Below are 71,015 nucleotides of genomic sequence, written 5' to 3'. Positions count from 1 at the left end.
CCCTCTGCGAGATGACACTTCAACCCATCTCAGTTTTAAATGGCCGACACTTTATCTTGCAACTATGTCTCCTTGCTCAAGATTCTCCCATTAGTGAAAAAGTTTAATCATCTACCTTGTTAAGCCCCCTCTGGATCTTACATGTTTGAATAAGGTCACTCCTCACTCGTCTAAATTCCAACGAATACAGATGCAGGCTATTTAGTCTTGCTTGATAGGACAACCTATCCTGTATTTAAATTAATCTGTAATACACCTCAATTTCACACAGGTTAACATTTTTCAAGCATTTGGAACCAGGAATTAACCTGGTGAATCTCCTTTGGACTACTTTCAATTTACTATATCTTTTTTAAGGTAAGGGGACCAAAACTGCGCAGTATTCCTGATGAGGCCACCCCAACATCCTCAACAACACCAACAAAACCACCCTGATTTTAAACTCCAACTCCTTTGCAATAAAAGCCAAAATGCTATTTGCTTTCTTAACTACTTGTTGGACCTGCTGGCTAGCTTTTTGTGATTCATATACTAGAACACCCAAGACCTTCAGTCCTTCATTCACCTGCACTCTCCATTTAGATTCTTTCCTTTTGATTCTTCCTACCATAGTGCATAATCTCACACTTCCTCACATTAAACTTCATTTGCCAAGCTTTCACCCAAACACCCAACCTATCTATATCCCATTGTAGAATCACAATATCCTCATCACAATCTGCCCTTCCATCTAATTTTGTACCATCAGTAGATGTGGAAACCTTACATTCCTCCAGGTCATTAATGTAAATAATGAACAATTGCAGGCCAAGAACTGATCCCTGCAGTACGCCACTAGTTACATTTTTCCACTCTGAAAAGGACTGTTTATTTCAATTTTCTGTTTTCTATGTGATAGTTTTTAATCCATGCCAACACACTTCTTCCAATTCCAAGATGAAGGGCACTGACCTCTGTTTTGCTTTGTATAGATGCATCCTGACGTGCTAAACATTTCCAACAATTCCCATTCTGGCTGGAGTGGAGATAATCTCTTTTGCCAGCTCTCCAAAATGCAGTCAGCCTTCTTATGAGCCTATTATTTCTTTTCAGTAAAAAAAAACAGCAGCAGCTGCTTGAGATTTGGTTTGGCACAAGATTAAAAATTATTTTTAAAAAAAGGTAAGGTATAAAAAGAACTAGCTGAGCATTATAAAGAAAATCAGTGATAAACCAATAAATTGCTAATCTTAAAAAGTAATGAATAAAAATAACCATTGAAAAGAACCAAACAGCAGAGCTAACTAGTAAAATATTTTTGCCCTTTTGCTTAAGAAGCAAAGCTAGAGAACAACAGAGAAACCAGAAGAGGCTCAGAAAAGTTTCAATATTTATCCTTTTAAGGATTTTTTTACAAAACAGGGGCAGGAGGCCATGGTGGTTAGCACTGCTGCCTCACAGCGCCATGGGCCCGGGGTTTGATTCCTGGCTTGGATCACTGTCTCTGCAGAGTCTGCACGTTCTCTCTGTGTGCTCTGGTTTCTTCTCACAGTCCGAAAGGCATGCTATTAGGTGCATTGGCCATGCTAAATTCTCCCTCAGTGTACCTGGGCAGGTGCCGGAGTGTGGTGACTTGCGGATTTTCACAGTAACTTCATTGCAGTGTGAATGTAAGCCCACTTATTAAATAAACTTTAAATAAGCAAATCATACACCTCCCTCCCCACTGACAGTGATTGAGTCTGGAAACCCAACTCTCATCAACTATCTTAGTATCAGACATTAGAATCATAGAATCCCTACAGTACAGAAGGCCATTTGGCCCATCGAGGCTGCATCTACAACAATCCTACCCAGGCCCCATCCCTGTAGCCTCATTTATTTACCCTGTTAATCCCCGACGCTAATGGACAACTTAGCATGACCAAACCAACTAACCTGCATATCTTTGGACTGTGGGAGAAAACTGGAGTACCCAGAGGAAACCCACACGGACAGAGAGAGAATGTGCAAACTCCACCCAGTCACCTGATGTCAGAATTTAAGTAAGACAGCAGTGCTAACCACTTTCCCACCGTACCACCGGCTTTACATTGCTCCTGTCCTCCAGCCTAATTGTCATTCTGCCAGATTCATAGAGTGGTCTATCCTGGAAGATAATGTTGGAGAACTATACTTTCGTACTGAAACCATCATAGGTTGTTCCCATCTGTCTCAACCCCTTCATATCATTATGTTCAGAATTACTAACCTTCAGCTTTGATGTTACAACACAGCAGGGTTAGCCAAGGCTTATATTGGGCTGTGCACTGGTACTGGTGGGTCTGACAGATAGGGCTCCCTGGAAGTTACTAACTTGATGTAGTGTAGTATCCAGGTTTTGCACTGAATTAGGGACATTGGCTGAGTTTTAGATTTGTGAAAAATTACTTTAAAATATTATTTCAATGATGTCATTGTTTGTAGAACTGTTAGATTGTATTGGAAAAGAAAAAAAGAAAGACAAAGTATTAAAAGTAGTCACCATCAAATTATTCTTCACTATGGGTATGTGCTCTGCTTCTACTTAGCATTTTTCACGTAGCAATGCTTAGATCTGGTGCTTGACTGAAAGATTTCCAGCTCTAATCTTGAGTCTTGTTCTGTTAATACGCAATCAACGTTCACTTACCTTAACATAAATTGAACTCCTGATTGGGATGTGCATTCATAAGAACATAAGAAATAGGAGCAGGAGTAGGCCATCTAGCCCCTCGAGCCTGCCCCCGCCATTCAATAAGATCATGGCTGATCAGTTCCACTTTCCCACTTTCTCCCCATAACCCTTAATTCCCCTGTCCATCAAAAACCTATCTACCTGTGACTTAAATGTATTTAGCGAGGTAGCCTCCACCCCTTCAACGGGCAGAGAATTCCAGAGATTCACCACCCTTTAAGTGAAGAAGTTCCTCCTCAACTCTGATCTAAACTGCTCCCCCCCCCCTTATCCTGAGACTGTGCCCTCTAGTCCTGCTATCCTTTCTAAGTGGGAAGAATCTCTACCTCTACCCTAACCATCCCCTTCATTATCTTATACGTTATCTATAAGATCCCCCCTCATCCTTCTAAACTCCAACGAGTACAGACCTAGTCTATAGTCTCTCTTCATAGTTGAACCCCCTCATCTCCGGTATCAGCCTAGTGAACCTCCTCTGCACTCCTTCCAAGGTTAATATATCCTTCCGCAAGTGCGGCAACCAAAACAGCACACAGTACTCCAGCTGCGGCCTCACCAGGACCCTGTACAGTTGCAGCAAGACCTCCCTACTTTTATATTCTATCCCCTTGCTATAAAGGCCAACATTCCATTCGCCTTCTTGATTACCTGCTGCACCCGCAGACTGGGTTTTTGCGACTTGTGCTCAAGGACCCCCAGGTCCCTCTGCACCGTAGCATGCTGCAGCTTTTCGCCTTTTAAATAATAATCCCTCCTACTATTATTTCTGCCAAAGTGGATAACCTCACACTTGCTAACATTATACTCCATCTGCTAGGTCCTCGCCAGCATTCAGTGCGGCTTGTGGGTATGGCTGCCAACACAGGAATTTGTTGCTGCAGGTAGAATAAAAAATGCAGGTTGAGACTGCCCTGAGGGTCTAGGACGTTGCTGTTTTGAATTTAGTACATTCTTCCACACATACACACACACATCTCCCGGTCCTTCATTCTCATCTCCAGATCATTTTAATTCGCCATCTTCTTCCCACTCTGACGGATCTGTCCTTGCCCTGCTCCAGTGTCCCAATAAAACACAAGTTTGAAGAGGAGCACACCATCTTTCCATTGGGCATTTAGCCGTCTGGACTGAACATCGCTTACAACATTGACTTAGTTATTCCAGACCCATGTGGGACAATAGGCAGCATTCTGCCGCTGACCCCAGTCCAGCACAATTTCTGTTGTTCCAGTCCAGATAGTTTTCCTCTTTTGAAGGTCTTCAAGTCAACATTGAGTTCAGCAATATTAGATCATGATCTCTACTCCCATTTATTTTGTGGCCTTTTTCTCTGGTTTAGTGGTTTATTACCTAATCCTGTTTTTTCACCTTTGGATAGCTGCTATCCTGCCCTTCATACCTCACCTTCTCAGATATGTTTATTTTCTTGACCTATTCCCAATTCCTGTTACCTTGTACCATCAACCATTTGTTATTTGTTTTGTCCTGCCCACAGCATATTGGTGTTCAGAACTATAAGGATTAATCTGAGACAAGGAAATAGAACTGTCCATGATTTCTTATTGATGATCTTTCATCAAAAAGGTCTGTGAGAGAGTGAAGGGTAGTGTATGTAATACTAGGATGTTCAGGATTGTAGAAGTGTACGGTTTGTAAGGTTGCATGTTGTTTCATGAAGATGTCTACAGGCCTGTATAACTGAACAATAATTGTTTATTAATAACACATAACTACATATATATATTTGCTGTAGAGAATAACATGGGAATAATAATGAATCTAGAGAATTTGACATGAAGACGCACCTAGTCAGGACTGCATCCTGTATATATGTTTTTAGGTGTTGGCCTCGTGTTATAATCACTAGAATTGACTGATGACCATGAAAACTATTGTCAATTGTTGGAAAAAAACTAATCTGTTCACTAATCTCCTTTAGAAAAGGAAATCTGCTGTCCTTACCTGGTCTGGCCTACATCTGACTCCAGAGCCATAGCAATATGGTTGCCTCAACTGCTCGCTGAAATGACTGAGCAAGCCACTCGGTTCAAGGGCAACTAGGGATAGGCAATAAATGGTAGCCCAGCCAGCGACGCCCATGTCCCATAAATGAATGTAAAAAAGTACAATCTTAAAAACCATTAACCTTTACAAACATCTTAATATTACATAATAACAGAAAACGCTGGAAAATCCCAGCACTTCTGACAACATCTGTGGGGACAGAATAGAGTAAATGTTTCGAATCTGGATGACCCTTTGTCAGAGCTGAAGACAAAGAAAATAGGATGAGATTTATACTGTAAGGGTCAGGGTATTGTAATTGACAAAGGTGTCATAAACAAAAGGACAAAATAATGTAAACGGTGCTGATCATGGCTGAGAAGGGTGCTGATAGCAGTTCATTGAGAAATCAGAATGTGTAAATGGCAGAACAAAGGTGCAGACTGTCAAACAACAACCTGAGGCATGTGGCTGATGGCCCTATGGGGTGGGAAGAGAAACAAGATGGAAAGTGAGATTTTTAAGTGGGTGAATAAAATGATGGATGAAATTAATATTTAAAATAATAATATAAAATTATAAAAATGAATAAGATTAAAAAAAATTCCAACTGTCTGTGTGGTGTTTGCACGTTCTCCCTATGTATACATAGATTTCCTCCGGGTACTCCAGTTTCCTCCCACAGTCCAAAGGTGTGTAGGTTAGGTGAATTAGCCATGCTAAATTACCCCTTAGTATCCCAAGATATGTAAATTTGGGGGATTGGTGGGGTAAAAACATGGGGTTACAGGGATAGGATCTAGGTAAGATACTCTGACAGAAAGTCGATGCAGACTCAATGGCTGAATGGCCTCCTTTTGCAGGGTAGGATTCTATGAGAAAGAAATGAAATGAAATAAATGGAAATGGAGCAGAGGAGGAATTTCATGCTCTGAAGTTGTTGAACTCAATTTCAGTTTGGAAGGCTGTAAAAGTGCCAAACTAGAAGATCAAGTGCTGTTTCTCCAGTTTGTGTTGAACTTCACTGGATCATTGCAACAGGCCAAGGACAGAAATATGACATGAGATTAGGATGGTGTGTTGAAATGGCAAGCACCAGGAAGGTCTGGGTCCTGCTTGCAGATGGACCAAAGGTGCTCTGCAAAACAGTCACCCAGTATACGTTTCTTTGGTGTAGAGCACACTGGGAGCAGTGAATGCAATATATCAGATTAAAGGAAATGCACATGAAGTGCTGCTTCAGCTGAAGAGCGTTTGGGCCCTTGGATGGTGAGCAGGGAGGAGGTAAAGGGGCAAGCATTGCATTTTCTACAATTCCATGAGAAGATGCCATAGATAAGGTGTTGGACGTGATGGAGGAATGGATCAGGGTGTCCCACAGATCTCTGCCGAACGTTGACAGGGGGAGTGAGGGGAAGATGTGTTTGGCGGTGGCATCATGCTGGAGTTGACAGAAATGGGGGAGGATGGTCCTTTGAATGCGAAGGATGGTGGGATGAAAAGTGGGGACAAGGAGGACCTTATCCTGGCTCTAGGAAGGAGTGGATGTGGTAAGAGTAGTGCCATGGGAGATGTGTCAGACACGGTGTCAACCACAATGGGTGAGAAACCACAATTAAAGAAGAAAGACATATCAGCAGTCATTTTGGAAAGTGGTACCACTGGAATATATGCAAAGGAGGTGAAGGAACTGAGAGAATGGGACAAAGTCCTTACAGGATGTGGCTTCTTAAGAGCTGTAGCCAACGTATCTGTGGGAGTCGGTGAGCTTGTGATGGATACAGGTGGACAGTCTATCACCAGAAATGGGGACAAAGAGGACTAGTAAGGGAAGAGAAGTGTCAGGGATGGATCAAGTGAAGGTGATAGAGAGGTGGAAATTGGAAGTGACACTGATAATTTTTTCCAGATCCAGATGAGAGCATAAAGCAGCACCAAAACAGTTGTTGATATTCCAATGAAAGTGCTGTGGGAGAAGTCGGAGTAGGACTGGAACAACGAATGTTTCATATCCCCATACTTTTACATATGCTGCCCTCCACCCTATCACAAACCTCCTTGATGAAAGGTCATCGAAAGTGTTAACTCTGATAGACGCTACCAAAGTGTTTTCAGCAGACTCCTTTCATAGTTGCCAACTGTGATTAAATATATACCTGGCGGTTTCATCACATGATGTGGGTATGCTGGCGTTGGACTGGCGTAAACACAGTAAAAAGTCTGACAACACCAGGTTTTAGTCCAACCTATTTATTTGATAATATTCTCACAAGCTTTCGAGGGGACAGCCTCTTCGTCAGGTGAATGGAGAGTTCTCACTTTGGCTACAGCTCTTAAGAAGCCACATCCTGTAAGGACTTTGTCCCATTCTCTCAGTTCCTTCACCTCCTTTGCATATATTCCAGTGGTACCACTTTCCAAAATGACTGCTGATATGTCTTTCTTCTTTAATTGTGGTTTCTCACCCATTGTGGTTGACACCGTGTCTGACACATCTCCCATGGCACTCTCCATTCACCTGACGAAGAGGCTGTCCCCTCGAAAGCTTGTGAGAATATTATCAAATAAATAGGTTGGACTAAAACCTGGTTTCATCACATAACAGGCCCAATTTTAACATCAAGTTGCGGCCATTTTCAGGTGCGAAAACGTGGTAAAGTCGAGCCTGAGGCGAATAGCGTGATCTGTGCCCGATTCCACACTGGTTTCCCCTCTACCAAGGTGTGAAAATTGCCGTCTAGGGCCCGCACCCGAAGTGGACCGATGGCCATTTAAATGGGACTGCACCCACACCTTGTTGGTACTTCCCCATTTACCACTGTATTTGCCCATCCAGAATCAGCATGGAACAGACGTGCTCTACAAAAGTCCAATTCGGATGCTCCAGTTAGTGAAGAGGTAAATGCTGAGTGTCCGCTGGCTCTCTGCTTGAGATTGGGATGGGGGGAAGCAGAAGGTGGGTCCAAAGGGTCTCTGCTTGAGATCAGTGGGAGAAGGGAGAGGTCTGCTGCCACTCTGTCATCAGTGAGGGGGAAGGTAGGGGAGGGGCCTGCGATCGGTCTGGGTGGCAGGGGAGTGGGGGGATAAAGGGGTCAGTAATATTGGGGGGTGGAGCAGTGCCTGTCGGGGCCAGGGGAGGCATTATCCAGCCTGGGAGTGATGTGGCATGCTAAAATTTTTTTCCACGCATGTGCAGTTGGAGGTGCCTATCGGGGCTGCAGGATTTCCGGTACATTAAGCCCTGCCCACAGGCTTCTGCAGTGCGATTCGGAATTGTTGATATTTTTTCAGGGAGAGTGCATACGGGGCTCCTGAAAACAGGTCTAAAAGACAGATCTGAAACACTCTCAATTTCAAGTTGGCCCAGCGCACAATGTGTCTCCATGCTCTAGTCATTACATGGCCAATACATCCATACTTGTGATGCAATACCTTAATCTCTATGTCAACTGGAAAGCAAAAAGATTCATTATACCCAGTTGGAAAATGCTTGATTTCAGCCAAATAGCCTTTTCCTCTAATTTTCAATACTTTTATATCTGGTAAGAGAAAAGCTCAAAGAAAATGACAAAAAAACTTTTTAAATGTTTATGATTTTTTTCCCCAGGATTGTACACAGTTGCGCCCTTGGGAGCTATAGCTTTCAAATCTTGGAGACTCTAGGCCAATCCTGGCAGTTGGCAATCCTTAAGTCTATGCCTTTTGTTTTCCTTCTAACAACAGAGGCACAGTGGTTAACACTGCTGCCTCACAGCACCATGGAACCTGGGTTCAATTCTGGCTTTGGGTGGTCACTTGAGTGGCATTTGCACATTCTTTCTGTTTCTATGTGGGTTCCCTCTGGGTGCTCTGGTTTCCTCCCACAGTCCAAAGATGCACAGGGTAGGTGGATTGACCATGCTAAATTGCCCCAAGGGAATTAGCAGGGTAAATATGTGGGGTTACAGAGAGGGGGCCTGGGTGGGATTGTTGTTGGTATAGGCTAAATGGTCTCCTTTTGCACTCTAGGGTATAAATAACTCTTCGCTGGTTCAAACCTTTTACGTTTTCTAATTTTACTCAGTCCTGATGGATGGTCGCAGAACATAGAACATAACAGCGCAGAACAGGCCCTTCGGCCCACGATGTTGCGCCGACCAGTTAAAAAGCAATGACCCTCTAACCTAAACCAAACCCTTTCCATACATAAACCTATCCACGGATCTCTTAAACGCCCCCCAAACTAGGCGCATTTACAACTGCAGCAGGCAGAGCATTCCAATCCCTCACCACCCTCTGGGTAAAGAACCTACCCCTGACATCCGTCCTATAACTACCACCCCTTAATTTAAAGCTATGCCCCCTCGTGCCAGCTTTCTCCATCCGAGGAAAAAGGCTATCACTGTCCACCCTAACTAAACCTCTAATCATCTTATATGTTTCAATAAGGTCCCCTCTTAGCCGCCTTCTAACGAAAACAACCTCAAATCCCTCAGTCTCTCCTCATAGGACCTCCCCTCCATACCAGGCAACATCCTGGTAAACCTCCTCTGCACCCTCTCCAAAGCCTCCACATCCTTCCTATAATGTGGGGACCAGAACTGCACACAATACTCCAAGTGCGGCCGCACCAGAGTCTTGTACAGTTGCAAACATGACGCTGCGGCTCCTAAATTCAATCCCCCTACCAGTAAACGCCAAGACACCATATGCCTTCCTAACAACCCTATCTACTTGATTCCCAACTTTCAGGGATCTACGTACACATACACCTAGATCCCTCTGTTCATCCACACTATTCAGAGTCCTACCGTTAGCCCTATACTCTACACATCTGTTATTCCTGCCAAAGTGAATTACCTCACACTTTTCCACATTAAACTCCAAATGCCACCTCTCGGCCCAGCTCTGCAACTTGTCCAAGTCCCCCTGTAAACTAAGACACCCTTCCTCACTATCTACCACACCTCCGACTTTGGTGTCATCAGCAAATTTACTAATCCACCCAACTATACCCTCATCCAGATCATTTATAAAAATTACAAACAGCAGTGGCCCCAAAACAGATCCCTGAGGCACACCACTCGTAACTGAACTCCATGACAAATACTTACCATCAACCACCACCCTCTGTCTCCTATCCGCCAGTCAATTCCTGATCCAATTACCTAAATCACCCTCAATCCCATACATCTGCATTTTCTGCAGAAGCCTTCCATGGTGAACCTTATCAAACGCCTTACTAAAGTCCATATATACCACGTCAACTGCCTTACCCCCATACACCTCTTTGGTCACTTTCTCAAGAAACTCAGTAAGGTTAGTAAGGCACGGCCTACCCTCCACAAAACCATGCTATCTCCAATCAATTCATTACTCTCCAAATAACTATAAATCCTATCCCTAATAATTTTTTCTAAAACCTTACCCACAACAGAAGTAAGACTCACCGGTCTATAATTCCCAGGGAAGTCTCTGTTCCCCTTCTTAAACAATGGGACAACATTCGCTATCCTCCAATCTTCTGGCACTATACCTGTGACCAACGACGACCTGAAGATCAGAGCCAGAGGCTCTGCAATCGCCTCTCTTGCCTCCCACAGAATCCTAGGGTAAATCCTGTCCGGCCCAGGGGACTTATCTATTTTCAAACCCTCAAGAATATCTAGCACATCCTCCTTATCAACTGCAATACTGTCCAGTTTACAACCCTGTAACCCAGTATTCTCCACAGCTACATTTATGTCCCCCTGCGTGAACACCGAAGAGAAATATTGGTTCAATGCCTCTCCAATCTCTTCCGGCTCCACACACAAATTCCCACTGCTGTCTCTAACTGGCCCCAATCTTGCCCTAACCAACCTTCTGTTCTTAACATATCTATAGAACGCCTTAGGATTCTCCTTAATCCTATCAGCCAAAGTCTTCTCATGTCCTCTTTTAGCCCTTCTTAACTCACTCTTTAACTCCCTCCTAGCCAATCTAAAGCTTTCTAGTGCACTACCAGAGCCCTCAAGTCTCATCCGGACATAAGCCTCCTTTTTCTTTTTAACCAGCGAACCAACTTTCTTAGTGTACCACGGTTCCCTAGCTCGACCAATTCCTCCTTGCCTGACAGGGACATACAAATCAAGGACTCGCAGTAGCTGCTCCTTGAAAAAACTCCACATTTCGGATGTTCCGAGACCCTGTAGTCTCCTAGTCCAACCTATGCTTCCTAATTCTCTCCTAATAGCCTCATAATTACCCTTCCCCCAGCTAAAACTACTGACCTGAGGTTCATGCCTATCCCTTTCCATCACTAAGGTGAACGTAACCGAATTGTGGTCACTATCACCAAAATGCACACCAACTTCCAAGTCTAGCACCTGGTCTGGCTCATTTCCCAGCACCAAATCCAATATAGCCTCACCTCTAGTTGGCCTATCAACATACTGAGTCAAAAAACCTTCCTGCACGCTTTGCAGAAAAACTGACCCCTCTAATGAGCTAGAGCTATAGCTATTCCAATCAATATTAAAGTTAAAGTCCCCCATAACAATTACCCTATTACTTTCACTCCTATCCAGGATCGTCTCCGCAATCCTTTCCTCAACCTCTCTAGAACTTTTAGGAGGTCTATAAAAGACTCCCAACAGGGTGACCTCCCCTCTCCTATTTCTAATCTCCGCCCATACTACCTCAACAGACAAGTCCTCATCAAACTTCCTCTCTGACACCATGATACAATCCTTGACTAATAATGCTACCCCTCCCCCCCTTCTACCTCCTTCTCTGCTCCGACTGAAGCATTTGAACCCCGGAACCTGCAACAGCCATTCCTGACCCTGCTCTATCCATGTCTCTGAAATGGCCACAACATCAAAGTCCCAGATACTGATCCACGCTGCAAGTTCATCCACTTTATTGCGAATACTCCTCGCATTAAAGTATACGCATTTCAAACCCTGCTCCGCTTCACCCCCATGATGCCGTGCATTGCAGTCCCCATCTATGCCCCCCTCACTTTCACCCCCGCTACTCAGGATCCCACCCCCCCTCTGAATCAGTTTAAACCCCCCTGCATAGCCTTTGCAAATTTCCCCCCCCCAAGATATTGGTTCCCCTCTGATTCAGGTGTAGACCATCACTCCTGCAGATGTCCCACCTTCCCCAGAATGAGCCCCAATTGCTCAAGAACCTGAACCCCTCCATCCTGCACCATCCCCTCATCCACGAATTCAAACTTTCCCTCTCTCTGTTCCGCTCTAAACTATCCCGTGGCACAGACAAGAGTCCCGAGATAACCACTCTGTCCGACTTGGCCTTAAGTTTCCACCCCAACTCCATAAAGTTCTGCTTAATATCCCCTTCCCTTAACCTCCCTATGTCATGCGTCCCCACATGAACTATGACTTGGGATTGATCTCCCTCTCCCTTAAGAATCCTGAACACCCTCTCTGAAACATCCTGGACCCCAGCCCCTTGGAGGCAACACACCAGCCCTGAGTCCCTACCATTACCTCTGACTCTCCTATCTGTCCCCCTAACTGTGGAGTCCCCAATCACTAGGCCCAATCTTTTACATCCCCTAACCATCTGAGCCTTCACAACAGGGTCTCCTCCAGAGACCTGCTCCCTTTGGCTATCTCCAGTTGATTCCTCCTCAACTGTAGCCTCCAGGACAGAAAACGTATTTTGAACTGAAAGGTTAACTCCATTTCCCTCTTTCTCTCTCTGACAGATGCTGCCCAGTACTTCCAGAATTGTCTGGATTTGTTCCACAGCGCAGCGGCACAGTGGTTAGCACTGCTGTCTCAAAGCACTAAAGACCTGGGTTTGATTCCCAGCTTGGGGTCACTATCTGTGTGGAGTCTGCACGTTCTCCCCATATCTGCCTGGGTTTCCTCCAGGTGCTCTGTTTTCCTCCCACCGTCCAAAAGACCAGCTGCTTAGGTGCAATGGCTATGCTAAATTCTCCCTGAGTGTGTCCAAGCAGATGCCAGTATATGGCAATGAGAGGCTTTTCATAGTAATTTCATTGCAGCATTTATGTAAGCCTACTCGTGACACTAATAGACTAAAAACTTTTTTTAAGACATGTTATTGTAAACCTACTTGTGACAATTGTTTATAAATTTAAATCTAGAGATTCTATAACTCTTCATTGGTTCAAAAAAAATTACAGCAGAGGAACAGGCCCTCCAGCCCTCCAAGCCTACACCGACCATGCTGCCCCTCTGAACTAAAACCCCCAACCCTTCTGGGGACCATATTCCTCTATTCCCACCCTATTCATGTATTTGTCCAGACAGCCCCTTAAAACTCACTATCGTATCCGGCTCCACTACTACTACTCACTATTAGTTCAAAGCTTATTATATTTTTTAACTGTACTCAGTCCTTGATTGCCGGTCAGAGATCCCTGAACAGTTAACTCCAATACCCTCCTTCCTTCCCTCAGATGCTCCTTCCAGAACTTTCTGGACTTGTTCCAACCGTCACCAGATGACCACGCGCCCAGCGTTGTGGGGCTTGTAGTCCAGGTGCGTCACCGTCATGCTCTGGCTGGCGGGCGGGCGCGGAAAGAGACTACATCTCCCAGTGGCCACTGCGAACGTAGGCGCATGCGTATCCCCCCCACCTTCCTCGGGATCTTTGCGGTGGGGATTTATCTTTCGGGAAGGATTAGAGACAGAGGGGCTGAGAAGTCTCTATTGCTCAGCTCCCGTCAAAAAAGAAAATGTCTCGTCAGGCCAGTCGAGGTACCGAGAGCAAGAAAATGGTAATTAGAAATTCTGCGGTTAACGAGGCCGAAAGCAAGTGGAATGGAATGTTTAATCTGTTAGTGCTGGGCCTGGTTTGGAGCTGTTGATCTAATTCAAAATATTTTCCTATGGCTGGGGCAGGCTCCTTCATACTTTGTAGCTGACAATCACATGTAATATGCCTCGAGATACTCCTATCGTGTTCTAAACGTTCATGCTTCTTTGATATAATCCTAAGTATGTACAGAATAGGGAGTTTGCAATCATCCCTATTACTATCGATATTTCTGCCCTCATGTAATTTAGCCTTAGCCTCGTACAGTTTGATTTGATTAAGTACAAGATGTTCTTTTTGTAATCTGATAAGGGTGCACAACAGTTAGCACTGTTGCCTCAAGGCGTCAGCCACCTGCATTCAATTGGAGCCTTGGGCCATTGTCTCTGTGGAGTTTGCATGTTCTCCCTGTGTCTGTGTGGGTTTCCTCTTGGCGCTCCAGCTTCTTGCCACAGTCCAAAGATGTCAGGTGGATTGGTGTACTAAATTGCTGCTTAGTGATATGGAGATTAGCAGGGTAAATATGTAGGGGTTACAGGTGTCTGGGTCTGGGTGGGATTGTTGCCGGTGCAGCCTTGATGGGCCTAATGGACTCTTTCTACACTATAGAAATTCTATGATAGAAGCAACTTGCATTTATTTACAAGCTTGAAACCATGCCATAAAAGTAGAGGTTCAAGTGAGTATAATCATTTTCAAGTATTTTGTATTGTTCAATATGGGCCCCAAAATACTTGAACAAGTATTTTGGGGCCCATACGGTTCCACTAAAAATTGAAACATAATATTGCATGTAAACCTGATTTAAGATTTCATTGGCTGTTTGTTAACAATCTGATCTGGCCCATGAACATATTTTTGGTTGTTAGGGCAATTGCCTGGATATGTTGTGAAATAACAAGCAATGATGATTTAGTCTATTGGACAGAAAAGACTTGTTTGGGCATCAAAATGTTAAAGCCATTGATTGAAATAGAAATCAAGTTTGTTTACAAATCTTCCATTGAAATTAAAGCAATTTGACTATAATATTTGAACATGATTCCCAATGCATTATAACTGGAGAAAATATTGTAATCTTCTGTTATGTCAACTTATTAATATAAACTATAATGTGACCCAGTTAGTTTTTCTGACTTGCCTACTGCTGTATTTGCCCAGTCCAGCCTTTTGCTTCATGCATACCTACCCAGCATCTGTATTTTCCCTGAAACACTAATGTTTGTCATTCAGTTAATTTTGAATGTTTATTAGTAAAGAAAGAGGTGCATTTTAAACTTATCAAATCTAATGTGTCTCAAATTTGAATAATGTTTGTACGTATGAAAGCTGATCATCAGCATCTCCATTGCAATACTCTCAGTTGAGTGAGATAAGAAAATGGCTCAAAAATATTGGCAACCAAAGACCATTGCTTGTCACCTTTTTAAGGGTTTAATTTAGCTCTTTTTAACAAAATGTAATTAAGAAACAAACAAATTGGATCCTGGAGAGAATTACTTCAGTGCAAATATTGTATTTTTTCAAAGGGTAACTTTGAGACTTTTTTCTACCCTTTTTTTGGAATATAATGTACAGAGGAGGTATTATTCTTAGGCAGTCTCTCAGTGTCGAGAATGAGTGACTTGCTTCCATACTAAAATGAGTTCTCAGGTGATTGAGGAGTACTATACTCGACATACAGTCTCTGTCACAGATGAGAACATAAAGAACATAAGAAATAGGAGCAGGAGTAGGCCATCTAGCCCTTCGAGCCCGCCCTGCCATTCAACAAGATCATGGCTGATCTGAAGTGGCTCAGTTTCACTTTCCCGCTTTCTCCCCATAACCCTTAATCCCCTTGCCTACCAAAAACCTATCTACCTGCGTCTTAAATATATTTAGCGAGGTAGCCTCAACCACTTCAACGGACAGAAGAACCTCTCCACCTCTACCCTGTCCATCCCTTTCATCATCTTATACGTCTCAATGAGATCTCCCCTCATTCTTCTAAACTCTAACGAGTACAAACCCAGTCTATTCAGCCTCTCCTCATAGCTCAACCCCCTGAACTCTGGTATCAGCCTAGTGAATCTTCTCTGCACTTCATCCAAGGCCAAAATATCCTTGCGCAGGTGCGGCGACCAAAACTGCACACTGTACTCCAGCTGCGGCCTCACCAGTGCCCTGTATAGTTGCAGCAAGACCTCCCTACTTTTATATTCAGTCCCCCTTGCTATGAAGACCAGCATCCCATTAGCCTTCCTGACCACCTGCACCTGTAGGCTGGGTTTTTGCGACTCATGCACAAGGACCCACAGGTCCCTCTGCACTGTAGCATGCTGCAGCTTTTCGCCCTGTAAGTAGTAGTCCTTCCAACCATTATTCTTACCAAAGTGGATAACCTCACACTTGCCAACATTGTATTCCATCTGCCAGGTCCTCACCCACTCGCTCAGCCTATCTAGATCCCTCTGTAGACTTTCCACACCCTCCACACAATTTGCCGTTCCACCAATCTTGGTGTCATCAGCAAATTTTGACACCTTACACTCGGCTCCCTCCTCCAGATCATCTATATAAATAGTAAATAGTTGAGGCCCCAGCGCCGATCCCTGGGGCACTCCACTAGTCAGCAACCGCCAATCCGAACAGCACCCATTGACACCCACTCTCTGTCTCCTATTTGACAGCCAAGCCCCTATCCACGCTAACACCCTAACCCCAACTCCATGCCCCCTAACCTTCTGTAACAACCTTTTGTGCGGCACCTTATCAAACGCCTTCTGAAAATCGAGAAACACCACATCCACCGGTTCCCCTCTATCCACCGCACTAGACACATCCTCATAGAATTCCAATAAATTTGTCAGACACGACTTCCCCTTAACGAAACCGTGCTGTGTCTGCTCTATCAAACAATTCTTCTCAAGATGCCTCGCTATTTTCTCCTTGATGACAGATTCAAGCATTTTTCCTATAACGGACGTTAAACTAACCGGCCTAAAATTCCCTGCCTTTTGCCTGCTACCCTTTTTAAACAGCGGCGTAACATTAGCCGTTTTCCAAACTTCCGGCACTTCCCCGGAATCTAGCAAGGTTTGGAAAATAATCACCAAGGCATCCACTATCACCTCCGCCATTTCCTTCAGAACTCTTGGATGCATTCCATCTGGTCCTGGGGACTTGTCCACCATCAGTCCCTCTAGTCAAGCACTGCCTCTCTAGTAACAATGATCTCATTCAGGCCCTCTACTCCTACCATCTTTCTATCGTTAACACCTGGCAAACTATTTGTGTCCTCCTCCATGAAGACCGAAGCAAAAAAGTTATTCAAGGCCTCAGCCATTTCCTCATCCCCCACCGCTAAATCCCCCCCTCATCCTCTAAGGGTCCGACATTCACCCTAGCCAGCCTTTTTATAAAAACTCTTACTATCCTTTTTTATATTTAGCGCTAGCCCAGCTTCATAGTTTATCCTTCCTTTCTTTATCAACTTCTTCGTCATTCTTTATTGATATTTAAACCTCTCCCAATCCTCTTGCCCACTACTCTTAGCCACTCTAAATGCATCAGCTTTTAATTTAATACTCTCCTTTACCTCCTTCGTTATCCACGGCTGATTATCTCTCCTCCTACGATCCTTTTTTACCATCGGAATAAATTTCTGCTGAGCACCAAAAAAGATCTCCTTAAAGATCCTCCACTGTTCCTCAGCAGACCTACCTCCCAATCTGCTCCCCCAATCAACATTCGCCAATTCCTCTCTCATCTTATTGTACTCCCCTCTGCTCAAACAGAGGACACAGGTCTGGGATCCTACTTTGTCCTCCTCCATCTGCATCAGAAACTCCACCATACAATGATCACTCTTCCCAAGAGGCAGATGATGATTAGAGGATCAGGCAGGTGAGGCGTCTGACTTGCCACATGCCCCTTTCATTGTCAACGCTTGGCTTTAGTTTATTCTTGGCGACAAAACTCAGTGTTCAGCTTCTTGCTAAATGCTTTTCCTCCAGTTCGGACAATCTTAGACTAGGCATTCCTAGATGTCAGTGGGAATGTTACACCTTTTAAAGGATGTTTTGGGAGTGTCCTTGAAGTGTTTTCTTTGCTCTCTTGCCATAATAACATTCACTTTTTCTTAAGAAATATTTTGATTCTGCTGTATGGGTCATTAACTTGAACAACGATATCAGTAGTATGAGAAAAAGCCTGCCCACTTTGTACGTACGAGGAGCCTAATGGTTATTCGTGTAGATGTAAAAGTCCTTAAACTAAATAAAATGCACTAGTTTTAGGCATATGTCTGACATTTTTTCTGCCCTATTTGTAATGTACAGAGGAGTCTCTTTACTAAAATCTCTTACTACTGGAGAATAAATTGTCTGTTTCTTGTAATGCACCATATGGTTAGACTAATGCTTCCTTAAGTGACTCCTTTTTTTAAAGAAAAGCCACCCTCATGAGTGTTATGAACTGCATCTCTATATTTTAAGCAATACATTTGTAATAAGGCAGTTTTAATAAATATGTAAAGAAAACTGAACTTGTCAGTATTAGAATTACTCATATTGTTCTTGTGGAGCAGTTCCCACATTTAGTTATATTGTGTAGAGGGCAGAAAGCTAATAGCATAAATAAAAGATCAGCTGGGAGAAGTTACTTTAGGCCCTCTCAACTTTTTCAGGAAGGTTAAGTGAATTAGAAGAGACCTTGAGTGCTGGTGATCAGTTTAGAAACTGATCTTTCACTGTTAAATTCATATTTTTAACTGAATAATGTTACAAAAAAGTTTTTTAAAATAACTGTCACATGCAGACTAATTGCAATCATAATTGTTGACATTTTCTTCCTGTATGTGTGAATACATATCACATATGTCTGTCTATTGCTGCAAATGTGGGCATGAAACAATGTTATATAGTTATAAACCAGCTGCAGCACAAGTAACTCCTGATTTTTGACCTTTTTGGAAGAATCTTCATATTTCTTCAAATGGTGAATTATTTGCTTGGAACATAGTGTATTAACGTGGATAATTGTCCTGGTTATTTTATATCGAGTGTCAGTGTATATATGCTAATTTTCAGGATGGTTTTGAAGTTTGATAACTTGCATTTTTATCATTGGTTTCACCTGAGTCTTTTTCTGCACAGATTAATCTGTGGCTGGAATTAAAGCATAATATTCAGTCCTTTTTATGTTAGTACTGTTTAGCGTGTTTATCTAATGTTTGTGGCCCTGTGCGCACAGCAACTAAATTACTGTGGCTAAAAGCCATAAATGCCTGTTAAGCTTTTTTCTTGCTTTTTTATGAAGATTGGAGGGACAAAATATTGGCACAGGTCGAAGTATGTTAGCATAATGTTTGTTTGTGAACGTTAAGATTTAGGTCATTTTCAATAAGCACTGTCCATGCATGCATGATTTTTAAAAAATCAAGAATATGCTTTGCTGAAATTTCTATCAATCAAAATTGATGAACTTCTCTAAACTTCATTAAACAATTCAGTACATTCAGAACCAAATTCTCAATGTGTTGGGGTTAAAACTGATAGGTCACCTAATTTTGCTGTATGTGCAGGACTGCAAGATCTTCTGTTATATTTTATCCAGATAATACATTATTTTGAAGTGTACTTCATTGTGTACAAGTTTTGTTTTGTGTGATGTCACTAAATCTCAATTCTGTCTTTTTCCTGTCTCTTTTGCCTAACGCACTCATTCTGTAGTACTGGTATTTGCCATTCATTTCACCTTCTGCATCTCTGCATCTCATGGTAGGTGTTAGGAATACTAATCTCTTTGAAAATGGGTTTGCTGCAATGCACGTTTTCATTTTGCTTTCTGATTTGCTTCATGGCTATCCCTGCGCAATGTAGTTTCTCCTTAAATTATGAAATGCGAAGTGAAATTTGTAATCTGAGTTCAAAACTTAATTTGATTTGTAATATCTGTTTGATGTTTTGCTGTGGGAATTAAGAAAATGAATTTGGTTAATTTACATTGAAATTGCTGCATCAAGCCTATGAGAAATGTGTCTGTGATGTTGTGGAAACTACATTTCTGATTTAAGGAGAGTTTAAAAAATCATGTGCATATTCCTCATCAGTATCCTGCTGGAATAGTTGTGTATTTATTTGTAGATACCTTGAGGGAAAATATGATTGAGTTTGGCTGTGGTCACCTGTGGAGTGAATGTGCATTTGCAACTTCAGGTCTGGTAGCTGGAGATTATTTTCCCTGTTCTGAGACCATCTATAATCCTAAAACCATTGAACTTGTGGTGGGGTTTAAGAGGGCAGATGGACATGCATTTGTTCTGGGAAATCAAGATATTTTCTAGTTTTTCCAAAATTGACCACTTTTTGTATTTTTTTTTGCCTCTCACAGAAATTAGAATTACTGGTAATTAGAGGAAATGCTTCACCTGGTTTCAGAATCGAATACAATGGACAGGATCTTTTCACAATTTCTGTTTTGAGTGAGGGAAGGGAAAGAAGATAAGACGGAATGCAAGCTTGACTTTAGAGTTACCCAATAACTTGCTGAGTTTGAATGCATAGCCCAGTTAATTGAATCAGAGATCCTATGATTCCTGGTTTAGAACTATAGAAAAATCACAGTACTGAAGGAGGCCATTTGTCCCATCTTGTCTATGCCAGTCCAAAGATACCCCAGGTGTCCTGTCTAATTCTACCTTTCTGAACCCGGCTCATAGATCTGTAGTTTACAGCACTTACGTTGCAGATTCAGGTACTTGCTAAAAGAGTTCAGGATCTCTGCCTCCACCACCAACTCAGGCAGCGAATTCCCACTACCTCTGCATAAAAAGAAAATATTCCTTAAGTCCCCTCTACACCTTCTGCCCCTTTTCTTGAATCTGTGTCCCCTGGTTCTGGAATTCTCTGCAAACGGAAACAATTTTAACCTGTCCACTCAATCTCTTCCCCTCAACTTTGAATACATCAATCAAATCACCATCAGCCTTCTTTGTTGCAAGGAAAATAACTGCAATCTATCTAATCTCTCCTTGTAGCTACACTTTTCCATCCCTGGCAACATTCTTATAAACCTCCTCTGCACTCTCTCCAGAGTAGTTATGTCCTTTCTGTAATGTGGTGGCCAGAACTGCTGAGTTAATTAAATGACAGACATTAGGCACTACAATTGGGTCAGGGGGGAAAGTATTGGGGAGGGTTTCTACATCACATTGTTAGTCAGTTTCTTGGTGAGGATTGGATTAGGATTCCCAATGACGTCCCATGATTAAATAGCCTTCTGGTGTTTAATGTTGAGACTTGCTTATAACCAATGACAACTTTGGTAAATTGCTGAATAGTAGCCAGTGCCAGGAAACTGTACTAAATACAGAAAGGAGTGAAGTGAAATATCAACCCCAGTGCTGCATTTGGTCTTTGTTTGCTGCACTTCTTTGTGACGATCGTTTAGAGCGTAATGAGTTGAGTTCATTAAGTAAAACTGCAGTAAGTAAAAAAAACAAATGTTTATAGCAGTAACACATTCTATGATCTCAATGATCTAATATTGTTATTAATTGAAACACTCGCAAGGGAATAAAATGGTGACCACGTTGAAATTGTGACAGTCCTGCTATCGACATGCTGCGCTTGGTTGAAGTCATTAGGTTACGTTTAAGCTTCGTTTGAAGCAATTTTTAAAAGCAACATCTCGGCAGTTTGGCTAAGAAGCAAATGAGATCAAACTTTGGAGTAGGCATAGCTCCTCTTCCAATCAGCTTGGACCATGTAGATCAAGCCCAAGATAGGTGGTGAGAACCCTGTCTTGTCAGGTTGTATTGGGAATCCCTCAACTTGTTGAGACTCAGAATTGGAGTTGATTTGATTGAATTGGAATAAAAACAAAAAAAATCACTTGATTTGTCTTTCAGTTTTGGTGCTCATCAGTGCTTATAGTATAATATGTATTTAATAGGCTTCAACCTTACTCATCTCCATTTATGGGAACATTTTTCACCAGTGACACTTTAGATGAGAGGGGAAAAAGTAACAAACACTAGTTTAGACCAAACATGCCTGTGGCATTTTCTGACTAATGCTAAGATATAAATTTCTCTCTGACTCTTTTACATTAAAAAAAAATTGTGTGTTTAGTTATGACTGCTTCCTACGACACTTTCCCCATCACACATTGTTATAACATCACAATCCTCTGACTTAAAAGCCACATTCATATATTTTATCTCAAATAGACAAGACAGTATCACAATTGGAAGAAAATATTAATGCTTCCTTATTTTGCTATTTGTAAGGATTATTTTTCTAATGGGCAACTCCCTTTATAATAATTGAGTCATTTACCTGGAATATTTAACTTCTAGCAGCCGTGAAACTGGAATACTACTTTTGAAATTGTATTCTGGTAGAATTAATATGATAAGTAAATAAAAATGTTTTATGCTGTAGATCTCAAAGCCAATCACATTTCTTAAGTTGCTCCAATTTATTGCGCTAACCTGCATTAGTGATGCTGTGGTGGTAACCAACTGTTGATTGAATTGCTCAACCTGAACATTTGTCCTTTGTAGAAATTCATTAAAAATGCATAGAATTTTGCCCAATTATTCACATTCATTTTTTTCTGTATGGCTGAGGAGGTGGTATGCTCAGTACTAAGGTTAATATTCCATTCAGTGACTGTATCTGACTCAGTGTGAATGCTTGTGAAGCTACTATAATGAATCCCTCATGGCAGAAGTTCAGTATGTGAGTGGCGGTCTGCCTCGGATGGCCGCAGTCACAATTTTAGCTGTTCCTCCTATTCTGTTTGTGAAACATCTTCCCTGGCTCATCTTCAAGTGGTTTAGGATTGGCCAGATATTCCATAGAAGTTTGAAAGTTGGGACTTGACCTCTCGCATGAGTTATCGGATTGCAATTATTGATGTTTGCAGTCAACCAGGAGATGTGCCATCGAGAGGTAGGACAATCATATTTGTAGATGTATTTTGTGTTTCATTAGAGGCTGTAGGATTTCAGATGAGTACAAGAGATTTTTTTTGAGGTCCCGTGTCAATGGGAGTGCCTAGTTGCCTGTGCGCCAGTGGTGTTCTTTGGGGACAATGTTTTACTTGCTTGGAAATAACCCTCATGACTTCCTGGAGGTGAAATCTACCATGGTTGTATGGTGCGGTTCCTGAATAGCAATGATGAATTTAACCAGGGACGTTTTTCCCCTTTGAAAATTAACTAAGTTTCAAAGCCATCACCTAAGGCTGTGTACTTCAATCTCCACAACATTGACCTTTGCCTCAGCCACAGACCATTTGTTGCTAAAATTCTTATTTGTTCTCTTGTCGCCTTCAAACTTGATTGCTCCATCATCCAGAAAGATGCACAAGAACAGACCATGAATTTTGAAGTATAGGGACCAAGCAGACTGCGTGGAAATAGGGCAGTGACTGAGGAAAATGTCAATAAGTCAAAAGATGAAAATTTACGTGTGCAGTTTATTGCATATGTTAATATCAAAATTTGAACCTCAAGCCTATTTCATCATTTGTTTAGTTGACAATACACTTGACACAATGGCAATGTTTTATTCTGTTTTGTGGCAATTTATTAATGTATGAAAGCTGTTAACAAGGCTCACTTGTGATAGATATTTGGTTAACAATAGTGTAACTGGACTATTGAATGAACACATTGATTTTATAAACAAGTTTGACCTGACCTGCTGTTTTTCAATAAGATTTCAGTACAGTAATTAATGATGATGAAGCAGTGTCCACTTACAGACATTAGAATATACCTTTGATTTATTATTGTCACATGTATTAGCATACAGTGAAAAGTATTGTTTCTTGCATGCTATACAGACAAAGCGCACCATTCATAGAGTAGGAAACGAGAGAGTGCAGAATTTAGTCTTACAGTCATAACTAGGTGTAGGGAAAGATCAACTTCATGCAAGGTAGGTCCATTCAAAAGTCTAATGGTAGCAAGGAAGAAGCTGTTCTTGAGTTGGTGACCTCAGACTTTTTAATCTTTTTCCCAATGGGAGAAGGTGCGTGGGGTCCTTAATTATGCTGGCTGCTTAGCTGAGGCAGCGGGAAATGTAGACAGAGTTAATAGATGGGTGACTGGTTTGCGTGATGGATTGGGCTATATTCATGGCCTTTTGTAATTCCTTGGGGCAGAGCAGGAGCCATATCAAGCTGTGATACAACCAAAAAGAATGTTTTCTATGGTGTATCTGTAAAAGTTGGTGAGAGTCGTAGCTGACATGCCATATTTCCTCAGATCAATAGAAAACTCCAGAAAGGGAACAGAAAATTAAAATTATTTTGTATTTAGTGAAGGCTGTTTCCCATCTCCCACTTCCTGTCCGTTTATTCTGTTGGCTAAAGGCGACCTGATAAGTGGCTGTATCCAATATGTTCCTTGTAATTAGTGTAATAATTGGTCAAGGAGTATTACTGGTTAGCCAAGTTCCTGATGGCCACAATGTTCAACAAACCATTTTGATTTTTGAGGGTAAGACGTATAGAGGTTGTTGATGTAGCTTTTGGTGTTTCTGAATGTTTTGCTCAACTTGTCTTGCTTCCTCAACAGAATTCAGAGCTATTTACTCTGACCTATGGAGCTCTTGTTACCCAGCTGTGTAAAGATTATGAAAATGATGAGGATGTCAATAAGCAATTGGATAAAATGTAAGTATATTTGAAAACTTAAGTCACTGTACATGGGCCAACAATTCCTTTTGTACTTGCCAGACTTAGTTTAATCTTCCCTTTCCAATGTAAATGATTTATCTTCTACACTAAACTTTTTCTGCATTGATAGCACAAATAAGTACAGTTTATTGTGATTGGGTTAAAATGTAATTTGTAATCCAGTGAAAAATCGTGCTTTATGGCTTTATTGTTTTTCAGAATTACCATTCTTTACACAATGCATGGAATCTCGCCCTTACTGAGAACAGTAAAAACGATGCATTGAATATTAAATGATTAACTATAGATTGTGGAACAGTGTCACAAGTTCTTTATTTCAGCATTTAGATTACCATTAAGTCACAAGCTCCACATGTTACGATTATATTTGCAACTCTCACCTCACTTGGCATAATGTCTGCTTTTATAATATATAGTCAGTTCCATTTGGATAAATATTACATCCCATACCCAAGAAGTGCTTGATGTCCATTCTGATGCACATCAGTTTGTTAGTTTCAAACTGAACTACTGATTTGACTTGATTTAATGTATTATTGTCACATTTATTTGTATACAGCGAAAAGTATTGTTCTTAGCACACTACAGACAAAGCATTCCATACCTAGAGAAGGAAAGGAGACAGTGCAGAATACAGTGATACAGGCAAAGCTAGGATATACAGAAAGATCAACCTAACGCGAGGTAGATCCATTCAAAAGTCTGACGACAGCAGGGAAGAAGCTGTTTGAGTTGGTTGGTATGTGACCTCAGACTTTTGTACCTTTTTCCCCAAAAGAAGAATGTGGAAGAGAGTATATCTGGGGTATGTGGAGTCCTTCATTATGTTGGTTGCTTTTCCGAGGCAGCGGGAAGTGTAGACAGTGTCACTGGATGGGAGGCTGGTTTGAGTGATGGACTGGGCTTCGTTCACCACTGTTTGTAGTTCCTTGCAGTCTTGGACAGAACATGAGCCATACCAAGCTGTGATACAACCAGAAGGAATGCTTTCCATGATGCATCTGTAGAAGTTGGTTAGAGTTGTAGCAGACATGCCAAATTTCCTTAGTCTCCTGAGAAAGTAGAGGCATTGGTGAGCTTGCTTAACTATAGCATTCCTGAGGGACCAGGACACCTAAAAACTTGAAGCTCTTGACCATTTCTACTTAGTGTTGATGTAATTTAGTACAAAGTAGGACAGTCTGAATCATATAAATGTAAGCAGTTTTATCAGTTCAGCTGTTTGATTCCTCTACTGTTGAACTGCACTTGGGGTAAATGGATAATAAAAAATCAAAATTTAAGTTTTGGGTGATTTACAAAAGGTTACAGCAATCACGTAAACATGGGAATGAAAACCAGTAAAACAGAAATGACATCATCACAATTTGATCTTTCTAGGTTGAGAGATTACTTTGTCAGAATTGGTGTTGATTGCGATGGGGTGACCTCAAAGTTTTGATCTCTGAAAATTTGATGAATAGTTGGGAAAGTGTGATTAAGTGGGTTTTGATCTATGAAATACCATTGGTGAACCAAGGTTGTTTTGTTATAGCATAGGTAGTTTCCCCACTCAGATAAAGCTGTCCCCTTATTGTGAAAAGTCTGATCCTGGATTCCCCTAGTACCTTTTCCCTTCCCCTTTGTTCCTATGAAATGATTTTTAAATACCTGCCTACTGGTCTTCATAAGACTCAAAATAATTTTAAGTGGCAGTAGCTATTTTGTAATTCATGCTACGCCCTATTTGTTTGTATGTGTACAATTTTAGAGAAGTGAAATTTTGTTTCTTCACTAATGCAGTTTAGTATGAAAAGTGAAGGCAGCTGGATGAGAGCAGTTTAAGTTGGAGAAGGATTTGGAATAATAGCAAAGCACTGATGTTTTAAGTTACCAAAAGTTCAATATTTAAAATTGCAACAGCGCTGTTTTGTTTTGATTGTCTGAGAAACCAAGGTGAAAGTTCAAGGCACAGCTTGATAAATTCGAAGAGTTAGATTGGGACATAGTGTTACATTCAGTTTAGATTTCTATAAGAATTGAAGGAAAGTGAAACGGAATTTGAAACTCTGCATTCCATTTTTTCATTAGTTCTTGGGATGTAGGCATTGCTGGCTGGCCCAGCATTTATTGCCCATTCATAAGGGCACTTAAGAGTCAGCTACATTGCTATTTACAACAAAGCTAATTCCATAGGACGTAGTGTTTTGTTTATTCTGAATACGTGACCTGCATGACCATTATGCCTTGGATTTTTTGTCTTGATTTGTGTTGCTGATTGCAGTTATATGTTTTACAACAAAAATTGTTTTTCCCCTTAGAATGTTTCACTTAATGATACAAAATGTATGCACGTCAAATTTAAAGGACAGGATCTGTTTAAAGCAAATTTTTTTTGCTGAATGAACAATATTGGTTTACCTTGTTTCAAAATAGGGGCTACAACATTGGTGTCAGGCTGATAGAAGATTTTTTAGCCCGTTCTAATGTTGGAAGATGCCACGATTTCCGTGAAACTGCAGATGTAATTGCAAAGGTAAATTACAAATTTAGCATGGATTAAATCAAATTAATTGCTTTCAATTGATATGACCAACTCACAGCAACAGGTAAACAGAGCATTAAATGAGCAAAACTATTAGAAGTTGTAGAGTAATAAAAGAACTTGGAAAAATAAAACTGCTGCAGAATCATGCTGTAGGAATCGATGCAAACAGGATGGAAAACTCAACAGACCGTTTAAAAAGGTCCATTTACCTTGGGTGGGAATTTCCGGTCTTGAAGCAGATGTGACCAGAAAATTCCTCGCTGCGTTTTAAATTCTAGCATTTGAACTGTTGTGCAGAATGAAGTACAGTGGTCAATGGTTCAACATTATAACTTATCCCTGTAAAGCCAACAACTTAAAAATAATTCCCAGTGACCAGTGGAAAAGAATTCTGCTGTATTTCCACTTTTAAGGCATTTACTGTACATGTAAACTAAAATCAACATTGACTAAACATTACATAGGCAACTAATCCCTTAAACCACAGAATACTTATTGATATCTAATCATGACTGAATACTGTACACCATATAAATACGTTACAGAATTGGAGTCTTTACAGGAAACAGTTGAAAGTCACTCCCAGCTTCCAATGGGTGTATTTCTCCTTGTTTTGCTGAGTCATAACATCCGATAATCTTTTAAAGTCCTTTCCCTCAAACCTCTGAGTGTTCCTGAAGGAACCCCTAGCGACATGGTTGACGCCAATGATTATTCCCTGGCCACACCTAGAGGAAACTTTGAGTCCCATCTCTTCAAAGGAGGAACATCTTCTTACCTGCATTCTATCTTGTGGATAACAGAAAAATTAGCCTTTTTCCATCTGCAGGCTGCAGTAACTGTTCCTCGACTCCCTGGGACTTGCTCTCATTTTTTTCTCTCTCTGTCTGTCTCTGTTTGATGTCTTTGAGACAGTATATCTGCAAAAGTAAAAACACCTGCCTCTCCTTTTGTACTAGGGTGTTAAATCTGGTATGTTTGTATGCGTGTATTTCAGCCGTGTCCAGCTTAGGCCTCTGGTCCCCATGGTAACTAAGCAAGCTGGTTGTTGGGCAGAAATTGTAACACATGCCTCTCATTCTCTATTGTACTCTAAATTAGAGACAGACAATAACCAACTCAGTAAACATTGGATTCATAACACAATTCCAAGCATTGCTGTAATTACTATAGTTTGGACTATTTGGCTTGCTATAGTAGCTGGATTATCAAAATTGGAAGGATCCCAGTTAATATATTTAGATGGGATGATCTCAATGGAACCTTGGCTCAAAAGACTAACTTTTTTTTTGAAAACACGAAGGAACTGAGACACAGGCTGCTAATTAGTTTTAACAACAAATATTTATTGAACATGAACTAGAGGGCACAGCCTCAAAATAAGGAGGGGGGCAGTTTAGAACAGAGTTGAGGAGGAACTTCTTCACTCAAAGGGTGGTGAATCTCTGGAATTCTCTGCCCATTGAAGTGGTGGAGGCTACCTCGTTGAATATATTTAAGTCACGGGTGGATAGACTTCTGATTTGACAAGGGAATTAAGGGTTATGGGGAGCAGGCGGGAAAGTGGAACTGATCCACTTCAGATCAGCTGTGATCTTATTGAATGGCGGGGCAGGCTCGAAGGGCTACATGGCCTACTCCTGCTCCTATTTCTTATGAAAAGTTTTATTATGCAACACTACTCCTTTACTCCCTCCACCTCCCCCCATACTTCACAAAGATTCACAGGATTTTAAGGTTAATACTTGTTTCAAAGCATATCTTAGGCTATAATGGCCTAAGGAACACACAGGCAGGCTGTGGTGAGACACACTCCACTTTGAACTCAAGTAAAGTTGTATGGATATCTCCTTAACCCCCCCCCCCCCACCCACAAACCCCAGATGATTCTTATATCATGAGCTGTCTTGTTTCACTAAACTCTGACTTCCACACAAGTCATTTGAAATTCAGCTTTCAAAAAGACATGCTTTTAAATCTTTTCTGTTAAACAATGTTTTCCACCAGTTGCTTCCATCAATCATTTCAAGATTATTTTGTCTTGACTGCACAAATTCTTCACAATAGCTTTGACTATTGATTCCTAGACTGTATTAAAATAGCACCAAACTTTTGATTTACCTCTGAAGTCTGCTTTCCTTCTTTAAATCTGGTTGCTACAACTGTCTCTTCAATTCAGAACACTTTATCTGCTTTTCCATTGAATTCTGCTGAATAGTATCTTGTTCACCTTCTTGGTCTCTGTTCCCTTAACTTCATTTTTTCTAAGACATTTGTTCTGTCCCAATTCCCTGATTGTTTGGACTTTATCTAGTTGTTTGGGAAGGCTGCCTTTTTGCAGCTGCCTTGTCATGTTCAGCTTTTCTTCTGACAGAACTGAGTGATGTTCACTCCCTGGCCTCCTAACTTCAACTGCAGTATATTCAGCTGAAAACTAAAGTCAAAAAGTTTTTCTATCTTAAAAATACTCTTGGTTGTTAAACAATGACTTCTACTTCTCCACAGCTTTTACAAACTTTTCATACCCTAACCCCTCTAAGCACAATAGAAACACAGTTTGAACTGAAACTAAAACCCCCACACATACAAACACATTTGTCCAGCATGAATGTAACTTTAGCTTTACTTTCCTTACACCAAAACACTAAATGACACCCACTTAAAACTATACCTTATTTTGAATATTTTAACAATACACATGTAAATCTCTTAAACTACCTTTGTATTCCTGACAGGGGTAATATTTAACTTGGATTTGATTGGATTTTGCAATGTAAATTTTATTGAAGTTGTTAATTTTATGCTTCAAACTCTGTGATTATTTGTATAACTTAATGACTATATGAGATGTCCTGTTACATGGTCATTGACACAGAAGAAAGTGGTTTTAAAATTTGGTTCATGGAGGATGAATGGTTGGAGGAGTTCTGCATAGCTCTTCCATGTTCCGGTATTCCTGCTTGGGCTAAATCTGCTCTGCTTCCAAGTTTTTATAGCAGCAAATGCTAAGGTGATCAGGTTATTATATAGGTTACTTATTTTTCTGGTTATTCATTAACTTCCTTTGTGAAAGTTATTAGGCCAAATTTTATGGTCAGCTGTGAGAAAATGTCACCACGTTGACAACTAACTGCCCATATGTTTTTCATGTGCTCTTCACAGTCATAGTTGTTCTGGCACAGATGAAGGCCATTTGGTCCATAGTGTCTGCATAGGTTTTTTATGATTGGGTGATAAGCGGTAATACAAAAAGAGTCTTGAATTGAAGACATTTTCAAATCCTCAGTCTGATTTGGCAGAAGGTTCACTAAGCTGATTCCTAGGATGAAGTGGTTGTCTCACGGAGAAAAGACGAGTATAGGCCCATCCTATTCAACAGAGTTTAGAAGAATGAGATGTGATCTTATTGAGGCATATAAGATCCTGAGGCTGTTTGACAGGGTAGATGCTGAGAGCATGTTTCTCATTGTGAGGGAATATAGAACCAAGGGTACAATTTGAAAATAAGGGCTATTCCATTTAACAAAGAGACGAAGAGGAATTTCTTCTTTCAGAGGATTGTTAGTCTTTGGAATTCTCTTCCCCAGAGACAGTGGGGTCATTGAATATATTCAAAGCTGAGTTTGATAGATTTTTGATTTAGAAGGGAGTCAAGGGTTCAAGGAAAGTGGAGTTAAGGCTCCAGTTAGATCAGCCATGATCCCGTTGAATGGTGGAACAGGCCTGAGGGGCCAAATGGTCCACTCCAATTCCTTTTTCCTATGATCTTTTACAATCAATGCAGCAACATCCAAACGGCATCTATAAGCAGAATCAACAGGTATTGATATGCACAGTCTTAAGGCAGGGTGTATAAATTTACGGGAAAAAAATCAAGATTTGGAAAAGCAAGTTGGCATTAAGAGAAAAGTAAGAGATAGGATAAGTATAATAATAAAACAAATCATCTTCATTTAAAAGAACCACTTCATCAGTAACCTCCAAATGAATGAGGCTCCAAATTTGTAAAATTAAACTTTCTGGGCAGATAAGTTGTTCTGACAGTAATTATCATTTGCTGCACTGTTAAAAATTCATTTAGACTCAAATGCACAAGCCCTAACCTCTGGCTGTTTTAATTGGTAAGGACCCCAAATTCACATTTTTGCATGTATTTTAATGCTGATGAACTTGCACAGCCTTTGGAGGAGTGAGACTGGAACTCCTGGTTTCTAACCTTTAATCATGTGTGTATGTGACGTGCATGCTTCAGAGGTTCCTGTCACCATTATAATGGAGAGCTGTTAATTTCACTTTTTTTTAGTGTATACCCCAAGCCTTTATTTTATTGATGGTATAAGGTAGTTGAAGGTGCTTTGCATTTTTATATTTTTTTTAAATTAACAGGTTGCTTTTAAAATGTATCTTGGTATAACTCCCAGTGTGACCAACTGGAGTGCAGCTGGTGATGAATTTTCATTGATTCTGGAAAATAATCCACTTGTGGACTTTGTGGAATTGCCAGACAACCATTCAAGCTTGATCTACTCTAATCTACTCTGTGGAGTTCTGAGAGGTGCATTGGAAATGGTAAGCATTGTGAAATACCCTTAACAAAAAAAATCAATACATTAAGTAGAAATCAATAATGAGGTGACAGCCCATCATAAGGTGTATCCCCTTTTATATTCTTAATCAGTCAAAAATGAAGAAATAAACAATGGGTGGGCGGGGGGGATGGAAGTGGTAGTGACAGCGCAGTGGAGTAATCACCTATTTATACTATTTTAAGAAAAATAAAAATTGATAAACAAAAATGATAGGGGTGTTTACTCTTGGGACAAGCATTTTGATATCTTTGTGCAACTTGCACTATAATGTTCATCTCACTAAATCTGCATTGCATAGGTGTTTGTTTCAGTAATGGACCTTTTATTATCATCATCATTGTTATTAGTGGTATCTGTCTGTCATGGGTGACGATGGACTGAAAATCCATAATATATATCAGTTTGAGTTAGTGATAGCCAAAAATAGGGAGCTAGGCAATAAATTAAAAACTAAAGAAATGTCCTGAAGGGAAGGAAACCTGTCATCCTTACCTGGTCTGGCCTACAGGTGACTCCAGACCCACAGACATATGGTTCACTCTTACCTGTCTTACAAATGTAATTGACTCTTACATGCACTCAATTGTATTCAATTATGACAAAGGAAACTAAAAGCAATGAAACTGGATGGACCACCCAGCATTGATCTAGGTACTAGAAACAGCAAACCTAGCCCTGTCAACTCTACGAAGTCTTTCTCATTAACATCTAGTCAACAATAACCTGATGTAGTCATACTCATAGAATCATACCTTAAAATCATGTCCCAGGCACAACCATCACCATTCCTGGGCATGCCCTGTCCACAAGCAGAACAAACCCAGTAGAAATGGTGAAGCAGTGGTTTAAAGTTGGGAGGAGTTGCCCTGGGAGTCCTCAACATTGATGAGGACATTGAAATCCTCATCAATGTTGAAGTTTCATGCCACCAGGTCAAGCATGGGCAAGGAAACCTCCTGATTGCAACATACTGTCTGCCTTGACCACCGCATAGTCCTTGTGGAGGTGAAGTCCTGCATTCACGTTAAGGATACCCTCCATCATATGGCGTGACAGTACCGCAGTGCTAAATGAGAGAAATTTTGAACAAATCTGGCAATTCAAGATTGGCCCACAGCGTTTCATGGATGCCCAGTGTCAGCAGAAGAATTGTACGCAGTCACAATCTGTAATCTCGAGGCCAGGCATTTCCCCCACTCTAGCATTCCAACCATGGGATCAACCCTGATTCAAGAGTGCAGGAGGACAGACCAGGAGCAACACCAGCTGAACACCTGGTGAAGCTGGAACACAGGACTACTTGCATGCCAAACAGCAAGTAATAGATGGAACCAAATGATTCCACAACCAACAGATCAGATCAAACTCTACAGTCATGTCACTTTCTGCCATGAATGTTGGACAATTAAACAAATCACTGGAGGGGGAACTCCACTAATATCCCCATTCTCAAATGTTGGAAGAACACAGCACATCAATGCAAAAGGTAACATTGAATTGTTTGCAACAATCTTCAGCTAGAAGTGCTGAATGAGTGTTTCATCTCTGTCTCCTCTGGAGGTTCACAGCATCATTGATGTCAGTCTTCAGCCAATTCAATTCACTCTGTGATATCAAGAAACAGCTGAAGGCTCTGGATACTGAAAGGCATTGGCCTTGACAATATTCCGGCAATGATACTGAATACTTGTGCTCCAGAACTTGCTGCACCCTAGACGAGCTGTTCTAGCGCAGCTGCAACACTGGCATCTACCTGGCAATGTGGAAAATTGCCCACGTCTGTCCTGTACACAAGAAACAGGTAAAATGCAACCTAGCCAATTACCTCCCCATCAGTGATGGAAGGGATCATCATCAACTCAGCAATAACCTGCTCATGGAGGCTCAGTTTGTGCTCTACTAAGGTCCCTCAGCTCTTGACCTCATTACAGCCTTTGTTCAAACATGGACAAAAGAGCTGAAGGTCAGAGGTGAGATGAGAGTGACTGATCTTGACTTAGGGCAGCGTTTGATCAAGTATGGCATCAAGAATTCATAGCAAAACTGGAGCCAATGGAAATCAGGGGGAAAACCCTTCACTGATTGGAGTCCTCCCTGACACAAAGGAAGATGATTGTGGTGGTTGGAGGTCAATCACCTCAGTCCAGGATATCACGGCAAGAGCTCCTCAGGATAGTATTCCAGGCGTAACCATTTTTAGTTTCTTCCTCGATGACCATCTTTCCATTATAATGTCGGAAATGCGGATGTTTGTTGACTACGCAATTGTTCAGTATTATTTGCAACTTCTCACACTGAAGCTATACGTTTAGACCTGGATAATATCTAGGCTTGGGTTAACAAGTGGCAAGTAACATTCACAGCAGGCAAGTGCCAGGCAACGGCCATCTCCAACAAGAGAGGATCTAACCATCATCCCTTAATATTCAATGCCATTGCTAAATTCCCCCACTGTCAAGATCCTGGGGGTTAGCTTTGACCAGAAACTGAACTGGATTAGTTACATAAATACTATGGTTACTTGAGCAGGTCAAAGGCTAGGAATCCTGTGACATGTAACTCCCCTCCTGACTCCCCAGAGCCTATGCACCATCTCAAAAGTCAAGAACAGCAGATAACCTGGAAACACCACCTAGAAATTATCCTCCGAGTTACTCGCCATCCTGACTTGAAAATATATTTTGTTCCGTCACTGCAGGGTTAAAATCCTGGAATTCCCTTCCTAACAGTATGTGGGTGTGGTAACAACTCAGGAACCTTCTGAAGGGCAACTAGGGATGGACAATAAATGCTGGCCTAGCTAGTGGTGCCACATTGTGTAAACAAAAAAAAAGGACCTCAATGTAGGAATCCAATCCAGGGTTACTCCCAGTACCATGTATTCGTGAAATCAGCAAGAGGAGAGCAGACAAGATGAATGTATGGCTGGATAGATGGTGGAGGAGGGAGGTAGTTAAATTGTTGAGGCGTTGGAACAAGTACTGGAGAGATGGGACTTGTACAGGCTGAACTGATTGCACCCCAGCCAGACTGGTCCAATATCCTGACAGGAGTATTCACTAGTACTGTGATGGCGGGTTTAAGCTGGATGGGCACCTGAATGGGGAGGCATGAAAGGGAAACAAAGATAGAAATGAAAGATAAAAAGGCAAAGGTGGAAGGCAGAAAAAAACAAGGGTAAGCAGCAAATAGTGGCCAAGTACAAAAATAGACATGTGTAAAAATGAGAGGTCAAAAGACACTATCTGAATGCACAGAACATTCACAATAAGGCGCACAAATGGATGAAAACAGTACAATATGACTACAATTATGGAAACTTGGCTGTGAAGTGAATGTTCAACTGTATTTGATACTTAGGAAGGACAGTCAACAGGAAAAGGAAGTGGGGTGATGTAGTTAGCAAAGTGCAATAGCAAGAAAAGGTATTGGCTCAGAAAATCATGATGTTGAATCAGTCTGGTTGGAGCTTAAAAGCAACAAGGGGAACATAGAACATTACAGCGCAGAACAGGCCCTTCGGCCCACGATGTTGCACCAACCCGTTAAAAAACAATGACCCTCTAACCTAAACCAATCCCTTTCCATCCATAAACCTATCCGAGGAAAACATTGGGGGTATCTCAGCTATTTACCATTTATATAGATGATCTGGAGGAGGGAACCGAGTGTAGGGTGTCGAAATTTGCTGATGACACCAAGATTGGGGGAAAGGCAAATTGTGCGGAGGGTGTGGAGAGTCTGCAGAAGGATCTAGATAGGCTGGGCGAATGGGCCAGGAAATGGCAAATGGAATTTAATGTTGGCAAGTGTGAGGTGGTCCACTTTGGTAGGAATAATGGTAGGAAGGACTATTACTTACGTGGCGAAAAACTGCAGCAGGCGACGGTGCAGAGGGACCTCGGGGTCCTTGTGCATGAGTCGCAAAAACCCAGCCTGCAGGTGCAGCAGGTGGTCAGGAAGGCGAATGGGATGCTGGCCTTCATAGCGAGGGGGATTGAATATAAAAGTAGGGAGGTCTTGCTGCAGCTGTATAGGGCATTGGTGAGGCCGCAGCTGGAGTACTGTGTGCAGTTTTGGGCGCCGCACCTGCGCAAGGATATTTTGGCCTTGGAGGGAGTGCAGAGGAGGTTTACTAGGCTGATACCGGAGTTGAGGGGGTTGAGCTATGAGGAGAGGCTGAATAAACTAGGCTTGTACTCGTTAGAGTTTAGAAGAATGAGGGGAGATCTCATTGAGACGTATAAGATGATGAATGGGATGGATAGGATAGAGGTGGAAAGACTCTTCCCGCTCAAAAAAGACAGTAGGACTAGGGGGCACAGCCTCAAGATAAAGGGGGGGCGGTTCAGAACGGAGTTGAGGAGGAACTTCTTCACTCAAAGGGTGGTGAATCTCTGGAATTCTCTGCCCGTTGAAGTGGTGGAGGCTGCCTCGCTAAATATTTTTAAGAAGCGGGTTGATGGGTTTTTGATAAGAGAAGGGATTAAGGGTTATGGGGAGAGGGCGGGAAAGTGGAACTGAGCCACGACAGATCAGCCATGATCTTATTGAATGGCGGGGCAGGCTCGAAGGGCCAGATGGCCTACTCCTGCTCCTATTTCTTATGTTCTTATGTTCTTATATTGGCAATTCCCACTAAACAGTAGTGGTAAGGTAAGGCATAGCATTAAACTGGAAATTAAGGATGCATGTAGCAAGTGTTCTACATTATCAGGAATTACTTTAATAGGTATGTTGGTTGTCACCTTCCAAAATTCTGTAAAGTTTGCGACAGTGCTCACAGATTGGAGGGTGACCAATGTAACCCCACTTTTTAAGAAAGAAGGGAGTGAGAAAATGGGGAATTACAGACCAATAGCCTAACATCAGTAGTGGGGAAATTGTGAGGAGTATGTTAAGAGACTTCAAGGCCATTTAGACATGTTCAGTGAATGGCAAACACATTGCAGATGCAGTATAATGCTAGAGCCTATTAGAAATGATATAAGTATAGGATACTTAGATAAAAGCAATGGGATTATACAAAGTCAGTATAGATTTATGAAAGAAAAATCATATTTGACAAACCAACTGGAGTTTTTTGAGAACTTAAATAGTTAAGGGATGAAAATAGGTATATGTGGATTTTTAAAGTTTCACATAAAAGATGTGCAAATGGAATTGGTGGTAATATATTAGCATGGATTCAGAATTGGTCAGCAAACAGGAAACAGTAGCACTATTTAGCGAATAGTTTGAGCAGCACTATTTAGCGAATAGTTTGAGCAGCACTATTTAGCGAATAGTTTGAGCAGCACTATTTAGCGAATAGTTTGAGCAGCACTATTTAGCGAATAGTTTGAGCAGCACTATTTAGCGAATAGTTTGAGCAGCACTATTTAGCGAATAGTTTGAGCAGCACTATTTAGCGAATAGTTTGAGCAGCACTATTTAGCGAATAGTTTGAGCAGCACTATTTAGCGAATAGTTTGAGCAGCACTATTTAGCGAATAGTTTGAGCAGCACTATTTAGCGAATAGTTTGAGCAGCACTATTTAGCGAATAGTTTGAGCAGCACTATTTAGCGAATAGTTTGCCGGATGTTAGCGATGGAAAGATGGTAGGAGTGGAGGGCCTGAATGACATTATTGTTACTAGAGAGGCAGTGCTCGACAGACTGGAGGGACTGATTGTGGACAAGTCCCCAGGACCGGATGGAATGCATCCGAGGGTTCTGAAAGAAATGGCGGAGGTGATAGTGGATGCCTTGGTGATTATTTTCCAAACGTCGCTGGATTCCGGGGAAGTGCCGGAAGATTGGAAAACGGCTAATGTTACGCCGTTGTTTAAGAAGGGTGGCAGGCAAAAGGCGGGGAATTATAGGACGGTTAGTTTAACGTCTGTTGTAGGAAAAATGTTAGAATCTGTGATCAAGGAGAAAATAGCGAGGCGTCTTGAGAATTGTTTGGTAGAGCAGACGCAGCACAGTTTTGTTAAGGGGAAGTCTTGTCTGACAAACTTATTGGAGTTCTATGAGGATGTGTCTAGGGCGGTGGATAGAGGAGAGCCGGTGGATGTGGTGTTTCTTGATTTTCAGAAGGCGTTTGACAAGGTGCCTCACAAGAGGTTATTACAGAAGGTCAGGGGGCATGGAGTTGGGGGTAGGGTGTTAGCGTGGATAGAGGATTGGCTGTCAAATAGGAGGCAGAGAGTGGGGGTCAATGGGTGCTATTCGGATTGGCGGTTGGTGACTAGTGGAGTGCCCCGGGGTCGGTGCTGGGGCCTCAGCTATTTACCATTTATATAGATGATCTGGAGGAGGGAACTGAGTGTATGGTATCGAAATTTTCTGATGACACCAAGATTGGTGGAACGGCAAATTGTGCGGAGGGTGTGGAGAGTCTGATGAATGAAGGATCTAGATAGGCTGGGCGAATGGGCCAGGAACTGGCAAATGGAATTTAATGTTGGCAAATGTGAGGTTGTCCACTTTGGTAGGAATAATGGTAGGAAGGACTATTACTTACGTGGCGAAAAACTGCAGCAGGCAACGGTGCAGAGGGACCTCGGGGTCCTTGTGCATGAGTCGCAAAAACCCAGCCTGCAGGTGCAGCAGGTGGTCAGGAAGGCGAATGGGATGCTGGCCTTCATAGCAAGGGGGATTGAATATAAAAGTAGGGAGGTCTTGCTGCAGCTGTATAGGGCACTGGTGAGGCCACAGCTGGAGTAATTTGTGCAGTTTTGGTTGCTGCACTTACGCAAGGATATTTTGGCCTTGGAGGGAGTGCAGAGGAGGTTTACTAGGTTGATTCCGGAGTTGAGGGGGTTGAGCTATGAGGAGAGGCTGAATAAACTAGGCTTGTACTCGTTAGAGTTTAGAAGAATGAGGGGAGATCTCATTGAGACGTATAAGATGTTGAATGGGATGGATAGGATAGAGGTGGAGAGGTTCTTCTCGCTCAGAAAGGACAGTAGGACTAGAGGGCACAGCCTCAAGATAAAGGGGGGGTGGTTTAGAACAGAGTTGAGGAGGAACTTCTTCACTCAAAGGGTGGTGAATCTCTGGAATTCTCTGCCCGTTGAAGTGGTGGAGGCTGCCTCGCTCAATATATTTAAGACGCGGGTTGATAGGTTTTTGATAGGCAAGGGGATTAAGGGTTATGGGGAGAGGGCGGGAATGTGGAACTGAGCCACGACAGATCAGCCATGATCTTATTGAATGGCGGGGCAGGCTTGAGGGGCTAGATGGCCTACTCCTGCTCCTATTTCTTAGGTTCTTATGTTCTTAAGAGAGATTGAATAGACTGGGCCTGTACTCACTGGAGTTTAGAAGGCTTGGGGGGGGATCTTAGAGACGTATAAGATAATGAAGGGGTTGGATAGGGTAGAGGTAGAGAGATTCTTCCCGCTTAGAAAGGACAGCAGGACTAGAGGGCACAGCCTCAAGATGGGGGGGGGGGTGGTGGGGGAACAGTTTAGATCAGAGTTGAGGAGGAACTTCTTCACTCAAAGGGTGGTGAATCTCTGGAATTCTCTGCCCGTTGAAGTGGTGGAGGCTACCTCGCTAAAATATTTAAGTCACGAGTAGATAGATTTTTGATAGACGGGTGAATTAAGGGTTATGGGGAGAAAGTGGGAAAGTGGAACTGATCCACTTCAGATCAGCCATGATCTTATTGAATGGCGGGGCAGGCTAGATGGCCTACTCCTGCTCCTGCTCCTATTTCTTATGTTCTTATGAGGCTTTTTCAAAATGGCAGGTGGTGATGCCACAGGATCACTGTCTAGGCCCCAGCTATTCACAAGTTTGCTAAGAAACAAAACTGGATCAGAATGTGAGTAGTGAGAGCATGTTAGGAGGCTTCAGGATGATTTAGACAAGTTTGATGAATGGCAAACACATTGCAGATGCAATATAATCCATAGAATCCCTCCAGTGCAGAAAGAGGCCATTTGGCCCATCAAGTCTGTACCAACAATAATCCCACCCAGGCCCTATCCCGTAACCCTACATATTTACTCTGACTAACGCATTTCTGGATACTAAGTGGCTATGCTAAATTCCTAATCGACCTAACCCGCACATCTTTGGACTCTGGGAGGATACCCACACAGACACGGGGAGAACATGCAAACTTCAGACAGTGACCCAAGCCGGGAATCGAACCCAGGTTCCTGGAGCTGTGAGGCAGCAGTGCTAACCACTGTGACACCATGCTGTCAGTGGCTAACTGTGATGTTATCCACTTTGGTAGGGAAAACAGTGGCAGAAAATTTAAATGATAATAGGTTGGGAAATTTGATACGCAGTGATATGAGCTGTCCTTATGCACCAGTCACTGAAAGCAAGCATATAGGTGTAGCAAGCAGTTAGGAAGGCAGATAAAGCACAGAACAATTGGGAGTAGGTGCTTTTGAGCCTGCTCTGCCATTCGATAAGATCATGGCTGATCTTTTCTTGGAATCAGCCCTGCTTACCTGTCCGCTCACCATAATTCTTAATTCCTTTACTGGTCAAAAATTTTTTCTTGCCTTAAACGTTCTGAGATACCCTCACTGGGCAGGGAATTCCATAGATTTACAATTCTTTGGGTGAAGAACTTCCTCCTCAACTCAGTCCTAAACCTGCTTCCCCTCATTTTGAGGCCATGCCCCCTAGTTCTAGTTTCACCTGCCAGTGGAAACAACTTCCCTGCTTCTATCTTGTCTATTTCCTTCATAATCCTTATACGTGGGAGTTTGCGCATTCTCCCTGTGGTTGCGTGGGTTTCCTCCGGGCGCTCCGGTTTCCTCCCACACCCCAAAGATGTGCTCTTAGGCTGATTGGTTTTACCAAATTGACACTGTTCTCCCCTGAATCTGGCTAAGTTAGGGGTTCCATTCGTAGACACGCAGGGTAGAATGGGTGTAGGGTGATGCGGCGGCGCGGGCTCGTTGGGCCGAAGGGCCTGTTTCCCGTGCTGGGTTGTTCTTTGTTCTTTGTTTCTGTAAGACCTTCCCTCATTCTTCTGAATCCAAATGCGTATAATCCCAGTCTACTCAGTTTTTCCTCATAAGCCAACCCTCTCAAGTCCGGAATCTCCTCTATACTCCCTCACATGCCAGTATATCCTTTCTCAAGTAAGGAGACCAAAACTGCACATAGTACTCCAGATGTGACCTCACCACCACCTTATCCAGCTTCGACATAACCTTGCTGCTTTTAAACTCCATCCCTCTCGCAGTGAAGGACAAAATTCCATTTGCTGCTTTGATTACTTGCTGCACCTGCAAACCAACATTTTGTGATTCATGCACAAGGACACTCGGGTCCCTCCAGCACAGCAGCATGCTACAAATGTTTACCATTTAAATAATAGCCTATTTTGCTGTTACTTCTATCAAAATGGATGACCTCACATTTACCAACATTGTACTCCATCTACGAGACTATCTGTATCCCTTTGCAGACTTTCAGCATCCTCTGCACATTTTGCTGTGCCACTTATCTGCAAATTTTGACACGCTACACTTGGTCTCCAACTCCAAATCATCTAAATAAATTGTAAACAATTGTGATCCCAACTCTGATCCCTGAGGCACACCATTAGTCACTGATCACCAACCAGAAAAATACCATTTACCCCCACTTTCTGTTTTCAGGTTAGTTAACCAATCCTCTATCCATGCTAATACATTACCCGTAACACTGTACACCTTTATCTTACGCAGCAGTCTTTGGTGTGGCACCTTGTGAAATGCCTTCTGGAAATCCAGATACTACATCACCACACAAGTTCCCCATTGTCCACCGCAAACATAACATTCTCACAGAATTCCACCAAATTAGTCAAACGTGACCTGCCCTTCATGAACCCATGCTGCGTCTTACCAATGGGACAGTTGATATCCAGATGTCTTGCTATTTCTTTCTTGGTGGTAGATTCAAACATTTTCCCTACTACATAAGTTAAGCTAATCGGCCTACAATTATATCATAACTGACGAATCTGAGCCTACAATCTGTGGGAATGGCAGCACGTGCTCAAAACCCGGAGAACGCAATTCGTGCAGGCAACTTTGAGTTCCGGTCTTGCTGGTCCCTTGCCAGGGGACACCACCCCTGACATTCAGTGGGCGAAGAGGCTAGTATGACATCATGCTTCACAACAGGTCTACATACACGTGCCGTTGGCGGGAAACGTTCACCCTAGGTTTTTCACCCTAGAACCAATACTCTGGCCATTTTTTTGATAAGATTTCACCATAGCCTGTATTGCAAGAGGATTTGAATACAGGAGCAACGATGCCTTACTGAGCTCTAGTTTAAAGTTTATTTTATTAGTATCACAAATAGGTTTACGTTAACACTGCAATGAAGTTACTGTGAAAACCCCTAGTTGCCGCACTCTGGTGCCTGTTCGGGTACACTGAAGGAGAATTTAGCATAGCCAGTGCATCTAACCAGCAGTCATCTTTCGGACTATGGGAGGAAACTGGAGAACCCAGAGGAAACCACACAGACACAGGGAGAATGTGCAAACTTCACACAGACAGTGACCTGAGCCAGGTATCAAACCCAGGTTCCTGGTGTTGAAAGGCAGCAGTGCTAATCATTGTGCCACTGTGCTGCCTCTCTAAGTCCTTGGTGAGACCACAGCCAAATATTTTGTGCAATTTTGGTTTCCTCGCCTAAGAAAGGATATATTTGCCATAAAGTAGTGCAGCAAAGGTTCACCAGATTCCTGGGATAGCAGGATTTTTGTATGAGGAGAGATTGGGTCAACTGGACCTGTATTCACTGGATTTAGAAAAGTTAGAGGGAGTCTCTTTGAAACATAATACTAACAGAGCTGGACAAACTAGATGCAGGGATGATGTTCTGTCTGGCTGGGGAACGCCTAGACAGGGGGCCACAGTCGCAGGACACAGGATAGGCCATTTAGGATTGAGGTGAGGAGAAATTTCTTCATTGTGTGGTAAACCCTTGGAGTTCTCTATCACAGAAGGTAGTGGGGGCAAAGTCACTGAATATATTTGAGAAGGAAATAGATTTCAAAAGGCATCAAACACAATTGGGAGAGAACAGGAATATGGGCTGACATTCTTCATCTCACCCACGGATTCTCAGGGCCAGCTGCAGTAAATGGAGTTTTGGCTAGGTGCCAGATTTTCCATTCTTACTGGCAGTGGCGGTGGGATGAATGAAATCGGTGTTGACATGGATCAGCCACAATCACATTGAGGCAGTACATGCTTGAGAGGCTGAATGGCCTACTCTTATTTTCTATGTAGGTGGAAACCTGATGCAGTAAAGTTAAGGTTGTAATATTCAATACATCAGGTGGCCAGAAGTAAATTGAACATGGGTTAAAACTAAAATAAACAGCTGTAAACTCTATGCCAAAACCACTAACTAGTTGAATCAACAGTACCGTGCATTCTCTCTTTTTAACTGTTTCTGTATTGTCAGGTTCAAATGGCAATTGATGTGAAATTTATCCAGGACATACTCAAGGGTGACAATGTGACAGAAATCAGAATGAAATTCATTAAAAGGATTGAAGAAAATCTTCCAGCTGGAGAAGAATAGCATTTCATAGTGCAGCATTTTCTTGGACAGTAAGAAGACATTCAATACTGTAGATTGTTGCATTGTGAAGTTTGTTTATTGGCAAAAGTTTGACATTTAAAAGAGCAGGGATGAATATTAATTTTTGCCATGGAATTAACTTAAGGAGACTCCTTAAACTGAATATAGGAGTGTGTTCCTGTGCTCAAGCCCTTCTTTGAGATCATATTCATAAGTTTGTGTTTTTCTGTAATCTGTATTTCTGTGGATTACAAATTTCTCTTTGGGGTCTGTGAAATAAAAATGCTCCTTCACCTGTTATTCAGCCATAAATCCCATGGGTTACTGTTTAAGAATGCAATGTAATTATGTACAAGGTGGCTATTGCTCCCCGCTGCTCCACCCTGTCTTATTTTACAGTAAAAAGTCTGACAACACCAGGTTTTAGTCCAACCTATTTATTTGATAATATACTCACAAGCTTTCGGGGTTAGTCCCTTCATCAGGTGACGAAGGGACTAACCCCAAAAGCTTGTGAGTATATTAAATAAATAGGTTGGACTAAAACCTGGTGTTGTCAGACTTTTTACTGTGTTTACGCCAGTCCAACGCCGGCATACCCACATCATGATTATTTTACAGTCACAACCTTCTCAGAGTGCCTAAGAGCCATATCACGAACATGTACCTTTGTTTCTGGTTGCTGACATTGTGGATTTGTGGAATGTTATGCTGGTTGTAATGTGGAGATGTATGGGACTTGAAGAAACCTTGAAGGCCACTTTAAAATGATAAATGTTGGAAATATATTAAGATACTGATTGGTCTATTAAAGAGAAAAGACAGGTTACATATGTTTTGGGAAGCTGGGTGGAGTTTTACATTGTTTAGTACTTTGTTTCTGCTATTTGGATCTTTTCTCTATTTGCTTTATATCCTGCATCACGGAAATCTGATTCTGCTTCTACATTTCAATTCTCAGCAAAGCAATGTATTTAGTATAGATTCTACTCCAAGGTAAATCTTATCCCCCAATTCTAAGAATTGAGATGGTCCAACTAAATAACAAACAGATCTATGAATTTTTTTTCAGGGTAATGCTCCAAAGTAAAAGCAGTGGAAATCCATCCCACACATCCCTACCTAGCGACACATTATATCATCTTGTTTGGATTATACTGATGGTACAAAGCTGCAATGTCAAAAGTGGGTGTGTGAAAGCAACTAGGGTGGCGTGACTAGGGGGTTCCAAATTGTTTTGAGCAAATACTGCAATCCATAGTCTGACTCTGGAAGGCTTATTATTTTCTGTTTGGTTGTGGTAGATGCAGGAAATGTTTCAACAGAAAGCTAAGTATGCTTTAAGAGTACAAAATTTAATACTTTACCCATTTCCAAGACTGCATCATTGAAGTGTACAAAATGCTGAAGTCAGTTGCTGGGAAAAGGGACGGCATGATGGCACAGTGGGTAGCACTGCTGCCTTACAGTGCCAGGGACCCACGTTCACCTCAGGCCTTGGGTTACTCTGTGTGCAAAATGCACATTCTCCCCTCTCCCCATGTCTGTGTTTCCTCAGGGTGCTCTGGTTTCTTCCCACACTCCAAAGATATGCAGGTTAAGTGGATTGGCCATGTGAGGAGGATTGGTGAGGTAAATACATGGAGGTTGTGGGGATCGGGCCTGGGTGGGATTGTTGTCATTGCAGACTCGATGGGCTGAATAGCTGCCTCCTGCACCGTAAGGATTCTATGACTTCATGGGTTCATGATGTAATTAACTTTTTAAATGTTTCTGATCTGGTAATTGCTTTTACAGGTGTAACTTAAAGTGCAAATTAAAACATAGTACTGGCATTCTAATATTATTCTGTTGTTTCTAACTCTGAATCTCATTGTCTAACATTTCATGATGTGGAAAATGTGCATATTTACTTATCCATGTGTAATAGTAGACCAGTGAAAGCTAAATGGAAAATGCACTTGCTCAAGTTCTCAAGAGAAATGTGGTTCAAATTCCAAGAACCAGATTTAGTTGATCTTTTTCACTGTACCCATATCATTCTTTTTAATAGCACTCGGTTAATTAGTTGTTGCTTGATTGGAGAAAGAAAGTTTTCATTTGAAGCAATGTACTAATATGCCCCTTTTCACTTAATATTATGCAGCAGTATTATACTTGGAGGATTCAGATCTGTGGACAAAATGAGAGAGGGCTTGTAATAAAACTGAAACAAGCATGATACTTCTGCTTAGTGCAACTTGAAGAATTTTCGAAACTTGATAACCTGCAAAGATTATTGAAACAATGTTTTTGAAATTTATGATCACTGTCCGGTTCCCCATGAATATGAGTACTAGATTTAGTTAGGAATATACTTGTAGCTATTTTGTTCATTTATTGTAGGTTCTGCCTGTGCTAGAGTTAATTTGAAGCTAAGCTTTTGAAGGATGAAAATGAAATTAATGATGAAACCCACAGCCCACCAAACCTGGCTCCAAATCAAAAATGGTAGATGTACAGCATTGCACTATACAGGGGATGTAACATTTAAGATGTGAATTTAATAGCTAATAAATATAAAATTGTACTATTTTAAGATAATTAAAACTTTCTTCAAAGGACATAGTAAAATGCAACTTGAAATGGAAGAAGATGTGGCTGATGGCCCACTAATATCATTTCTTTTTTAATCTAGAAACTTTCAATATTTATCTGACAAAATTTTATTGAAATGCACAAAAACACCAGGCATGAACAAAGTTTTCATCAACAAACTTCGCTTTACAATGAAAAATAAATTACTCGAAGGATGTATTTTACCCATGAGATTTAAGGCCATATCTAAAATAGTTTTTACAGATGGATACAAGATCTCCAGTGAAAAAAGCTCCACTCCTCAAACTTCCTTTTATAGGTTATACACAATTTGCTTTGGAGTTCATTTGGTCTTCTGAAGGAAAAGATGAACATTATGTTTTTAAGTTAAGGGTGAAATTTCAAAAAAATTATGGATACCAGTAAGCCCTATTGTCCCAGTTAATTAGGAGCAACAATTAATAACATAAACTAAGACACCTGAGCAGATGCATTGAGGAAGAGTGTTGTGCAAAGATTGTATGGTGTTCTGGTCAAATTATAGCAATGTCTCCCAATGGACATGTTCAATCCTTTTGAAGTGATGTATTTAATTCTCCAGTCACAGAAGAATGTTTTACTTTATCTTTTGTACAGTTGTTATCAAATTAATTATGGTTTCTGGCTTGGTACCGGAAGAAGAAGCAAAGCCATTCAATTCAAATAAAAACCTTTTGTGTGATTTGTTCAAGTCTATATTGTTGACAACTCTTTTTGAATTAAACTAAAGTTATTTAAATTCATTGGGTCCTAGTTATTTTTAAAGTGTATTGCAGCTTACATTAAAGAGCAGTTTCTATCCTTCAGAGTTAGTTGGACCAGAAAACTTAAGATAGGCGAAAGGGAAAACAATGTGTTTTTTTTTAAATCAGGAAACATTTATTTTCTACTGACCATAAAGCTAGGTAAATTTAACTACTGTTAAAATTATGTTTTGTGTTATTACTATTTGCTTGTTTTTAAAACTTGGGTACACTTAGAATTTAAACCTGGTCAAAAAAAGTCATTTTGCACTTTCCAAAGACAATGATCGTATGAAACACCGTAAAAAAAACTTGGAAGTCTTTCATTGCCTACCGCACTACCCATTTAACTAGAAATTGGGCAAATTTGAAAGGTAGAGTGCCTACTCACCACCAAAGTTGGTTGGAACACAAAAGCCAAAACTAGCTGGGTATTTAAACCAGAACCAAGTAAATCATAATAATGTAACTGTGGCCTAAATAATAATAAGGAGCTCTCCATTAGATTTCAAGCTGGACATAGTTCTAAGTTTTACTATAAACTGTTTGCCTAGGTTGTGAATAAAATGTGCATTCTTGGTGGCTGTCTGAAGTTTGTCATGACAGGGAATCATTTGGAAACAAACTTTTTTTCACGTGAGGACATTATACTTGTAAAGCAAATGGAAATCACTTGGCACTTAATGAAAATAGTTAGAGATAATATTCAAAATTGGATTCTTATCTAGTTTTTAATTATGTAACTCAGATGAGGTGCAGTCCACATGCCTGAAAACTACTCTGGGCAAGCAATATTTCTTGCATCAAATGACCCAAAAAATGTCCTTATATGAAAGTTGCAGAGCTGGGCCGAGAGGTGGCGGATGGAATTTAATGCGGAAAAGTGTGAGGTAATTCACTTTGGCAGGAATAACAGATGTGTAGAGTATAGGGCTAACGGTAGGACTCCGAATAGTGTTGATGAACAGAGGGATCTAGGTGTATGTGTACATAGATCCCTGAAAGTTGGGAATCAAGTAGATAAGGTTGTTAGGAAGGCATATGGTGTCTTGGCATTTATTGGTAGGGGGATTGAATTTAGGAGCCGCAGCGTCATGTTGCAACTGTACAAGACTCTGGTGTGGCCGCACTTGGAATATTGTGTGCAGTTCTGGTCCCCACATTATAGGATGGATGTGGAGACATTGTGTTCCAACCAACTTTGGTGGTGAGTAGGCACTCTACCTTTCAAATTTGCCCAGATTTCTAGTTAAATGGGTAGTGCGGTAGGCAATGAAAGACTTCCAAGTTTTTTTTTACGGTGTTTCATACGATCATTGTCTTTGGAAAGTGCAAAATGACTTTTTTTGACCAGGTTTAAATTCTAAGTGTACCCAAGTTTTAAAAATTGGGATTTGAGGTTGTTTTCGTTAGAAAGAAGGCGGCTAAGAGGGGACCTTATTGAAACATATAAGATGATTAGAGGTTTAGATAGGGTGGACAGTAATAGCCTTTTTCCTCGGATGGAGAATGCTAGCACGAGGGGACATAGCTTTAAATTAAGGGGTGGTAGTTATAGGACGGATGTCAGAGGTAGGTTCTTTACCCAGAGGGTGGTGAGGGATTGGAATGCCCTGCCTGCTGCAGTTGTAAATGCGCCTAGTTTGGGGGCGTTTAAGAGATCTGTGGATAGGTATATGGATGGAAAGGGATTGGTTTAGGTTAGAGGGTCATTGCTTTTTAATTGGTTGGCGCAACATCATGGGCTGAAGGGCCTGTTCTGCGCTGTAATGTTCTATAAAAGCAATGAATCAGCAACATGTATTTTGGCAACCAGCTTGAGTCCTTTATCTTGGTTCTGAAGAACTAGCAGCTGGAATATGACCAAATGCCCAAATTGTGGACCCTTGTTGATGTTTGCTGTTACTAAAATAAAATGTAAAGCATGGTATTATTTTGCAGCAAGTGTAAGTTAAAAATTGTATGTAAATTATTTAGATTAATATTCTGCTACTGTTAATGTTCACTTATATAAACTACAAATTAAGTTTATTAAATGAAACATCAAACTGCAAGTGCCTACCACAAGTTTAAGATGAGAGAAGAATCATTGGATGGAATTCTCTCAGTCTGTCCCTTTGGCTGATTTAGGGTGGCAGGATCTAAAATGTCAGCAACTTGCTGATGTCAAATTATATAGCAATTCTCCCCATGGTAGGTTGGTCATCCCATGGGCAGGTGGTGCGATTGCCATTTTCATCTCATGAATGCTCAATGAAATAACTGGCTGTAGGTATCCTGTCAGGCTTTCCATTCTTGCAATACACCAGTGGGAAATCATGTTGGTGTCAAAGCTGATTGCACAAGGTGGCCCTCAGTTTTCCAGAGACTTTGAGGTCAGTGCAACAACTTTCTGCCACAGAGTTGCACCACTACTGGTGCGTGGTCACTATTCTGACAGCGGCATCTCTATGCCCAGTGAGTCTTCATAGACAGTGTTGTGCTGCTGGATCCTGGATCCTTCTGTGGCAGCCTGATGAAGACAAAGGGGATTAATGTGGAAGGAGAACTGTGCAAAGAGGGGTGGAGGTGGGCCGGTAGGGTGAAGTTTTACTATGTTTGGCAAAGGGGCAAGGTGGATGGAAAAGACACAATGGAAGGCAGAGGAAAGTCCCAGGAGAGGGAAGCTGGACCCAATCAAATCTGAATGAAAAGTCACAAACAAGGGAGGATACCACATTGTTCACCTGAATGGGATGGATGAAGGTTCCAGAGGTGGTGATTGGAGGTCAAGTGGAGCATAGGTACCTCACAGGTGATGGAGTGGGGGGTTGGAGTATAGGATTAGGTGATTGAATAGAGCAACAGACTTAAAGAGTAATTTGCCTTTGGGTTGCTGACATTCTGTGTACGCTGGTGCGTGTGATATGATTTTGCTGGACTTGTAATTAAATATGGTGACATCACCTTCGAACATGTCACCTGCCGGTGGGCAGATGAATCGGCTGCCCATCCACCAGAAGAGTCGGAGGGGAATTCACCTGTGTATGATTCATGAGTTTCGAAGCACTGAATCTGGCACGGGATTCTGATGGGACAAGCCCCACTGCAGCTGCCTGGCATCACATAGTCTCAAAATGGAAGAATTCCACCCATTGTTTCTGATTTATCCTGCACAATGCAATGCTTGTGATTTTGTTTTGTATAAAATTGCATACAGTAAGCATAAGAATAATTATATTATCCCTCCTTTCATGTAATAAAATGTCCTACAGCACTTCATAGGAGCATTATCAAACGAAATGCTGTGCTGTTTTATTAGCTGTTCTGGTCTGGTGGTTTGCCATTGCCTTTTATCTCAGGCAGGGTGTGGAGACAGGTTGCAGCTAGAAGAGAAATTGAACTCGCACTGTTGCTGTTATTCTGAGCCACGTACTCACCATCTAGATCTATTGTGGTCAACTGTATCAAAGATGAGGTATGCCTTGGTCGTACTCGCATAGGATGTAACTTATGACTGATCAAATGCAGACCTGACAATATAGAAATTGTATTAAAGGACAAGGTTCTATGTATGATTTTATTGTAAGAAGCCTCACAGCACCAGGTTAAAGTACAACAGGTTTATTTGGTAGCACAAGTCACTAGCTTTCGGAGGGCTGCTCCTTCATCACGTAAGTAGGAGTTCTATTCACAAACAGGGCATATAAAGACACAAACTCAATTTACAAAATAATAGTTGGAATGCAAGTCTTTACAGGTAATCAAGTCTTAAAGGTACAGACAATGTGAGCGGAGAGAGGGTTAAGCACAGGTTAAAGAAATGTATATTGTCTCCAGACAGAACGGTTAGTGAGCTTTTGCAAGTCGAGAGGGTTACAGATAGTGTGACATGAACCCAAGATTCCGGTTGAGGCTGTCCTTGTGTGCGGAACTTGGCTTTCAGTCTCTGTTCAGCAACTCTGCATTGTGTCATGAAGGCTGCCTTGGAGAACGCTTAGCAGAAGATCAGAGGCCGAATGCCCGTGACTGCTGAAGTGTTCCCCAACAGGAAGAGAACACGCTTGCCTGGTGATTGTTGAGTGATGTTCATTCATCCGTTGTCATACCGTCTGCATGGTCTTCCCAATGTACCATGCCTCAGACATTCTTTCCTGCAGCATATCAGGTAGACAACGTTGGCCAAGTTGCAAGTGTATGTACCTGGTGGATGATATTCTCGTGTGAGATGATGGCATCTGTGTTGATGATCTGGCACATCTTGCAGAGTTTGCTGTGGCAGAGTTGTGTGGTAGCATGGTCAGTGTTCTCCTAAAGGCTGGGTAGTTTGCTGTTTGAGGTTGTGCTGTTGTTTGAAGGCAAGAAGTGGGGGTGTGGGGATGGCCTTTGGCGAGATGTTCGTCTTCATCAATGACATGTTGAAGGCTGCGGAGAAGATGTCATAGCTTCTCTGCTCCGGGAAAGTACAGGATGACGAAGCAGACTCTGTCTGCTGTGTTCCGTGTTTGTCTTCTGAGGAGGTCGGTGTGGTTTTTCGCTGTGGTGCATCAAAACTGTCTATCGATGAGTCGAGTGCCACATCCTGCTCTTATGAGAGCATCTTTCGGTGTCTGGAAGTATCTGTTGCATTCCTCCTCACCTGAGTAGATCCTGTGTATATGAAGGGCTTGTCTGAAGGGGATGGCTTCTTTGATGTGTTTAGGGTGGAAGCTGGAGAAGTGGAGCATCTTGAGGCTATCTGTGGGCTTGCAATACAGTGAAGTGCTGAGGTGACCGTCCTTGATGGAGATGTGTGTGTCCAAGAAAGCAACTGATTCCGGAAAATAGTCCATGGTGATTCTGATGGTGGGATGGAACTTGTTGATGTCATCATGTAGTCGTTTCAGTAATTGTTTGAGTCCAAAGGAAGAACATGTCATTGATGTACCTAGTGTATAGCATTGGTTGAAGGTCCTGGCGATGAAGTCTTGTTCGAACCTGTGCGTGAAGATGTTGGGATATTGAGGTATGAATTTGGTCCCCAGTGTTCCGTGTGTCTGGATAAAGAACTGGCTTTTGAAGGTGAAGACATTGTGGTCCAGGATGAAGTGGATGAGTTGTAAAATTGCATCTGGAGATTGGCAGTTGTCGGCGTTGAGTACTGAGGCAGTTGGAGCAATGCCATCGTCTTGGGGGATGCTAGTGTAGAGTGCCAAGACATCTATTGTGACAAGAGTGCTTCTGGTTCAACTGCTCCATGTGTGTTGAGTTTCTGTAGGAAGTCTGTAGTGTCACGACAAAAGCTGAGGGTTCTTTTGTACAATGGGTTTCAGGATGCCCTCGACACAGCCAGAGAGGTTCTCGCACAGGGTCCTGTTGCCTGATGCGATGGGACAGCCAGGTGTGTGAACACTGCTTGACAATCACCAGGCAAGAGTGCTCTCTTCCTGTTGGAGAACACTTCAGCGGTCATGGGCATCCGGCCTCTGATCATCGGGTAAGCGTTCTCCAAGGTTGCCTTCACAACACATGACAGCGCAGAGTTGCTGAGCAGAGATTGATCGCCAAGTTTGGCACACTTGAGGACGGCCTCAACTGGGATCTTGGGTTCATGTCACACTATCTGTAACCCCCACGACTTGCCTGGGCTTGCAAAATCTCACTAACTGTCCTGGCTGGAGACAGTATGCATCTCTTTAACCTGTGCTTAACCCTCTGTCCACTCACATTGTCTGTACCTTTTAAGACTTGATTACCTGTAAAGACTCGCATTCCAACTATTATTTTGTAAATTGAGTTTATGTCTTTATATGCCCTGTTTGTGAACAGAATTACCACTTACGTGATAAAGGGGCTGCAGTCCAAAAGCTAGTAGTTTGTGGCTTGTGCTACCAAATAAACCCGTTGGACTTTAATCTGGTGTTGTGAAACTTCTTACTGTGTTTAACCCAGTCCAACACCGGCAACTTCACATCATGATTTTATTGTTTCACACAATATCAAAATAATGCATTATTGCACAAAATGGGGGCTCTGTTTAAAGGATGTTAAAAGAAGAGATTGTAAAATTTTGATGGCACAGTGACATCTGAATGTCCTGGTCTATGAACATCAAAGGTACTACAAGTAGTTAGGACAGCAAATGGAACTTTATTGCAGGGGAATGGAGTTTTACTGCAGATGTACAGGGCCTTGGTAAAACCACATCTGCAGTGCTTTCTATGGTTCTAGTCCTTTTGGAAAAAATACATAATTGTATCAAAAGGAAATTCAGAGAAAGTTTACTCAACTCATTCCTGTGATGAGAGACTTATATTATGAAGAAAAGTTGAACAGATTGGGCTTGTACCTCCTGGAGGTTAGACGAAAAAGCAGTGATTTATTGAAACAGAAGGTCCTGAGGGGACTTAATAGGATCGATACTGGGGGTATGTGGGAGATTCTAGACATAGAAGACAGTTTAAGAATAAGAAGTCTCCCTTTTAAGACTGAGGGTCATTAGTATGTGGAATTCTTTTTCCTTGGAAAACAGTGGAGGCTGGTTATTGAAGTCATTTAAAGCAAAGTTAGATTTTTGAGGGTGTCGCGGGTTAGGGGGAGCAGACAGAAGTGGAGTTAAGACCACTAGCAGATCATTCATGATCTTATTGAATGGTGGAGCAGGCTCAAAGGGCTGTATGGTCTATTCCTGCTCCTGAATCTGATGTTCCTATGATATTTTCATAAACAATTATTCTCCCTAGACCCCCTTGTAATATTGGCAATGAGAATTTAGTTATATGTTGTTCATCCCTTGCTGCAGTCTGATAGATGGGAAACTTCATTAAAGGGTTCAAAAAAGGCAAACTTTTGATTTGATTTGATTCATTATTGTCAAATGTATTAGCATACAGTGAAAAGAATTGTTTCTTGCGCGCTACAACAGACAAAGCATACCATTCGTAGAAAAGGAAACGAGAGTGGAGAATGTAGTGTTGCAGTTATAGCTAGGGTGTAGGGAAATATCAACTTAGTGCAAGGTAAGTCCATTCAGAAGTCTGACAGCAGCAGGGAAGAAGCTATTTTTGAGTCAGTTGGTATGTGACCTCAGACTTTTGTATCTTTTTCCCGGCAGAAAAAGGTGGAAGAGAGAACATCCAGGGTGTGTGGGGTCCTTAATTATGCTAGCTACTTTGCTGAGGCAGTGGGAGTGTAGCCAGAGGCAATGGATGGGAGGCTGGTTCATGTGGTGGATTGGGCTATATTCATGAGCTTCCATAGTTTTTTTGCAGTCTTGGGCAGAGCAGAAGCCGTACCAAGCTGTGATGCAACCAGGAAGAATGTTTTCTACGGTGCATCTATAAAGGTTGGTGAGAGTTGTAGCTGACATGCCAAATTTTCTTAGTCTCCTGAGAAAGTAGATGTTGGTGGGCAGATCAGCTGATGGGGGTGTTCGCAGACATCTTCAATCTCTTTACAACAATCTGAGGTCCCTATTTGCTTTAAGAAGACGACCATCATCCTGACACCTAAGAAAAGCCGAGCAGCATGTTTTAATGACTATCGCCCAATGGCTGTAACATCCATCATTAAAGTTAAACTTTACTTATTAGCTACAAGTAAGGCTTCCATTAACACTGCAATGAAGCCACAGTCCGGCACCTGTTCAGGTCAACGCACCTAACCAGCTCGTCTTTCAGAATGTGGGAGAAAACCAGAGCACCTGGAGAAAATACAAGCAGACATGGGGAGAACGTGCAAACTCCACACAGACAGTGACCCAAGCTGGGAATCGAATCTGGCTGTCTGGCATTGTGAAGCAGCAGTGCTAACTACTGTGCTACTGTAATGGTTGGTACGTGACCTCAGACTTTTGTATCTTTTTCCCGGTGGCAGAAGGTAAAAGAGTGCTTCAAAAGGCTAATTGTGGTACAAATCAATTCCAGTCTCCTGGACTGCTTGGATCTACCACAGTTTGCAGGACCACAGCAGACGCCATCTCCCTGAACAAGCACTTGATCCTGGAACACCTAGGTAACAAAGACACCTAAGACAGACTCCTATTTATTGACTACAGCTCACTATTCAACACTATTATTCCCATAAAACTCATGTCCAAACTCCATGGCCTGGCCTCGGCTCTTCCCTCTGAAACAGGATTCTGAACTTCCTAACTTACAGACCACAAACTTCACCACTAGATGGTAGCATTGTACTGAATGATGAATTTTATTGATAAATTCTCTACATCTTTCTCAGAAATATCCCTAAAGTTAGGATAGAGATGTATCACCGATTCAAAGAGGTATATACTTAATTATGTAACATAAATGGCTGCAGGCATTGATTCGAAAAGCAATATGATTTGTAAAATAAAAAGTTACTGTGGAAATCCCCTAATTGCTCCACTTGGGTGTGCGTTCGGATCAATGAAGCTAACTAGCACGTCTTTCAGACTGTGGGAGGAAACTGGAGCAGCTGGAGGAAACTGGAGCCAACTTTAAGGGCGTTCAAATGGTCAGTGGATAGGCATATGGATAACGTTGGAATAGTTTAGGTTAGAGGGTCATTAGATTGGTTCCACTGGTCGGCGCAGCATCAAGGGCCGAAGGGCCTGTACTACACTGTAATGTTCTATGAAACCCACACAGACACAGGAAGAAAGTGCAGGCTCCGCACACAGTGACCCAAGCCGGGAATTGAACCTGGGTCCCTGGTGCTGTGAGGCAGCAGTGCTAACCACTGTGCCCTTAGTGTGGAGAGATTAAAAAAACTATTGTATTTTAGAGCAAAGAAGGTTAATAAGATTTAATAGTGGTGTTCAGAATTATGAAAGGTTTTGATGTTTTGCTAGGGTGAACCTTTCCATTGTCAGTAAAGTGAATAATCTGAGAACAAATTTAAGATAAATCAGATGGGAAGGCGAGATTTTTTTTACAGTCATTGGGATTGGGAATACACACCTGAAATGCTGGTGAAAGCAGACTCAATATTAAGTATATCTTTTATTACTGTTACTATTTACTTGTTCCTTTTTTTTGTATTTAACGAAGTGCTTCCAAAAGAATCATACACAATCATGATTAAAAAGAGTTTTAACTGCTGTATTAACTGTTGCATTACAGATGGTAGCAGGCTCGATGGACTGAATGGCCTCTTTCTGCACTGTAGGGCTTCCATGATTCTATGACAACTTGGAAAGCTCTTTCAAAGAGGTAGCACAGGCACAGTGCAGCAAATGGTGCGTCCTTTGTTAGAGGATGCAATGATTAGAATGATTTGAGATTCATATATAATAACCACTTCATTCATTTCAAAGCTAATCTTCCATCATGCAGGGCACAGTGTTAACCTGAGTAGGAAAATTCAAGCATAGCTTAAAAATGCAGTAATCATTTGACACCTGTAGTGTACAAACAGAAATTGAGTAAACGCTACAATTCTGAAGTTAAATGGTTGGCCAGGACTTAATTGCTTGCCAATTAAGTCAGAATGATTTGATTTATTATTGTTATATGTGTTAACATACAGTGAGAAGTATTATTTCTTGCGCTCTATACAGACAACATACCGTTCATATAGAAGGAAATGAGAGAGTGCAGAATGTATTGTTTTTAAAAGAGTTAGAATGAAATTTTAGAAGCATAGAATGAGAGTAAAAGAATTAGAAGGTACGCTGGGCACCGCTTGCAAGAACTCGCCTCGCTCCAGCGCCATCCTGTATAACTGGAGACATCATCCAGAGAGGAGAAATACCACACCACAAAAGAGAGATAGTTACGGGCACATAATAAACTGTGAACCTAACATTCAGGAGCAATGAGGTTTTGACTGAGGTATATGCAATGTACGAAGATGATTCTAAAGGATCTTAAATGACTCTTGCTTTGTGTGGTTTTGAAAATAACAACCACCATGAATAATCTCTACTGAATTTTTCCAATCACAGGGGGTGTCCAAGGTAACTCTAGGTATACCACAAATTTGGATCTTTTTAACATGGCGTTGCTGGCTAAGCAAACATTTATTGTCTGTCCCTCATTGCCCTTGAGAAGGTGCTGGTGAGCTGCCTTCCTGAACTGTTGCAACCCATGTGATGTAGGTATATTGTAACTTTACTACTAAGGAGGGGGGTTCCAGGACTTGAGAGGCAATGAAAGAATGATGATATATTTCCAAGTCAGGATGGTGAGTGGCTTGGTGAGTCCTTGCAGTGCATCTTGTTTACATACTGCTGCCACAGTATGTCAGTCATGGAGGGAGTGAAGATTTGTGGGTGGAGTGCCAATCAAGCGAACGGTTTTGTCCTGGATGGTGTCTAGATTTTTGAGTGTTGTTGGAGCTGCACTCATCCAGGCAAATATTACATCATTGTCCTAACCTGTGCCTTGTGGATGATGGACAGGCTTTCAGGAGCCAGAAGGTGAGTTACTTGAGGATTCCTAGCCTCTGACCAGCATGTCCTGCAGTTTTACGTGACTGGTCCACTTCAATTTAAGGTCCCCTCCCCCTGCCTCACCCAGAAAATTTTCAGTGGAGGATCAGTGGTAATACCATTGAACAGCAAGGACCTATTAGATTCCTGGAGATGGTCATGGCCTGAATATTTTCCAGGTCCTTTTGCATTTGGATATGGACTGCTTCTGTACCTGAGGAGTCGTGAATGGTGCTGAACATTGTGTAATCATCATTCTGGTGATGGAAGGAAGGTCATTGATGAAGCAGCTGAAGACACTATCCTGAGGAATTCCTACAGTGATGTCCTGGAACTGATCTGACTGATTTTCAAAAACCACAACTGCTAGGTATCTCTCTAATCCATGACTGCAGTGTTGTTAGGGCTCCTTGATGCCACACTCAGTCAAATGCTGCCTTGATGTCATGGGCAGTCACTCTCACCCAACCTCTGGCATTCAGCTCTTTTGTTCATGTTTGAACCAAGGCTGTGATGAGGTTAGATGCAGAGTGACCATGGTGGAACCAAAATTGAGGGTCCACGAGCGGGCTATTGCTGAGTAAGCGCCACTTGATAGCTTTGTTGATGACTCCTTCCATCACTTTACTGATAACTGCAATCTAGCTCTTAGTCAAGTACAATTCTACTGTTGCTGCAGGTCCACAGTGCCCCTAGGTTGCCCAGTATTGAGTTGCTTAATCTGTTTGAAATTTAGCATAGTGATAGTGTCACACAACACATTGAAGAGTACCTTGTATGAGAAGATAGGACTTTGTCTTCAAAAGGACTCTGTGGTGGTCATTCCTATTGATACTATCATGGACAATGCATTTTGGGCAGGCAAATGAGGTCAAGAATATTTTTTTCCCTTGTTTGTTCCCTCACTACAGCAATTTCCTTTGGCAATTGGCCTGCTCATTCAGCAGTGGTGTTATTGAGCCTCGCTTGGTGATGTACATTGAAATTCAGAGTGCATTCTGTGCCCTGAATACTGATGGGTGGTACTGTTGCTTGTGTACAGGATTTTCCTGGGCAATTTTCCACATTGCCGGGTGGATGCCAGTTTTGTAGGTGTATTGAACATAAGAACATAAGAAATAGGAGCAGGAGTAGGCCATCTAGCCCTTCGAGCCTGCCCCGCCATTCAATAAGATCATGGCTGATCTGTCGTGGCTCAGTTCCACTTTCCCGCCCTCTCCCCATAACCCTTAATCCCCTCTCTTATCAAGAACCCATCAACCCGCTTCTTAAAAATATTTAGCGAGGCAGCCTCCACCACTTCAACGGGCAGAGAATTCCAGAGATTCACCACCCTTTGAGTGAAGAAGTTCCTCCTCAACTCCGTTCTAAACCGCCTCCCCTTTATCTTGAGGCTGTGCCCCCTAGTCCTACTGTCTTTTTTGGGCGGGAAGAGTCTCTCCACCTCTATCCTATCCATCCCATTCATCATCTTATACGTCTCAATGAGATCTCCCCTCATTCTTCTAAACTCTAACGAGTACAAGCCTAGTTTATTCAGCCTCTCCTCATAGCTCAATCCCCTCAACTCCGGTATCAGCCTAGTAAACCTCCTCTGCACTCCCTCCAGGGCCAAAATATCCTTGCGTAAGCATTTCTAGGGCTATGGCAGATTCTGAAGCGCAAATCTTCAGTACTATTGCTGGGATATTGTCAAAGCCCATAGCCTTTACAGTATCCAGTGCCTTCAGCCATTTCTCGATAGCATGTGAAGTGAATCAAACTGGCTGGAGATTGACATCTGTGATGGTGAGGACCTCTGGAAGAGGCAGAGATGGATCAACAACTTGACACGTTTTGTTGCAAAAACATCAGCTTTATCTTATGTACTGATGTGGTTATTAAGAATGGAGATATTTGTGGAACTTCCACCTTCAGTGAGTCATTTAATTATCCACTGCTATTCATGATTGGATATAGCAGGACTGCAGGTCTTAGATCTGATCCTTTGATTGTGGGACCCCGTAGCTCTGTCTGCCGCTTGCTGCTTATGCTGTTTCTCACACAATCAGTCCTACGATGTAACTTCACCGAGTTGACAACTTATTTTTAGATGCCTAGTTCTGCTTCTGACATGCTCTCTGGCATTCTTCTTTGAACCAGGATTTATCGCCCATTATGATAGTAATGGTAGCGTGAGGGATATGCTGGGCTATGAGATTACAGATTGTGGTTGAATACATTCTACTATTGCTGTTGGTCCATAGTGCTCCATGATTGCCCAGTATTGAGTTGCTCAATCTGTTTGAAATTTAGCATAGTGCCACATAACACATTGGAGAGTACCCTGTATGAGAAGATAGGACTTTGTCTTCAAAAGAACTCTGCAGTGGTCACTCTGACTGATACAGTAATGGATAGATGCATCTTGGGCAGGCATATGAGGTCAAGTATATATTTTTTCTCTTATTTGTTCCCTCACCACAACAATTTCCTTTGGCATTTGGTCAGTTCATTCTGCAGTGGTATTATTGAGCCTTGCTTGGTGATGTACATTGAAATTCAGAGTGCATTCCATGCCCTGACTGCTTCCTCCAAGTGACATTCTATATGAAGGGTGCTCACTCATCAGCTGAGGAGGGGTTGGTGCATGTTAATCAGCAGAAGGTTTCCTTGTGCATGTTTGACACAATGCCATGAGATTTCATGTTTTCTGGAAGCAACGTCGAGGACTCTCAGGCAACTCCCTCCCGATTGTAGACAATGTGCTGCCACTGCCTCTGAATCTGTTCTGGCAGTGGGACAGGCCATACCCACGGTCGGTGATGGTCGTGGCGGGAACATTATCCATGAGTATGACTCCATTAGGCTGTTGCTTGACTGGTCTGTGAGCCAGCTCTCCCAATTTTGGCGCAAGCACCCAAATGTTTGTAAGAAGGATTTATAGGGTTGACCTGCTGAGTTTGTCATTGCCGTTTCCAGTACTTAGATCGATGCCAGGTGCTCTGCCCTGTTTCATACAACTGAATAGTTTGCTTGGCTATTTCAGATGCCAGTTAAAAATCAACCTCATTGCTGTGGATCTGGAATTCACATCGTATTTCCTTCATTAATGAAGCTGTAGTGGAATTCAAACCTTGGTCACCCAGGTCTCTGGGTTGCTAGCCTGGTAACAATAAAACTGACGTTGATTCTATTATAAAACGCTCACCTGTCAACAAAACTTAATTTTAATAAAATTGTAAATAATTTTCTCTCTCTTTCGAAGGCATGAATTACTGAATTATTTGAGATATAATGCTGTGTATTTGTATTGGTTCTCTTCTGATAACTTTTTAGTCAAACATCAATAAGCATTGGTGAATTATGATGTGAACTTGAAGCCCCAGTAAAAATAAGAAATGTAGAAAATACTCTAGCAGCACCCGTGAGAAACATTACACATGGAGAGGCAGTTATAGGATACCAAGATGCCAAGTCATGTGTTTAATGGTATAATTGTGCATTGTTACACTCATAGCTATTCATTAAGCTGATTGTCAATTTAATATTTTTAAAGAAACAATTTCTTGTTTCACTACTGTACAACTCTAAGTGTGAAATCAAATATATCTCCGTGTACATGCGACTTGGCATGATTTTAAAACTACCTTCATAAACCAAGTTTAGTAACTTACAAAGCCTTCCTTATCTCCTTGCATGTTTTGTGAGGAGTCAGATTTTGGACTGTTGAGCTTTCGTTCAGTACTCTCATGATCCTGTTTGTTCCTCAGAAATTGCTACTTCAGACTTTGAATTGGTTCACATTCTGGCAAGAGCTCACGAACAAATGGATCAAACGGGCAGCACAGTGGCACAATGCTTAGCACTGCTGCCTCACAGCACCGGGGACCTGGGTTTGATTCCCGGCTTGAGTCACTGTCTGTGTGGAGTTTGTACATTCTCCCTGTATCTGTGTGGATTTTCTCCAGGAACTCCGGTTTCCTCCCACAGTCTAAAAGACATGCTGGTTAGGTGCATTGGCCATGCTAAATTCTCCCTCAGTGTTACCCAGGCAGATGCTGGAGTGTGGCGACTAGGGAGTTTTCATTAGTAACTTCACTGAAGTGTTAATGTAAGCCTACTTGTGACACTAATAAATAAATTTTACTTTATCATTCCCAAGTTTTGATTCATGTCTTGTTAGGATGTACATCAACATTTCTTACCTTTCTATCAAGTTCAACCAAGTATCTTTTAGTTCCACAAACTTCTGCTACATTTTTCACATCCTACTTGTATGACTTGAGGTGGGTTCAATAAAAAAAATGCTCATAAGAATATAATTAAAAAAGCAGGCCACTCAGCCTGTCGAGTCTGCTCCATCATTTGATCAGACACTTTGATGCCTTTTACACCCATTATGATTTCTCTTGAAACCAGCCTCTTTGATTTGTGTCACTCTGATATCTTTGACTGAACTGTTTGATTCAACTTTAACAGTCAATTCTAGTAGAACCAAAATCATACAACTCCTGTTTCATGCTAAAGTTTGAGCACCCAGACAACATTTGTTTCATGATTGCCTCTTTAACTATCCTTTCTTTATCTATCCCACCAGATCTATCAGTTGCTTTGTTTCGTTCGTGATAGGAAGGAGAACTAAAGGAATGTTTGATACCATTTGCTTCTTGAACTTTTGGAATAAAGCAGAATGAAATTGAGGGCCAATATCTGAGACACACTCCTCAGGTAATGAATTGCAAGCAAAAATGGACTTTAATTCAACAATGGTTCATTCAGAGTTGGTGTTTTGGCCCATGTGCTTTACTTTGATCTACTTTGAGCACCGAGAAATTGTCATTCTTCTTTTCATAGAAGTGCACTGACACGGTGGCACAGTGGTGAGAACTGCTGCCTCACAGTGCCAGGAGCCCAGGTTCAATTCTGGCGCCTTGGCTTATTGTCTATGTGGAGTTTGCACGTTCTTCCCATGTCTGCAAGGGTGCTCCGGCTCCCTCCCTCAATCCTAAGATGTGTGGGTTAGGTTGATTGGCCATGCTAAATTGACACTATTAATTGACACTATTATCAGGGGGATTAGCTGGGTAAATGTGGGGGAGTGGTGTGGTTATGGGCCTGGGTGTGATTGTGGTTCAGACAGGCTTGATAGGCCGAATGGCCTTTTTCTGTACTGTATTGATTTTATGAAGAATTCTTGGAAATGGCTGACCCATCCATGACTATAAAGGTATTTTTGACGGTTTGTTTCTACAGTTTCGGTAGTACACTTGGTATCATGTGTTTCAGGTCTAGACTGGGTCAATTAACAAACACTCTTATAAATGATTTACACTTGAATGTAGGAGGATTGATCAGTAAGTTCTCAGGATGATATAAAACTTGGTTGGGGTGTAAATAATGAGAGGTATAGCCAAAGATTACAGGAGGATATAGAAGGGCTCGTCAGATGTCAAATGGCTGAGTGGCAAATGGAATTCAGTCCAGGTAAGTGTGAGTTAATAGACTTGGGCAGGACAAAAAGACAAGGGAATACATGATGAACGGCAGTACACTGGAAAGCACCAACGATCAGAGGGATGATGTGTGCATGTACATTGGTCCTGTAAGTAGCAGAACAGTGGTAACAGGATAAAGTGGTTAAGAAGGCATATGGTATACTTTTCTTTATTATCTGAAGCATTGGCCACAGTTAGAGTATTATGTGCAGTTCTGGAATCCACCTTAGAGTAATAGCACTGGAAAGGATGCAGAGATGATTTACCAGAATGTTGCCTGTTCTGGAGAGATTGGATACACTGGGGTAGGTTTTCCTTGGGGCAGAGGAGACTGAAGGGGTCATGATTGAGATATATAACATTATGAGGGGCATTGATGGAATAAACAGGAAGAAACTTTGTTGGAAGGATCAATGGCTGGGGGCATAAGTTTAAGGTAAGGGGCAGGAGGTTCAGAGAGGATTTAAGGAAAAAACGTTTCACCAAAAGGGTGGTGAGAGTCTGGAATTCACTGCCTGAAAGGGTAGTGGAGGCTGAGAGCCTCATTATAATTCAGAAGTATTTGAATGTGCACTTGTGATGTCAAGGCATACAAGGCTTTGAGCCAAGAGCTGGGAAATGGGGTTAGAATAGTTAGGTAATTGTTTTTGACCTGCACCATGTAATGGGCCGAAGGGCCTCTTCTGTGCTGTAGACCTCTATGATTCTACGACTATGATTCTTGCTATGGATTTTATACTGCGTGTTCAGTGTACAGTTCTGACAGAAACCTATCCATTAAGTAGTTAGGTACCACCATTCTGTGACCCCCAATGATACATCCCTGAACATACGTCAACTCATGATGATTGTGGAATGCTTTCAGTTTCTCACTATACCTACATACAATTCTTTGTATGATTGGTAATGGATACTATTTGTTATCCAGTGCTTGATTGTGACTTTGTAGTTACTACATAATCTAAGACTTGGACCCTACAGTAAGCCCCCGTTTTAAGTTGCCTCATTCAGCGTTGCTTTGCTTCAGCATCCTGGATAATGGGGCCAGTATGCATGCTTAGTTTTGGGATTTCCACTTCACTTTGTACCTTGATTCTATCTTGTTGCCCGTGTCTGTAATATACTGAAAGGTTTTTGAAAAAAATGACAAACTCCAAAATGGCCAACCTGTGTGTTTATGATTATGAACTGTGCAGACTCACAACGTAAGAATACATCACAGAGAGAAACAGAGTTTATGGGCGACATTTTACAGCTTCACTCATCCTGAGTCTCTAAAATCCTGCCCAAGGTCAACAGACCTTCCCATTGACCATCCCTCGCTTGCTCTGCTTCACGTGGTGGGTGGGGCAGTAAAATTCTGGCAAATGTTTGAGCTCAGTGGCATCTTGTCAGAACTGTATAATTTAGTCCAGTCCTGTTCTCATCCAAAGTTCATTTTGTGCACTTCCAGCAAATGTCAGTAGAGAACAAATATAGGTAGAGGGCCCCTTGACATTTCCTCCCAACGTTGGATGTTGAGGACCAATTGTAATTCCATTTATGTAACCAGGACTGTGACCAGTCAACGCAGCATTGAATTAAACCCCTGTGGTCTCACAACGTAGTATTCGTAATTAAATGCTTCAATTATGTTAAAAAGAAATTCTAAGGATCCAATTCAGGATTTTATCATAATTGGTGTAGTCCATGTTTCCATTTAATGAAAACATTGTGGTCTTTATGCTATTTAATCTGAAATGCAATTTTTGATTAAGTTGATACAATTCGCAGATTATCGCAGTTTTTGTTGGTGATTTTAAGCTTGATGTGGTCAGATGTTGGTTTCTTTAAAGAAACAATATCTGTGGACGGAATGGAATCTTTTCTTTAAACCCTGCATTTCTAGCAGGATACAGGACCTGGGAAGCACCAAGGATCAGAGGGATATTGGTGTTTATGTACATTGGCCTCTTGTATAATAGGTTCATTGAGAGGTATTCTTTATCTGTGGCCTGTCCTCTATAGAGGATAATATGGTCATTGGAGTTGAATACGTGGGTTTTTAATTAAAGTCTTTAAACCTTTAAAAACTGCTGCAGGCAATTACTATATCCTTCAGGAAACTCTAGGTGCAATTAATGTACAGCTGCAAGAAATTTAGAATTGCAACAACTAATTCAGCCAATTTATTTTAGCAGCAGATGATATACGTGATAACATGACAACATAAATAGCTAGACGGAGTTCGGACTTTGATGTTGCTTTTTCTAAGAGTATTTTAGAACTGTTAAGTATTGAGTTTGATTTGCCTGGTACTGATAAGCAGTGGTCTGTGTAATATGAGCCAAGGGAAGCAAATTATCATTAAAGTTCATTTTTTTTAACTGAAGGAAGGATTTTCTCAAGATTAATTCCAAAAGCTCAAAACATGTCTGTATTATACTATTTGTATAAAGAACTCACAACTGAGGAAATGTTTCCTTGAATATATTTTAAGTTTAACATGCTATTAAAACATTAGTTAAGTTCATGACTTTTGTTTTCCGTATTTTCTCTTTATTACTTTTCCCCTTCCAGTTATTCCTTAATTGTTATTTTTGCTTAATTTGCTGTTCATCTGCTCTCCATTTTCTCATTGTTCATTCACTCCTCTTCCAACATATCTCGTTTTTGTACTACAATTATTTGCTGTCAAGTTGTAAGGGTGGCACAGTGGTTAGCACTAATACCTCATAGTGCCAGGGACCCAGGTTCAATTTCGCCTTGGGTCACTGTCTGTGTGGAGCCTGGACATTCTCCCTTTGTCTGCATGGGTTTCTTCCGGAAGCTCCGGTTTCTTCCCACAGTCTGAAAGATGTGCTGGTTAGATGCATTGACCATGCTAAATATCCCCTCGGTGTACCTGAACAAGTGTTGGAGTGTGGCGACTAGGGGATTTTCACAGTAACTTCACTGCAGTGTTAATGTAAATCTACTTACGACACTGATAAATAATAAATGAACTGCAGTCTCTGTCATCAACTATGATATCTGGCCAAGTTGCATCAGCTTCTCTTTGTTTCAGGATAACACAAAGGAGATGTTTTCTACTTTTAAGTTTGTGAATGACCAATTTTTAAAACTTACTGCAAATTTTTCTAAGGTACTGCTTACATATTCATATTGATTGGGGTTTTAACTCTCTCTTCCATTGTAGATGGGTAATAGTTAATCTCTTGTGGTCAGAAGTAGAATCCTTGTTCTTCTGTGGCTTACTCCCTCCCAAGCCTTTTTCCCTCTGTGAACTTATTCCCTATTCCTCTCTGTTTCGGACCTATTTTGTATAAACTTCTTCATTTAATTCTCCTCCTTTAGTGGATATCTGGAGTACAAAATGGGCACCTTTTGCATTGTTTGAAAGGATTTTGATTGGTTTGTGGTACCAACTGGTTAACATGTTGCAGTACCATATGGTCAGCACGAAGTATTACTGGGCTCTGATTCTTTCTCCAGGTCCATACTAATCAGAAGAGTGCAGTAGGGATCTGGGAATACAGATACATAATTCCCTAAAAGTGGCGGCACAGGTAGATAGGGTCGTAAAGAGTGCTTTTGGCACATTGGCCTTTTTAAATCAAAGTATTGAGTATAAGAGTTGGAATGTTATGGTGAGGTTGTATAAGACATTAGTGAGGCTGAATTTAGAGTATTGTGTGCAGTTTTGGTGACCTAATTACAGGAAGGATATTAATAAGATTGAAAGAAAAGGTTTACAAGGATGTTGCTGGGACTTGAGAAACTGAGTTACAGGGAAAGGTTGAATAGGTTAGGATTTTATTCCCTGGAGCATAGAAGAATAAGGGGAGATTTGATAGAGATGTATAAAATTATAGATAGAGTGAATGCAAGCAGGCACATTCTTCCACCCACCTGACGAAGGAACAGCATGTTCCAAAAGCTTGTGGCGTTTGCTGCAAACAAATCTGTTGGACCTTAAGCTGGTGTTGTGAGACTTCTTTCTGCTGCAATATCCCAGTGAAGCCTGGCGCAAGCTGGAGGAGCAGCACCTCAACTTCCAGTTTGGCACGTTGCAGCCCTTGGCACTAAATGTTGCATTTGGAAGCTTTAGATTGTGACTTCTCTCCACCGTCTTAAACGCCTTTTATAAATATATATTGCCTCAGTGCAACCTCCCTCCTCCTCCTCCTCCCTGATCAGGTCATCTATCTTTCGATCTTAAAGTTGCTATCTTTTGATGCAATCTCACACAGCTCTATCACATTCTCCCTCTTGTCAGTGCTGATGAAGAGCCAAAAGGACTCGAAACATTAACTCTGCTCTCTCCTTACAGTTACTGTCAGACCTGCTGACTTTTTCCAGCATTCTCTGTTCTAGTTTCAGATTCCAGCATCTGCAGTATTTTGCTTCTTCTTGTCACCGGTGTTTTATTGTTTAGTTTGGTGTTCTTTTCTTTGCCTTCTGAAGTGCTTTGGGATATCCTTCTGCACTATTTAAATGGATTTTTGTTGATAACATTGTCAAGATTCAGTTTTTGACTAATAACATTTAAAATAATGTCAGGATCTAATCATATAGATAGACATTCGTCATCATCCTTTCACAAACATTCTTTATTTAAAAGAATTTCTGATCGTTAGACTCTTAACTTTTACCAGTTGCAGAAGAATCTTAACAATGAAAGCTTCACAAAGCTGATTAAAATGGTTTAAGCTGTTCATAGAGTTCTACCATCATCTACATCAATGCAGAAAGTCATCACTGGGACAGGTTTCACTTCATATGAACAAAGCATTCAGAATCTTGGCAGCATTCTAGTTTGATTATTGCCATTTGACATTGGAAGCTTATGTTAAGGAAAATATGTCAGAATGCAATGACAAATTTCTGCCGCTGTTAGTTTTTCCGAGCCAGCCTTCCCCATAAACTAACTGAACAAAAATATATGTTTGGACGATTAGTATTTCTGGAATGTGAGATAGACAAAAGGAAAATGTGCAACAAAAAACAACTCAAAAGTGGTCAAACCCTTGCAGACAAAGGACCTTTATTCCCTCGATAGTTTGCCTTCATTGCTTCTTTCAAAATTGTTGGCAGTCTATGAAAGCAAATGGTTTTGAACATTTTTATGCAGTTTAATGTTTTCAGCCCAAGTTTTACCATTTATAGGTTTGTCTTTCAATGGCATGTAGTCCTACATTTGTTTTTCATAAACACCACACGAGAGCTGTTTAAAGGTTTATGGGAAATTCCTGTGCATTTTTTGCACTTATTGAAAAGCGTTAATATTGTGTTTGATTGACTTATTAGGTAACAGTTTTAAATTGAAGGTGATTAACTAAGTAAACAACATTGCTTCTAGTTTCTCCCATAATTTATCATTCACCTATTGCTTGCTAGCTCAGTTGACTTTAGCTCAACTTAACGTCATATCTACTGTACAAAACTGGAGGCCAGATTTATGAGCAACCTCTAATGTCAGCCCAATATGTTAAACAAGATGTCCTCAAAAGCCCTCAACTCCAAGGCCTGGACCATTTTCAGCAACTTGTGAACAAGCTGGCCATTCAGAATTCACATGCTGAAAAATATGATTACAACTTCTCAACAGCCGATCTACTCTCACAGACACTTGCAACAATGGGGTGATTCTCCCATATCACTGCACTGCTCTAGCAGTGTAGCAGGCTGGGAAGCATAAGCGGAGGCCATTTAGAAGGCTTCCCACGCTGGGGGGGCCATGCCTCCAAGCGTCTCCAGCTGCTGAATTTCTGGTGTTGTTGGCTCCATGCCAGAAATCAGCACAGAACTGATTAAAATATTTGAACTCTAATTTAAATCCCCCTAAATTAGAGATTTGCTTGGAACAACCTAGCCCACTGGAACTGTCCAAGGGGCAAAGTGGCAAATGCCCAAGGAACACCTTGGCACTGCCCACCGTGACCAGGGAATTTCAAATGTTTCAGAGGACAGAGTCAATGATGACTTTCTTATCCCAGAATGCTGTCTGAATTCACCATCTTGAAACTGAACAGCACCTTTCCCAGGGCAGCAAGGACAAATAAAGCCACTACACCCCCATCCCGAGGGAGAGGCCCGAGGTCAAGCCCTCTTCCCCAGCCTGAGCCCACCCAATCCGCAGATTCCCTGGGGGAACCTTCTCTCTCTCTGCAACGAGACAGCAGCAGAGGGGCACATGGGCACACCGCTTTGCATAATCAACATGCTCTTGACGGCTCTGGGTGGGATCCTGATTGGGGCTGGCCAGGAGCATTGCAATGGGTTTTAGTCCTGGCTGCTGTCGGGATTCCCCCCAGGGACTAGCAGGCTTGGTGAATCCCAGCCAAAGAAAAATAGTGATAAGTTATTTTCTATAAATACACATACAAAAAAAATTGTAATCTACCCTGAAATGTGCAGTAAAACAAAGATAAACCTCTACTAAAACCTTGATTTTTTTAACTCAGGATGGTAAGTACAAATGGAATCAATCTGAGGCTCCCCAATACGAGGATTGGATCATGCCAACTCCCAAATTTCATCAACAACATCATCCAGCTTCAACACTTTTCTGAAGTCAGCAACAATAATGAGGATAGAAGCAAATCAGTGCAGATGCAGGAATCTGAAACAAAAATGCTGGAAAATCTCAGCATGCCTGACAACATCTGTGGAGAGAGAACAGAGCCAACATTTCAAGTCTCGATGATCCTTCATCAGAGCTAAAAAATGGTTTGGGATTTACACTGTTGTGGTGGAAGTTGTTGTGGTAGAGGAACTGTTGGGGCTGGATAGCAAGCCAGCAGTTGGTCGAGATGGGAGAGACTGGCAAAGATGTCATGGTCAAAAAGACAAAAGGAATGTAAATGGTGGTGATCATGGCTGAGAGAGGTGTTGATAGTGGCACATGAACAGTATCAGAATGTGTAAATGGCAGAACAAAAGTAAGCAGAGTGTCAAAGAACAACCTGAGACATGTAACTGATGGCCCGAGTGGGGAGACAGTTCGGAAGGGGAGACAGTGGCAAGGGAAAAAAGATGGGAAGCAAGATTTTTAAAAAATTGAAAAATGAAATAATGGAAGAAACAAAAATAGATTTAAAAAAAATAAGAATGATGAGGAGCCTGCATGCAGGAGCGGGGAACATGAAGCAACCACTCCATCCGAAGCATCAAGAATCTTAAGTAAGTGTTAATTGAAATTCAAGAGGATAGCCCTTCATTGACTGGAGTTTAGAAGAATGAGGGGGAGATCTTAACATAAGAACATAAGAAATAGGAGCAGGAGTAGGCCATCCAGCCCTTCGAGCCTGCCCCGCTATTCAATAAGATCATGGCTGATCTGTCGTGGCTCAGTTCCACCTTCCCGCCCTCTCCCGATAACCCTTAATCCCCTTGCCTATCAAAAACCTATCAACCCGTGTCTTAAATATATTCAGCGAGGCAGCCTCCACCACTTCAACAGGCAGAGAATTCCAGAGATTCACCACCCTCTGAGTGAAGAAGTTCCTCCTCAACTCCGTTCTAAACTGCCCCCCCCCCCCCCCCCCCCCCCACCCCTTTATCTTGAGGCTGTGCCCCCTAGTCCTACTGTCCTTTCTGAGCAGGAAGAGCCTCTCCACCTCTATCCTATCCATCCCGTTCATCATCTTATATGTCTCAATGAGATCTCCCCTCATTCTTCTAAACTCTAACGAGTACAAGCCTAGTTTATTCAGCCTTTCCTCATAGTTCAACCCCCTCAACTCCAGTATCAGCCTAGTAAACCTCCTCTGCACTCCCTCCAAGGCCAAAATATCCTTGCGTAAGTGCGGTGACCAAAACTGCACACAGTACTCCAGCTGCGGCCTCACCAGTGCCCTGTACAGAAACATATAAGGTTATGAAGGGAATAGATAAGATAGAAGCAGAGAGGTTGTTTCCATTGGCAGATGAAACTAGAACTAGGGGGCATGGCCTCAAATTAAGGGGGAGCAGATTTTGGACTGAGTTGAGGAGGAACTTCTTCACCCAAAGGGTGTGAGTCTGTGAAGTTGAGGCTACCTCATTGAATGTTTTTAAGGCAAGGATAGATACATTTTTGAACCATAAAGGAATTAAGCGTAATGGTGAGCAGGCAGGTAGTTGGAGCTGTGTCCATGAAAAGATCAGACACGATCTTATTGAATGGTGGAGCAGGCCAGAGGGGCCAGATGGCCTACTCCTGCTCCTAGTTCTTATGCTCTTATTATGAATCATAGCTCACACAAAGGAGGATGTGTGTGATTGTTTCTAGCCAATCATTTGTAGCCCGAGGACATTGTTACAGAAGTTTCTGCTGAGAAATATCAGTGACTTGTATCTCCATCAGTGATGCTACTAAAGATGCCACAGAAGTGCAATTTACTCCGTTTTCACCGACAGTACTTCATAAGATCTTTTTACTCGATGTTTTTAAATTGATACATCAAAAGATTGGGATATGTTAACGCTTTTAAATTGATGCCTCGATAGAATGGGCAGTAAGTACTAATATTTGGAAAACTCCAGTGGGACACTAAAAATGAAGTTAACGATTTCTCATTGGTTCAGTTCAGCCAGTGATAAATTGGTGTCCTGCACAGAAGGCATAGATTTCAGCTGACAACACTGGGAGAATTCCTCAGATAGTGGTGATACGTGAAATATTTGTTGATACTTCATGCATACTTTTAGAGCACTACAGGATGTTGACATGCTCTGTGTATGTGGTACAAACTTGAATTTGGCTTAAGCAATACTCACCCTCATAATATTAAAATAATATGATGGAAGCATTGGAGAGGTCAGATAGCATTCCTGGAGAGTACAAATAAGTTTTGAATGTGGCCGTTTCAAAATTTCATTGCATCAACCTATTTATGAAGATGGAAAGAGCAGACAGTGAGGATATTAAGAAAATATTTTAACACTTGGCAGATATGTGGTGGCCAGCAATTTGCAAGAACAACACCACCCCATA

The 71,015-nt window shown here is 41.7% G+C and overlaps 1 protein-coding gene across 2 annotated transcripts; it reads left to right on the top strand.

Annotated features, from left to right (window-relative positions):
- Positions 1 to 13,287: 13,287 nt before the first annotated feature.
- Positions 13,288 to 43,289, top strand: trappc3 (trafficking protein particle complex subunit 3). Of its 2 annotated transcripts, XM_080211217.1 has the most exons (6): positions 13,288 to 13,442; positions 19,195 to 19,242; positions 24,057 to 24,154; positions 26,594 to 26,693; positions 31,092 to 31,274; positions 42,729 to 43,289. In XM_080211217.1, exons 1-6 carry the CDS (start codon positions 13,401 to 13,403, stop codon positions 42,846 to 42,848), a joined length of 591 nt encoding a protein of 196 aa, XP_080067343.1. In that variant the 5' UTR covers positions 13,288 to 13,400; the 3' UTR covers positions 42,849 to 43,289. The 2 variants fall into 2 exon arrangements, with proteins under 2 accessions (XP_080067343.1, XP_080067344.1); XM_080211218.1 differs by lacking the exon at positions 19,195 to 19,242 and having other exon boundaries at positions 13,289 to 13,442; positions 42,729 to 43,288.
- Positions 43,290 to 71,015: the final 27,726 nt, after the last annotated feature.

The sequence above is a fragment of the Carcharhinus amblyrhynchos genome, chromosome 24 (assembly GCF_965287045.1).
Source record: "Carcharhinus amblyrhynchos chromosome 24, sCarAmb.v2.hapA, whole genome shotgun sequence".
In the NCBI taxonomy this organism is placed as follows: domain Eukaryota; kingdom Metazoa; phylum Chordata; class Chondrichthyes; order Carcharhiniformes; family Carcharhinidae; genus Carcharhinus; species Carcharhinus amblyrhynchos.
The sequence above is the reverse complement of the archived record's forward strand: the minus strand, read 5'-3'. Positions and strand labels throughout refer to the sequence as shown.

Bases quoted from the DNA above. Each gene is read 5' to 3' on its own strand.
- trappc3 (XM_080211217.1), top strand. From the start codon at position 13,401: ATGTCTCGTCAGGCCAGTCGAGGTACCGAGAGCAAGAAAATG. The intron at 19,243-24,056 runs GTAGGTGTTAGG...CTTCCTCAACAG, and splicing joins CTGCATCTCTGCATCTCATG to AATTCAGAGCTATTTACTCT. The intron at 26,694-31,091 runs GTAAATTACAAA...TTAAATTAACAG, and splicing joins CTGCAGATGTAATTGCAAAG to GTTGCTTTTAAAATGTATCT.